At 38.1% G+C, this 60,948-nt stretch overlaps 2 protein-coding genes and 1 long non-coding RNA gene across 3 annotated transcripts; 1 reads left to right on the forward strand and 2 right to left on the reverse strand.

The window, feature by feature from the left end:
* Positions 1–6,138: 6,138 nt before the first annotated feature.
* On the reverse strand, positions 6,139–9,275 carry LOC134793451 (uncharacterized). Its single transcript, XR_010144550.1, has 3 exons — positions 9,172–9,275; positions 8,522–8,930; positions 6,139–6,431 (listed from the first exon to the last, which is right to left on the reverse strand). It is a non-coding gene; the product is annotated as an uncharacterized LOC134793451 (long non-coding RNA).
* Positions 9,276–15,595: 6,320 nt separating this feature from the next.
* Positions 15,596–45,362, reverse strand: LOC134793441 (uncharacterized). Its single transcript, XM_063765016.1, has 7 exons — positions 45,178–45,362; positions 23,473–23,613; positions 22,409–22,516; positions 21,781–21,936; positions 17,891–18,054; positions 17,180–17,441; positions 15,596–16,621 (listed from the first exon to the last, which is right to left on the reverse strand). The coding sequence occupies exons 1-7, from the start codon at positions 45,208–45,210 to the stop codon at positions 16,475–16,477; spliced, it is 1,011 nt and encodes a 336-aa protein (XP_063621086.1). The 5' UTR covers positions 45,211–45,362; the 3' UTR covers positions 15,596–16,474.
* On the forward strand, positions 42,727–59,259 carry LOC134793445 (uncharacterized). The gene is made up of 5 exons (XM_063765024.1): positions 42,727–42,865; positions 52,933–53,045; positions 54,854–55,002; positions 57,518–57,681; positions 58,229–59,259. The coding sequence occupies exons 2-5, from the start codon at positions 52,947–52,949 to the stop codon at positions 58,345–58,347; spliced, it is 531 nt and encodes a 176-aa protein (XP_063621094.1). The 5' UTR covers positions 42,727–42,865; positions 52,933–52,946; the 3' UTR covers positions 58,348–59,259.
* The last annotated feature ends 1,689 nt before the right edge of the window (positions 59,260–60,948 follow it).

A 60,948-nucleotide genomic window follows, 5' to 3' on the forward strand; every position in this document is an offset into this window, starting at 1 on the left:
CAGAAAAGAAAGAAAACAATGTCACAAAATAATAGAGAGTGACAAATCTCTAGAAGACTCGTTATATTGGTTATGTCATAATTACATATACCTAATTTAGGAGTTGAATTGATCGTTTTTGTTTTTGTCTAATTTATTACTTTGTGGATATTATTTATTACAAGAATATAGTGAATCTAGTGAATGGTTATTTATAAATTTTCGTCGATTATTTGTCGCGAAATAATTAGTGGTAACAATTGCCAAGTTTGCATTTATAAGATGTCGTATGTTCTCATGTATATTTTGTTTACTCGTTCTTGCCATATTGATAAGGATATTAAAAAGTTTGTTTATACTGATTGATTTATGTTTTACTGTTATAATGTGCCTAAGTACAATGACTGAAAACCCGACATAATCAATTTTTTTTTTGTCTCAGACATGGTGAGATGTAAAGAAAGAAAGAAATAATAAATCTGCAGTTTAGTTACTAAACTTACTGAAGAAAATATTACTATTTTATACTAAAGTTAAGTATAGGTAGGCACATAAATAATATCCCACCCGATGACGGTAATTAATACTATAAAATGATTCATTGATAAATTTTATAATACCTACTATAGCAATAATACTACTTAGATTTATCTCAAGTGTTTTTTTCTACTTTGATTTTTTGTTTTAGGTACTATAAAATCTTATAATGAAGAAATTATTAGATTGGAATATCAGATTCAACTTATAATTTATAATCAAGATTGTTAAAAAATAACAGAACTACCTATATAATAATAATCATTATTTGAATCATTATTTTCAAATTAACTTTCTATGTTTTGTCTCAATATGCCGAATAGATGCCACTTGACTATTATATTCTTCTATATACATAGGTATCTATTTTCCATTCCAAGTCGGAAATAGGTATTTGTATTACAATGAAATTAGATCCAAAAAAGTGTCATGAGGAATTAATTTCCAGCAAGCTGGAAATCGTTTTAATACCTTTCTTTGATCCTAAATGAGTGTCATCCGAGTTTGCACAATCCCGGGTGAGCATAAATTTAGGGAGCCTGGGAGATACCTAAATTTTTCCTTGGATTGCCAAACCAGTCGATGTAGAAAGAACCCACCATCAAATACAATAGCGCTACCAGCAAGGTTTGGTGGATGAGACACTGGTGAAAAGGCGTTTTTTTTTTTCGGATTTTAATTTAGGACCAAATAATGGTATTAAAACGATTTCCACCTTGCAGAAAATTAATTTTTCGAAAAGATCTAATCACTCGTGTGGATGAAATGCCACTTTCTCATAAGTTTTTGAAAAATAAAAAGAGCCTTTATAAGCTGGTGTGGTGAAAAATATACTATGAAGTAAGTAACTACGTAACTGAAGGGAAATTCAGTGGTTCCGTTAGAAATATGTTTTAATATATTGCAAGAGTTTACTTATTGTTAGCTACACTTAAATTACTTACCTATAGTTTAGACATAATAGTATGATGCTTTTCTACTGTTTGCCTACATTTACCCGCTTCGAGGTCCGCTTTTTGCAACCTAATCCTAAGGATTAGCGCAAGTACTGGCGAAAACCACTGCCATCTGACTTTCCAACCCATCAGACAAGAAAAGCCTTAAGGCCGTTCCCGTACCCAAATGAAATCTACAATCGAGCCTCTCCTCACGCCACCCGTCCCGCCCCTAGATACAATGACGATACAACAGCGCCACGCAAGAAGTAGTGACTTAAATGAACTAACAGGACACTGATTTGTAAAACGTATTACTAAATACTGAAAAAAGCATACTGCATCTCATAGATGGCGTTAAAGTTAAATGAGAGAAATAAATGAAACATAGTGTAAATTAAATATTCATTTTTTGCTTTTAATGAAGTCAACTCTTATTTCAATAATATTTAACTATAAGGGTAAATACAGTTTATATTTAAACAAATTAATGACTGCATGTTTTCTATAATATCATTATTTATTAGGTATACTGTGCAGGTATATCATCGATATTTATTAAAAAGTTAGGGCATACCGATACAAGTGAGAAAAATAGGTAATTCGCACATGTATCGTACAACGTTTTACAGTACATAATATGACCCTTTAAATTGTCGACATAGGTAGTTACGTAATGTGCTAATTATCGCACTAATGCGGTAAAGTAAAGCACCATATTGTAATAGTACTTACTTACCTACATTACGTTTACAAGTGCGGCAAATAGGAAATTCGAAACGAGTGGCGATAAATTCTAACACGACCGAAGGGAGTGTTTTGAATCGACACGAGTTGCGAATTACCTATTCGCACATGTATCGTACAACGTTTTACAGTACCTACATACATATGGCCCCTTGAATTTTCGACATAGTCACGTAATTGCTAATTATCGCACTAGTGCTGTAAAATAGCACCATATGACTGTAAATCAAATTTATTCATTTTAGAGGGTTCCATAGGTTCGTGGAATCACTCAGTCAAGAGTCAAGACCTTTTTTCTCAGGAACGTGTAAAGGTCTCAAATTGAAATTATATCAAATAGGTACTCGGATCTACTTTATTGTCAAATATATTAGCTTTTTTTCTGGTATATTGCAAAAATCTGAATTAATATCAAAATACCGGTGTTAATATTGAAATCTCGGGATTGACATGCAATATCGGAAATCAATCCCGGGATTGAGAACGATCCGATATTGCATGCCCTAACCAAGTTTCAACCTAACAACGAATAATACATCCCGGGATCCGGATATTTCGATATTGGTCCTTCTCAATACCGAAAATGGAATCTTGAGCTTTGCGAGGGTTTCAAGTAGGGCTTCCAAATACCGGACTCTATTCAATACCGGTATTAATACCGAAACTGTCGTCATCAATACCGGGATCCCGGGATCCCGGTATTGACTATAAATTGCTTAATTTTTTTGAGTTTTATTTAAAAAAGGCTCACTGTAACACCAGTTATGTATGTCCTTAGCTTAGGATATTAAACAATAAACGCCATCTACAATAATTATCATTTCACCCTCCAGGTTGGCAATCATTTTATCCGCCTTGTTGACTTCAACTGTCAAATTTTTAGTTCAACCTAATAAACCAGCCACTATATTCAAATTTGCCGCCAAAAAATCTTTGATATAAACTTTTTGATATAATTTTAAGAACTTATTATATTAATATTATATCGTGAACATCAGAATTCATCACCAAATATTTATCTAACGCATATGCACAGATCTTGTTTCAATAAATAAGGTCGTGCTGCCAGTTAAATGCGTCTGAAGTGTAGTAATCTTCTTGATACAGCCGAATTCAATAATTTTAATAGTTATTATTAAACGGTATAATCGGCACATTTTCCTTGTTTTTGAAAATACCGGGATCCCGGTATTGCATTAAAAAATACCGGTATTGAAAAATGCGTTTAAACAGACGGGATCCCGGTATTGCGGAATCCCGGGATCCCGGTATTGGGAGCCCTAGTTTCAAGGCACGAGGGTTAAATAAACCACTTCACAAATTTTGCACATTTATTCAAGCCCCTTATCTTGTCTAGAATACAAAATTTCGTAAACGTAGCTCTAACAGTTATTCATAAATTAACGTTTAAAAACCGGCATTTTTGTGACTGACTGACTAATAGATCAAAAACCTAACCCACTTCCGGCTGACCTAGAAACTTGAAATTTGGCACCAAGGTAGACTATTAGGAGTTTATAGAGGGAACAATCTAAAAACTGAGAATTATTGATAATTTGATGAAGAAAAACACATATATCGATAATAGGCTAGATGACTAATTTTCATTTATGGTATCATTCGATCAGGTATGTCTTTAGGATCAAAAGTCTATATAGGATCCATTGCATTAAAGGAATACAAAAGTCAGAAATGATAGTCAAAGTCCGACAGTCGTACTTCACTCGCGAAACGCCCCGAACAAAACGTCAAGGTCACAGAGAGTCCATCTTGAAGTATGAACAAAACAAGAAAATTGCGATTTTGTCTGTGAAATATTGCGTTTATGTATATAGTTTCCATACAATCTTTTATTGGATAAAATGTGAGGAATCGAATGGTATCCTTATTTTTGTAGTATTTGGAAGTTGAAAAAAAACATTAATTTTGAAACTTTCAGGCGCTGTACTTTTGTATTATTTCCATATATTTTTTTAATATCCACAATATTGTGATAAATTGCTCATTTGCTATCTATTTTACTGGATTTTGCTGTAAAATTCAACATGTGTCATCATACTTATTAATTTAGACTTATTGATCAAAAACCTAACCTACTTCCAGATGACATAGAATTTGATATTTGGCAGGTAGACCATTAGGAGTATACTGGTATAGAGGAAAAAATCTAAAAACTTATTATATATATCACACATTTTCAATAACTATCAAAATTTAAATATTTAGAGCATACAGGTTGCAGGTTATCAACAGGGTTTGAAAAAGTAGGAATAGACAAACATATACTAGATGAAGCCATGTCTTGTCCTATTTTATCGTCTGGCTTATGATTTTCCTTGTCTTCTTTTTGGATTGGGTTCCGAATCGGTAACCCACGAGGGTGTCTCGGGTCTATCAGTTCTGGAAGTATACACCGTATATAAAAATCTTTTAATTTCAATTCCATCTTCTCTGACCAAAACTGATCATCCCGGACAATTATTTCAGTTTTTAGTTTTTCTTTCTCACTACTCCAAACGGCAAACAAACATTTACTCCTACCTGTAATATGGAGCTGGCCTTGTATTTGATAAAACCATGGGTGTTTTTTATTAACTTCTTCACCTTTTTTGGTTCTCTTCCAAAAGGTAACTTTTTTACATTTTATGGCTTCGTCAATGCCCATTCGGTGGGCTGTGATAGGACATTTTATTTCTATGATCATGTCATCTCCACAAAGGCCATCTGGTGTTGCACCTAGAAAAGGCAACTCAGCGTCAATGTGTAGACCACATGGCCTTATGGAGAGATTGTGTTCTTTCTCCAATTGTTTAAGAGCCATCGTTTCGTTCTCTTTGCCGTGTTTTATTGAAGACACGTGATCGATGTTGACTTTGTATAGCAGATCCTTTACAAAATTTGCGCAGTTGGTATTTGGACGTCTATTGATCACTTTTCCAAAATTTGACGCCGTTAGCAGTGTGCGTCTAAGCTCTAACCATTCCCCGCTTTCTGCTTGTAGAACTGTATTTTGTTGAATTTGTTCCCTTTCTTCAGAGGTTTTGTTTAAGTCGTTTAAGAAATTCTTTTTTAGGGATTCAAACACGTCTGGTTCGATGTCTGGTTTCAATGACTCTGGCCCATAGTCTTTGTCGGTAGTTTTATTTTCGACACGTGTATTTAGACGGAGTTTTGCCTTAGCATTTTTTTTTCTTTTCATATTCTTGCTTACGCGTTCACGTTCTAGTCGTTTTAAAGTACCCTGTGGACTTCTTCCGGCGTTCATTGATTTGTATAACAGAGATATTGATTTTTTTTCGTTAAATGATACCGCAGCTGCTAGACATCTCGTGTGGTAAGAACTTTTTTTGGAAAAGTTTAACCTTTTGCCGCCGACAAATTTGGCTATTATGCTGTTATATCGTTCCACAACGTTGCTGTCGACGTCGTGTATCAAGCTGCGGGCATGACTAGCAACATATTGTGTCAAAAAGCAGATTTTCTGCCATAAAGCGCTTGAAGACAATTTTTTAAAGCGATTCTCAACTTCACCTACTTTGTGACAAAAATATGGTCGACACTTGGAATGGTCGCCGAATCCGTGATGATGACTAAGCAAAATGTCTTCGAAAAGAAGTTGAACATCTGAATTTGTTTTATGTTTAGCCATGGCTTTGCAGATGACTGCTCTCGTGCCTAAAATAGTATTTCTCGATATAAGGCCTCTTAATTTTTTCTGATACTTTGTTTCAGTAGTAAGGTTTTTTAATTTATTACAAAAATTTCGTAATATGTGATTACGGCACTCTACTTTTTCGACGGTGACATCTGAATACGGACGTGCTTGTAAAATTTTTGCGTAGGTGCTGGCGTCACCGTCAGAAATTAATCTTTCATATATTAAACCATGCATTTCAATGGATTTGTTGAATCCTTCGACAATGATGTCGCTCTCCATACTTGTTGAAGAACCACTGAAATTTTTATAGCATGCATGCTCCGGAGTAGTTGTTTCTTTTCTTTGTGCATAGGCGCAGGTGCTACAATATTTATTTTTAATGCCAAGATATAAAATTTTTCCTGTTCTTCTTCCGATGATTGATGCGGCACCAGAGGATGCGTTGTAGTTTTTTTTATACGAACGCTTGCTCCAGCAGCCATCAGCAACTACGTCTATTTTCGGAATCCCATTCTTTACGCGACCTTCTTCTAATGCCAATTGTTTTTCTTCTTCAGCAGCTTTATGCATTGATTCTGTTGACAAAAAAAACAATGGGCATTAGAAGGTCGCGTAAAAAATGAGATTCCGAAAATAGACGTAGTTGCTGATGGCTATTGGAACAAGCGTTCGTATAAAAAAAACTACAACGCATCCTCTGGTGTCGCATCGATTATCGGAAGAACAGGACATTTTTTATATCTTGGCATTAAAAATAAATATTGTAGCACCTGCGCCTATGCAAAAAGAAACAACTACTCCGGAGCATGCATGCTACAAAAATTACAATGGTTCTTCAACAAGTATGGAGAGCGACATCATTGTCGAAGAATTCAACAAATCCATTGAAATGCATGGTTTAATATATGAAAGATTAATTTCTGACGGTGACGCCAGCACCTACGCAAAAATTTTACAAGCACGTCCGTATTCAGATGTCACCGTCGAAAAAGTAGAGTGCCGTAATCACATATTACGAAATTTTTGTAATAAATTAAAAAACCTTACTACTGAAACAAAGTATCAGAAAAAATTAAGAGGCCTTATATCGAGAAATACTATTTTAGGCACGAGAGCAGTCATCTGCAAAGCCATGGCTAAACATAAAACAATTTCAGATGTTCAACTTCTTTTCGAAGACATTTTGCTTAGTCATCATCACGGATTCGGCGACCATTCCAAGTGTCGACCATATTTTTGTCACAAAGTAGGTGAAGTTGAGAATCGCTTTAAAAAATTGTCTTCAAGCGCTTTATGGCAGAAAATCTGCTTTTTGACACAATATGTTGCTAGTCATGCCCGCAGCTTGATACACGACGTCGACAGCAACGTTGTGGAACGATGTAACAGCATAATAGCCAAATTTGTCGGCGGCAAAAGGATAAACTTTTCCAAAAAAAGTTCTTACCACACGAGATGTCTAGCAGCTGCGGTATCATTTAACGAAAAAAAATCAATATCTCTGTTATACAAATCAATGAACGCCGGAAGAAGTCCACAGGGTACTTTAAAACGATTAGAACGTGAACGCGTAAGCAAGAATATGAAAAGAAAAAAAAAATGCTAAGACAAAACTCCGTCTTAATACACGTGTCGAAAATAAAACTACCGACAAAGACTATGGGCCAGCGTCATTGAAACCAGACATCGAACCAGACGTGTTTGAATCCCTAAAAAAGAATTTCTTAAACGACTTAAACAAAACCTCTGAAGAAAGGGAACAAATTCAACAAAATACAGTTCTACAAGCAGAAAGCGGGGAATGGTTAGAGCTTAGACGCACACTGCTAACGGCGTCAAATTTTGGAAAAGTGATCAATAGACGTCCAAATACCAACTGCGCAAATTTTGTAAAGGATCTGCTATACAAAGTCAACATCGATCACGTGTCTTCAATAAAACACGGCAAAGAGAACGAAACGATGGCTCTTAAACAATTGGAGAAAGAACACAATCTCTCCATAAGGCCATGTGGTCTACACATTGACGCTGAGTTGCCTTTTCTAGGTGCAACACCAGATGGCCTTTGTGGAGATGACATGATCATAGAAATAAAATGTCCTATCACAGCCCACCGAATGGGCATTGACGAAGCCATAAAATGTAAAAAAGGTACCTTTTGGAAGAGAACCAAAAAAGGTGAAGAAGTTAATAAAAAGCACCCTTGGTTTTATCAAATACAAGGCCAGCTCCATATTACAGGGAGGAGTAAATGTTTGTTTGCCGTTTGGAGTAGTGATATGATTTTTTTCATTAAATTATGAATAATTTTCAGTTGAAAGATTTTTTCCTCTATATACTCCTAATGGTCTACCTGCCGAATGTCAAGTTTCTAGGTCATCTGGAAGTAGGTTAGGTTTTTGATCATAAGTCTAAATTAATTATCGATATACGTGTTTTTCTTCATCAAATTATCAATAATTTTCAGTTTTTAGATTTTTCTCTCTATAAACTCCTAATAGTCTACCTTGGTGCCAAATTTCAAGTTTCTAGGTCAGCTGGAAGCGGGTTAGGTTTTTGATCTATTAGTCCGTCAGTCAGTCACAAAAATGCCGGTTTTTAAAAAACAAACTGATAAATTGGTTCCCATTGGTGAAAAATACTTTAACTACGTTAAATTCCATACCTTCTAATACACGCTCCCAATGCGCGCTACAATTATCGTGGCATTCAGCATAAGTTTTGTCGGATATCAACGGTAGGTTTATGGCAGACAGCATCTCTTGCAACTGTGAGTGTCCGCAACCAATTGCAATAGTGCCTGCAACAGCACATTGGTTTACTCCCAAGTAATTTTCTCCACAGTCATCACTTGGTATAGAAAATTTCTTCTTGCATAGTTGACACCGAAACATAAATTTTGATGTTAGCCCATGTTTTACTTCTCCAACCAACTGCATTTCTTGAATACCGCATCCTAAGGGTCCATGATTGCAAATCGATTGTAATTTTGTAAAAAAATTACTAATTGCAACAATTCTTCGACCGACGGTTTTGTCAGGAAGCTCTTCTTCCACATCGAACGATATTTGTAACTGAAAATAAAATATATTGTAAGTGTTAGCATTTACAATTTGTCACATCAGGTAAAGAACCAACGAGAGAAATAGAAGTAAGACCCTGTATAATAGACTACGAATCGTGTGATAAATCAATTTACGATGGAATTCTGGCACACGAAGTTGAAACAATGTTATTCTAGCTAGGTAGTTAGTACAAAAGGTAAAATTGTTCTCTGCATACAATCAATAAGTATAATTAGCATGAATCACCTACCTCATGGGTATCTTCTTCCTCTAATAGACTAGGAACCCGATAAGTGTCATCCAGCTGTGCAATGCGTGGGTTCAAAATGTTTGAGCTGGTCGCCGCACTGTCAAAACCAAAATTAAATAAATGTATGATGTTTTACAGCACATATGGACTTTACCGCACTAGTGCGATAATGCACACACACATTACGTAACTATGTCAAATATTTAAAGGGTTATATGTACTGTAAAACGTTGTACGATACATGTGAGAATAGGTAATACGCAACTCATGTCAACTTAAAACACTCCCTTCGGTCGTGTTTTAATTTATCGCCACACGTGAATTTCCTATTTTTCGCACTATTTTTTATCATCAAGTGATGATGAACAATAACAGCCACATTTTGCCTCTCATTAAGCATCCGGACAAATCTGTCGGTCGAAGAATTGTAGCAGCCAGTCATTTCTTTACAACATTACTCAATTTAATTTGTCCATTACTATTTCATAAATTGATCATGGACCCGCGAAACGCAGCATTCCAGAAATGCAGTTATTTCGAAAAGTGAGACAGACTAATTTCAAAATTTTTATGTAGGTACCTATATTATAACAAGTGATGACAATGGAGAAAACTACTTGAAAGTAAATAAACCATTGTGCTGGTTACAGGTACAGTCGGCGTCAAATACTTTGTAGCAACAAAGTAGCCAAATATTAACATCCAGCAAGTAACATAATAAAAATGCGATTTACGATTTATGACGTAAGTATTAAAAAAAACTGCTTACTAGATCTCGTTCATACCAATTTTCGGTGAAAGTTTGCATGGTAATGTACATCATATATATATTTTTTGTTTTATCATTCTCTTATTTTAGAAGTTAAAGGGGGGGGGCACACATTTTACCACTTTGGAGGTGTCTCTCGCGCAAACTATTGAGTTTAGAAAAAAATGATATTAAAACCTCAATATCTTTTTTGAAGACCTATCCCCCCCCCCCCCCACACGTATGGGATTGATGCAAACAAAAATTTGAGTTTCAGTTCTAAGTATGGGGAACCCCCAAAATGTATTGTTTTTTTTTTCTATTTTTGTTGGAAAATCCAAGTTTCAACAGTACCTATAGTTCTTATAGTTTCGGAAATAAGTGGCTGTATATACGGACGGACAGACAGACAGACATGACGAATCCTTAAGGGTTCCGTTTTTTGCCATTTGGCTACAGAACCCTACGTAAAAATGCTCTATCACAGGTAAACGAGAAATTGAAAATGGAAATAATTGCCCAAGATTATTAGTTTTATTAAAATAAAAAATCGGTCAACACGCTCAAGAAAAGGAAATCATTTACTATTGTGTAGGGTAGTATAATATAAAATAACTATCAGTTCATTAAAAAATACGTAAAATAATAACGAAAGTACGGACAATCGGTAAATCCCGGGATTTTAATTTCCGGGACTTACTCAGGCAACCCTATTACATTTTATCAGTGTACATTTTTAGGGTTCCGTACCCAAAGGGTAAAAACGGGACCCTATTACTAAGACTTCGCTGTCCATCCGTCCGTCTGTCATCAGGCTGTATCTCATGAACCGTGGTAGCTAGACAGTTGAAATTTTCACAGATGATTGAATTTTTATCGCCGCTATAACAACAAATACTAAAAACAGAATAAAATAAATAGTTATACAACAAACGTGATTTTTTGCCGTTTTTTGCGTAATGGTACGGAACCGTGCGTGTGCGAGTCCAACTTGCACTTGGCCGGTTTTTTTTTAATTAAGTACCTCTTGGAGAATATCAAATAACTGATGAGGGCAATGTATCTCGTACGATATTATTGATTGGCGACATTTTATTTAGTTTTCGGCGAACATTTGCTAAGTAGGTAGTACTAATAGCCATCTAGGAAAATAAGTACAAAATATATCCAAATAATTGAGAATATCAATTCAAAGCATAAAAAGATATAAGCATCTGCACTGATAGGAAAACAGTAGGTATCTAACTAAGGTCTTTTCGTACGCCGCCGCTGTGAGTAGGTAGGTATTTATCGCAACGCACGAAGTTACGCGCGACATAGGTACCTACATATGTGACGTTATCTATGAAAAGGGACCTTATTGTCGATGGCGCTTCCGCCATTATTGACGATGCTCTGATATAAATACCACGCCGCGCGACGCAGTACGTCGTAAGCGCCATAGACAATAAGGTCCCTTTTCATAGATAATGCCACATTAATTTTTATTTTTCTATGGATAAATAAAGTCTATTAGAATTAGAAGTTAGAACTTACTCGTTACTTTGAATGTCAGTGGTTGATTCCATATTTTGCAGTCTGTAAATAAAGATAAATTGTAGTGTATTGTGTTACGTAGGTAGGGGTAAAAAGCACAAGTCAAATAATTATACTCACTCGATGTAGTCTAAAGATATAGTATCATGTTCGGCTGTGAAATTATCAAATTTTCTTCTTTTCCTAGAAAGACAAAAAAGCAAAAACTTTAGACGCATGACAAATCACGAGCTGAGGTTCGAACCCTCGATAGGCGGATGGATTGCTAAAAGAACGCTTTCTGTGTGTAATTGTGTGCGTTACTTCTATCACTGTGTGCTCGTATTTATAGGAAGGCCCACTACACTGCAACCGCGTAACTATGACTCACGGAGACGCACACATAGACGGCTATGTTTTCTGTCTTTGCCGTGCAAGGCAACGGCGCTAGTGCCGCGTGGTGTAAACTTCGTCGCGAATCGCGATATCCTTTTAAGCTATTTAGATGATGACAATGTTTACCGGTAGATGGAGCGATTATTAATTTTTAGAATGTTTCAAGTCATATGGATTACTAATTAGTACGATCAAGTATATATTAAATTAAGTACTTTATTTCACTGTTTAATAAATATACATTTTTACTTACGTTACTTCCATTGTTTCTTGGAATCTTCTGAGTTGTCTTTTTCGAGATGTCTTCTTTTTATTTAATTGCTTGTTACCCATTATAACTTCTTTATCACTAGGACACACAACACAGCACAGTTTTTATAAGTGACACTATATAATATATATTTACAATGAAAGTCCTGTAAAATCTTATATTTGTTTTGGAGACACGTAGTACAGGTCCGTCTGGCACGAGCGCTCAGCCATCACTGTCTCATTTCGAAAGAGGGACGGAGACAGAGTTGCAGGCCGTAAATCGATATTTTGTTACGATAGAATTAGTCGATGTTTATTTATTTTAAAAATATTGCCTCAAATTATCGAAATTCTAAAGCTGTCAAATTACTATTATAATTATGATTGATTTTTCTATTTTTTTTGTTTCATAGTGTCACATAGTAAAGAAACGAGTAAAGTTGGAGTATAAATTGGAATTGGAGGTTACTTTGGGAATAAATTGTATCGAGCGAAGTGTTATGAATCGTGTATCGAAAGCTGTGTTATTAAAGATAATATAATCAAGAATTATATTTATTTTTCCCACGTCTACAACTATCACCGTTTCTTAGAAAAATAGGATAATTATTGGGGTATTTTTACATTTCTGGCTCAGGGAACGGCCTTAAGGATGACTCACGCTAGACCGGGCGGAGCCCGGGCCGAGGCGTCCGACGTGTCATTTTCTATGACGGCTGATCGGTGATCACGTGGTGCTTTCCATAGAAAACGAAGCGCCGGAACCTCCGGCCCGGCCCCGGCCTGGTCTATCGTGAGTCATTCTTTATTGGGATTATTCCGGTATCCTAACGATCTTTTGTTTCACCCACGAGCAAAACAATAATTTACAAGTGATATTTTTTATAGTTTCTAAAAACTCATTGGGACGAGCCGGGGTTCGAAGTTCGAACCTTCGATTTGGAAGGTATATCCACAACGCCACTAACGACATGCAAAATACATAAAATCGCTATCACTTTCGTTAAAGCACAATAAGGGGTTTTACTTTCCCTTGTAATTTATTAGTGTTGTTTCTCGTCGTCTCGCCAGGTTAAAGAGCAGAAGCGTTCACTGCTAAAAATAAGTGTTTTAAAAAGATTCCTATTAATAAAGTGGAATATAAAAAGAGCGACGCCGCAAACTATTTTGAACAAAAATTCTTTGGATGCGAAAAACGTTTTATTATATCCAAGTCTTTAATTGCCCTATTTTTGTCTTATCAAACAGAGCATTTTATACCTTTTGTAGAGCTACGTTGAGTGTCTTTTGTTTTGTACCTATACCTATTTGAAAAGAGTCGTGTATCGTGTAATACCACCGTGTCCAGGGTATTTATCCCAATACCATTTGACAATGAAATTTAGTAAAAATTAAATAAGCCATAGAAAAGGAACAACCTAGGGTCAGGTGGGGTAAATATAAAACAAAGTTCTTACACTAGAAAACTTATTATACTTCATTCCTATTCCATTAAAAAAAGTCTACACACAAAGCTTCTTGATGCAGGGTTGAGGGACTTGATAATGTGTGTATGGTATTAATTTCGTCTTTCTTAACTAAATATTTAAACATAATACACATATAAATGGTATTCGTATCGTAATAATATTAAAGCCTTTGTCAAATCGTTATATTTTGTTAAGAATCCTGTTATCACACAAAAATCTTTCACTCGTCCCATAAAAAATTACAGGACAACATAAAATTTGTCAAATCATCAGTGCGTTCAACTCGGGACATTAAAAAAGAAAGTCGAAGCAAGGTCAGGACTACGTCAGTAGGCCACTGGGTCCACAACGCATAATAATGCTCACCGGATATGCGTCCCTGTCAGAGCTGACGCTACTTTCAAACTATACACACCATGTAACACGCTAACAATGAGTGATTAGCTTTGTTGCCCGAGACAGTGAAGTGTTAAATTTATGAAAAGATAGTGCCAAAGGATTGTGAAACAATGACGTGTAATTTACTCCTAGTGACGGTTTTGATAATTAGTGTAAAAGCAGCGCCACATATATTAAAATCAGAATCTTGGATGCAAACAAATCAGCAGCTAGAACAATCGATGTTGAATCAAATAGCTCAACAGTCATTGGAGCAATGGATTCTTCAAAATCAATATAATTCAATGCAGCAACAGCTCATGGCAATGCAGCATTTACATGCGACGAAGAAACCTCTATACAGCCCAGTACCGTCATTATTGTAAGTATAATCATTAATCATCATAAAATCAAATGCCTATTTCATACTTCTATTTCTCAAATTACTGAAACTAAAGTAAATATAGGTAGTATATAAAATAATATACATTGTACCTAGCCAAGTCACAGATATTACTTGAACTGCAATTTCGATTCAAATAGGCCCCTTTGAACGTGTAGTGTGTGTTTAGTAAAATTTTTTTACGTATTTTTATTTTTAATCTAGTCACGCGCTAAACAAATGTTTTATTTTCCAGTAACGTACTTCAGCAACCGTTATTATTACTAGTGCCTAGTACGATTGCGAAAACTACGAATCTAGTCGAAAACCACAACGAAAATAATGAACCAGATTTCAAAATTGGAATTGGAGATGCTGACTCAGTTATAATTAACGCTGAGAACGAAGCAAATATCCCTGAAGCAACCATAAATCCCCAAAGAGCTGTTGTAGTGTTACCAAATGGCCAACGATTAATAATAGGCAGTATTATATCCGCTATACCTTTCCTACCTTTTGAAGTAAATGTACCAGACACCATTGGCTGGATTTATAATGGTATAGCTGGTATTATTGGTGGAATAGGTCAACGGCTACAATTCAGACCAAAACCTACAACAGAAAGTCCAGTTCAGCAAAATCAAGAATTAATGACACAAGAATCGATGGCACCAAATCAAGAATCAATACTTACTCCAGAAACAGGGATGACACCGACACAAGAGACTAGAATGAAGCTGATTCAGAAGCTAATGTCCAGGAGGCCGAGTGTAGGTATAGGTATGCCGATATTAATGTTGCCCATGACATAAACTGTTTCAATACATCTGCAAGTATAAATAAAGTTATTTAAGATCTTCAAATCAAAGTATACTTTTATCCAAAGTATATTTTTATACAGTTGAGATGCATTGAACATTAAAATGTTCTAGTGTTGGTAAAAGTATTTTTGCATACCCAGCAGCTCTTAAGAATTACCAAGTTTTAAAATCATTAAGTAAAAAACTAGTGCCTACGCCAATTCTTGGGAATAGTTGCCAAGCGGCTCCCAGATTCCCATAAACCGTGGCAAAAAACGGAGATTAAGTTATTTGTATAACGGTAAGGTTATTTAATTGTAAATTAAATTGTTTATTTTTTTATTTTACAACTATTTCTTTATGTACTTAACCAAGATAATCTGAGAATATTTTAAGCCTTTTAGATGAAAAGGCATTAGGCTTAAAATGCTGTAATACTTAGGATAAGATACAAATGGAACGAAATGAAGGGAAATGCTAGATATCCTAGCATAATAAAACTTAATTTATTAATGTAAGTACTATATTTGATACTTGGACATTTCAAAGTACATTTTGTTTTAATTTTGTATGGAAATTACTGATTACATGGTAACAGATAATATCTTAAACTAGCTCGGGTTCAAGAGTGTAACGTTTGGTCTAAAATAAAAATAATAACTTTTTTCTTAATTTGACTAATTGTAAAGACTTCACAAGACTTCACTAAGCAAGGCGTAAATTCAATTTGCTCACATTAACTGAGTAAATAATGAGGCTTGTTTCGTTTTCCAAATCTCCAATAAAATCTAATCATACTTGAATGTAAAACTATATACCGCACATAGTTACACTTTCAAACGCCGACTGTTATCATACTAATTTCTAAATTAACCTAAATCATAAAATGGCAACGACAACCGATTTATATCGATTAAAGATACGCACGTGGACAACGCACATACAAATCGACTGATTATAATCAGTTCACGGAAGGCATATTAATCCAAAACGATTCCAATACCAGAAAAGGTAAAGGTATCGCTGGATGTGGAAGTGAAAGACCGAGTTTAAAACATTGTCAAGACGCAAAATATATGGCTCAACACTAAGCTTAAACTGAAAGAACTTGTTCATGTGACAAATATTCAAATATCACAGACCTTACGTATTTATTCAAATGTAACTTCTCAATATGTGATTTTACATTGAAAATTATACCTAAATTTCCTGTATTAATTACATATAAAATTTTAGGTCTCCTTTATCCTCTGCTATAACAGCTCTTGAATTTTTAATAGAATTTTTCTAGTGTACCTCAGGGACCATTTTTTGGACCAATGTTTTAATAGCAGCGGGTAAAGGTTACAGGCTAAGCTAAAGTTTAGCCCTGATGGGCATGGGCACTGACGCCAACGGTGTCATGGTCGAGAGGTTGTCCAGGGTTGAGGGCGCCGGGTTGCTGGCCGTCCTTAGGCACAATGATGGACACTGGGTAGTTGAAACTGTAGAAGAAACCACGTGGCGGGCCCTGTAAGAAAATTGGATTTATGATCTAGAACGCATACTTTATGTACCATGTAAAACGAAAAAGAAATTAGGAAAGGTAAATATCTACCAATAAATAGTCAAGTACAATAGTACGGCATTAGCCGACTGTACCAATGTGAACTTAAATGTTCGACAGATAAATTATGGCTTATGGCATTATAAAAAACGCACTAGGTACAAGCCTCAAATAGCTGATTGTTGTATATCCTATTTTGTCAGAAATAAATTTACTAAAAGAGGATTATAAAATTTATGAATAAGCGGGATAATCTTAAGTCTACCTTGATTTACAAAAAGGGGATTCCGTAAGAATATCGCTCTCGAAATGATTGCCTTGTATAGCAGCTATCTAAATCAAATGCGTTGAGATTGCATACCGCCAATTTGTTAGCCAAATCTTGAAATATTACCAGACTAAAATATATCGCTTTCTCATAATTTTCAGAAGGATTAGAAGAATGGCATTTAGTACGCGACATTCTCGTGGAATTCCTCAACATTACATTTAGTTCACTCAGTGTCATGAAATCAAACTCACAGTAGGCTCAGGCTCATCTTGCTCTTGACCATGCTGCTGTTGTCCTTGCTGCTGCTGCTGTCCATACTGTTGCTGCTGGCCATATTTCTGTGGCTGCTGTTGGTACTGTTGCTTCTGGCTGTACTGGTTGGACTGGAAGCTGCTCTGCGCCTGCGCGAAAGCCTTGCCTTCGCGGGCGGGGGCGGTGGCGAGGGGGGCGACTACGTTCTGCTGCTGCTCGGAGGCAGCTTGGTTGTAGTCGTAGTTGCTGTTGTATTCGCCCCTGTGGAAAAAAAATAGCAATGAGGTTGGGGAACGCCAGTGCAGTTCAATAAGAAAGTCGTAGAGACAAGGGGCCCATTTGACTCGTCAAAAAGACAGGTGTGACAGATTGTTGCTCATTCAATTATGTACTTTCTCGCGTAATAAATTTCTAATTCATATCTACTGGTTTTCCAAAGGCTGTTGCTGCCGTTACGCTTTGGCAGATTCCTGTCACTTTGGAACGTTTACAAAATGTTGAGTCGACTGGCCCCCAATTTATTATCCTCGATGAGATTGCCTTTGAAAAAGGCCGGTAGCGCAAATACGCTAATCGCTATCGTATAATAGTAGGAATTGAAGCGACGACATTTCATTTTGAGGGTTCAAATGGTAATCCTATTTCGCTGTGTAAGAGCGTCTAATTGTGTATATTACGTTTTAGTTATCACGCATGTAGCGGTAACTCACTGAGGGTCAGGGTTCTGGGCGGCAGCAGCGGCGGCCTCCTGCCAGGCCTTCTCATGAGCCAGACGAGCCTCTCGGACGTCAGGAGCCTCCTCAACAGGCTTCAGCTCTACCTTCGGCAGGTTGTCTTCTTGGTGGAAGCCTTCGCTATCAGCCCAGTAGCGGACCTGTACAAAAATGTTTATGGGTTTATAAAATGAAAAAGTTCGATCAGTCATACCCGTACTTAAATAAAATCTAGCACCTATGCAATTGATTTGTTAATTATGTTCCATCCACTAAATAGACGCTAGTTTTCGCGGGTCTCGGCCAAGTTCTTTAGGTGCCTGTAAGACACAATATTTGCTTTTCCTTTAAGTTGCTGTGTATTAGTGAGGTAAGTAGTGTCACCCAATGTATGGGACGTGCAAATTTTGGTATCGGATGAATTCACTTGGCACAGATGTAGTATACGTAAAGCTAAGCCAATCCAGCCCGGTAGCCATCCGCCACCCCCTGGTGGGTAGGCAGGGGGGCATCCAAAGTTACACGCCGCATATCGGCTTCTATTTACCTACCACCTCGAGTTTGGTGTCATTTCCAGATAAATCGGGCATAAGGAATTAATTTTTGAGACATTTAATGTACAGTTTAATAGAAAAAAAATAAAAATTATTGACGAACAAATCAAAATCGGTTTGCAATTTTTTTATTCAACCTTACAATTATCAGCCGAAACTATAAATGATAGAAAGTTGAAATTTACACACCAGGTTACATTTATAATGTGTACACGAGATAAGAAGCGATTTTGAAAAATTCAACCCCTAAGAGGGTTAAAAAGGGGATGAAAGTTTGTACGGGGTTCATGTTTTATTTTAAGCTAGGAATTTCAAACTTCGTTAAAAGATATATTATTAAAATTAATTAAAAATTAAAAAACACGACTGCGAAAAAGCGAACTGAAAAGTCAAAAATAATTTTTAGTTGTGGTAGTTACTCAACTTAATGAATGTAAATTAGAATATAAGTGTTTAGTGAAGGTTATAAACAGCAAACGCAAAAGTTTAATGCTCATTTAGGATCGTGACTGTACCTGTGTATTTTATTTCAATTGCAGTCGGGGACCTTGATGTATTGACATTCCCATTTAAAAGGTCCCCGACTGCAATTGAAATAAAATACACAGGTACAGTCACGATCCTAAATGAGTATTAAACTTTTGCGTTTGTTGTTTATAACCTTCACTAAACACTTATATTCTAATTTACATTCATTAAGTTGAGTAACTACCACAACTAAAAATTATTTTTGACTTTTCAGTTCGCTTTTTCGCAGTCGTGTTTTTTAATTTTTAATTAATTTATTTTATTTTATACTTTTTAGATTTTTTAAACCAACCATATTTTTTATGATTTGGACCTGGCTTTGGACCGCGGTCTTCGCGCCACATACGTTGGGCTACGCCCGACTCCATTAGTATGAGGGCGCCTCGGTTTTGGAACGCGTACAGCGCGCCACGTACGTCGGCCTACGCCTGACGCTTTGAGTATGAGAGCGCCAAGGGCGCCCGGCTTTGGTAAGCGTACAGCGTGTCACGTACGTCGGGCCAGGCCCGACGCTTTGAGTATGAGGGCGCCGAAGGCGCCCGGTATTGGAACGCGTACAGCGCGCCACGTACGTCGGCCTACGCCCGACGCTTTGAGTATGAGAGCGCCAAGGGCGCCCGGCTTTGGTAAGCGTACAGCGTGTCACGCTGTCACGTAAGTCGGGCTAAGCCCGACACTTTTAGTATGAAGGCGCCGAAGGCATCCGGCTTTGGGACGCGTACAGCGCGCCACGTACGTCGGGCTACGCCTGACTCTTGTAGTATGAGGGCGCCGCAGGCGCCCGGTTTTGGAACGCGTACAGCGCGCCACGTACGTCGGGCTACGCCCGACTCTTTTAGTATGAGGGCGCCGAAGGCGCCCGGTTTTGGAACGCGTACAGCGCGCCACGTACGTCGAGCTACGCCCGACGCTTGGAGTATGAGGACGCCGAAGGCGCCCGGCTTTGCTAAGCGTACAACGTGTCACTTTTTAGTATGAGGGCGCCGAAGGCGCTCGGTTTTGGAACGCGTACAGCGCGCCACGTACGTCGGGCTAAGCCCGACACTTTTAGTATGAGGGCGCAGAAGGCACCCGGCTTTGGAACGCGTACAGCGCGCCACGTACGTCGGGCTACGCCCCTCTTTTAGTATGAGGGCGCCGCAGGCGCCCGGATTTGGAACGCGTACAGCGCGCCACGTACGTCGGGCTACGCCCGACCCTTTTAGTGTGAGGGCGCAGAAGGCACCCGGCTTTGGAACGCGTACAGCGCGCCACGTACGTCGGGCTACGCCCGACTCTTTTAGTATGAGGGCGCCGCAGGCGCCCGGTTTTGGAACGCGTACAGCGCGCCACGTACGTCGGGCTACGCCCGACTCTTTTAGTATGAGGGCGCCGAAGGCGCCCGGCTTTGCTAAGCGTACAACGTGTCACTTTTTAGTATGAGGGCGCCGAAGGCGCTCGGTTTTGGAACGCGTACAGCGCGCCGCGTACGTCGGGCTACGCCCGACGCTTAGAGTATAAGGGCGCCGAAGGAGCCCGGTATTGGAACGCGTACAGCGCGCCACGTACGTCGGGCTAAGCCCGACACTTTTAGTATGAGGGCGCCGCAGGCGCCCGGTTTTGGAACGAGTACAGCGCGCCACGTACGTCGGGCTACGCCCGACTCTTTTAGTATGAGGGCGCCGAAGGCGCCCGGTTTTGTAACGCGTACAGCGCGCCACGTACGTCGAGCTACGCCCGACGCTTGGAGTATGAGGACGCCGAAGGCGCCCGGCTTTGCTAAGCGTACAACGTGTCACTTTTTAGTATGAGGGCGCCGAAGGCGCTCGGTTTTGGAACGCGTACAGCGCGCCACGTACGTCGGGCTACGCCCGACGCTTAGAGTATAAGGGCGCTGAAGGCGCTCGGCTTTAGACCGCGTGCAGTGCGCCACGTACGTCGGGCTACCTACGCCCGACTCCTTTAGTATGGGTGCCGAAGGCGCCCGGTTTCGGAATGCGTACAGCGCGCCACGTTCGTCGGGCGTCCTAGGAAAGAATCTACCATTTTTTTTATAAGAAATCACTTACTCCAGAAAATACCAAGCTGACTATGCATAGCATTCGCTAAGACAAAGTGAGAAAATATCATCATCATAAATGTTAAAATGAAATAAAAACATACGGTTATAATGATACTTTCACAATTTGTTCTGCCAAAGTCGGTGCAGAGTTAGCTTAGACGGACTCTGCATCGTGTCGATTAATAAATAGAAGTTATATTTTAAACTTTTCTATTCCATTAGCGCAATTAAGAACATATTTTAAAAACTATGAGTAGTATGTACCTACCTAATATAGTAAATTTCTATTTTTTTATGATCAGCGGTCAAACCCCTTCCTTTTATTTTAATAAGTATCCCATTCAATAATAATATTTGGTTTTATGAGATAAGCTTTTCTTAACATATTTTGTCAATTCTTACTTTCTCGAACTTATACTTTAACTCACATGTTGCATATACATTAATAATCAGCTTTCACAGCCCTTCATTTTGATACCCTACTCGATAGGTTTGCACGATATTTTTTTCTAAAGGTTGCGTAATATGGCGTATTAAGTCCGCCATATTGTTTTTATAATGACGTCACATAGCCTATGTCACCCGGGATGACGTAAGGATTCTAATGATGTATCATACGTCTAAATCGGTTAAGGCATTCAGAAGTTAAGGTGGAATAAAGAAACTCACATACATACAAACATGAACGCTGAAAACAATACACTCTTTTTGTTTGGGCAGTCGTGTAAAAAGAACTAACTCACAAAGTAAGAGAATCTAGTTACCTTGATGAGTTCATTGTTGCCGTCCTTGTAGGTGTAGGAACCAGTGACGTCACCGGACCTGGCTCGGTTCTCCACCTTCGAGGACTCGGGCGCCTGGTAGCCGTAGGCGTAGCCGCCGAGACCGTCTTGTCCATGAAATTGAGACGCGTCGTACACCTGGAAGATGACATTGATGTAATATTTAATGTTAATTTTGATAACTGATTTTAAAATGTAAGTTTTTCTAATGTAGACAGTGCAGAATACATCCAACTACAAAACGGGCATCGGGTATGTAGTAATAATTAAATTAGATACTGATCATGTTTCAAATAGCAGACGGTACATTTATGATCTAGTCTTTAAGTAGCTACTACATTAAATTTCGAAACAGTTCACCGTTATGTTAGATCAAACTGTGGCTCTGGTTAGATTTTGTAAGCTATCGTAGAATTGTATCTCGTCTTTGTATAGCTGCTGTAGGTATAGCTGTTTTGACTGCCCATTACTTTCCCTGGTAGTTCAAAGCTCAGATTTACTTCCTACCTAAGTTTTGAAATATGTCCAAATTGTTACATAAAATTTTGGTAGGTTCTTATATCTAATTGCTTAGAAGGTAATAATATCATTTCAATATCAAATAAAATACCTCTTCTACATAGTCATCGGTATTCTCAATCTCATGGCCATTTTTCCAGTAGTGGCCTAGAGTAGGGCCAGCCTCCGCCGCGCGGAACCTCGGATCGTTATATCTCACCTGGAAAGTAACGAAAACATTAACAATTATGATCTTACTTATTGGATTCATTATTGACCCTCTACTTTAACATCTGTAGGTATCTATGAATATATATCGATATGCATTTCTCTTTATCGAGCTGCAGATAACATATCTGCCGTGTCACGCCAAACTCCGTTAACTCGAGTTACATGAGTTACGGATAACCAGTCTAAATCGTCTTAAACACCATTAAATATATATCTTCTAAAAGAAAATTTTGAAAATCTTCATTATTTACTGAGAAAAGCATATAACTAACTCATGTAACTTCATTTTTTTGCCGATGGCGTCAGGCACAACTCAGTTAACTTGAGTTACATGACTGACACAACAAAAATATCACCATCGTTTCTTAAGTTACCGGAGTTAGGCATGACTGGCCGAGCGCTTGGTTTATACGACAATAATATTGGTAAAGTAATACGTGTCACGTTTGATCACGCGTAGGTCATGTAACTTGACTTACATGACTTCGTGTGACCACTATAGTATGGAAGAGTTGATCATGCGGAACCATTTAATTCGAATAAAATGAAAACTATTATATTATGCGAAAAAAAAAATTAAAGGGCCTATTCTGTGACCATATTTCCTACATGTAGATAAGAAAAAATAAAAAAATACGATGAACCGTCAACGATAACAGCATTTGAATCTTTAAAACTTTAAACGTAATTATCTCGAAACTCAACTTTTAAAGTTACATGAGATGCGCGTGACACGGCAGATATATGACGAGCAACGGCGAAAAAACGTGTTAACTATGGTAACGGCACCAATCATGAGATCTTTAGAAGAAAATTTGGAGTAAAAGCGATCCTGGCCGTGTTGTCCTTTGGCCTTTGGAGGGTCTGCCCTATCTACTTCCACTTCCGTTGAGCGATGTCTTTGCTTGACCGGGACTTGGTGGCATTATTGCAGGTGTAACTAACCAGAGGGAGAACGCCGGTGCGTCCAGAAAGCTGGGGCGCTGTGAACGGCGGGCTGTTCAGGTACTTCGCCGCCTCTTCGGGCGAGATGTCGATCTCAAATACGTTGGAGACTGGGTTGGGAGCTGCCGTTGATAGCGCCACCTGCAAAAACATAATTATAATCGTTTAAAGTTTGAACGTTTAACCTATAGGTAAGTAAATGAAACTAACTACGCTTCTAACGTTAGTCTCGGGCAATGGAGACCTTGGTCAATTTCTTTACATTGTGTAAAGGTTCTTTGGAGACTAGCTCGATGGATTTTGAATATATGAAAAAACTTTATTTATTGTAGGTATTGGTACCTACCTATTATATACCAAAAATAGTTCAACAATACGTCACTTCATAAGTTTATTTCGTATTACATCATAATCATAACTGAGATCATCTTCAGCCCTCAATGAAGTAGCTGTAAGTGATGACTTCTTAACTTTGACTTAAAATTAAATGAATCAGAGTCAAGTTAAGAAAGTTAAAAACAAAAGAATAGTTAAAAAAACACCTGTCATTGTCAATTTATATATCTTTGATCTGCGGGCTCAGCACGGTTCCATTTTTATCGACTATCACTATGCGCGTCCCTTTCGCACTTACATACTTGTTAGAACGTGACAGGCATGGCGACAAGGGATAAAAACGCAACCGTGCTACGCCGCCTGTTTTATCAGTTTATCACAAATATACAAAATATTAATAAACTTGCTGCATCTTCAGACAGAATACAAAATGAATGGAAGAAACATAAAAAAACACATCCTATTCGCACGAGATTTACGTTAGCATAATCAGCATAAAACAACCATAACAACCAATAGTAAAAACAGCTTGATAGATGATCCATCGAAATTAAGTAATAATAGAGACGAATCAAACAAATGGCGGATGCGAAAACATTCATTCAATAACCGGATAGTCCATATGACGTATCGACCTTAGTTAAGTACTGCGTTGGTAATTAACATATATTATGAGTATGTGCGTATCGCCGCGGCTAACATTGACTTTGTGGATTTGTAAATGGTCGTAAAGATGACTTAACATACAATAATAATAATAAAGCTGAGAGATTTATTAAGATCGAACTGGTTAAGATGAAAATGGGTGTCTATTGTTTTCCATAAAGTTTTAAGTCGTAATGTATTGTTTGTCCGCATCTTCATTAGTCATATTTTTTTTTAGAAACGCGTTTCTTTTCAGGACTGCCATGAAACAAACCTTACCTAACCTATCTATAGGATAACCTTAAGATAATCCTGAAAAGTTAACGGTTTCAAAATTAGGAATAATGATAATATTATGACAAACAATACATTAAACAGAGGGACCCCGATGAAAATAGCAACAAAAGACCGGACCGAGGGTTCCGGACTTTTTAGTATTTGTTGCTATAACGGCAACAGAAATACATCATCTGTGAAAATTTCAACTGTCTAACTATCACGGTTTATGATATACAGCCTGGTGACAGACAGACGGACAGTGGAGTCTTAGTAATAGGGTCCCGTTTTTACCCTTTAGGTACGAAACCCTAAAAAGTGACTGAACTTAGCCGAAGTAGAACTCTTATTTATTTTTATAAATAATACCTACTGTGTTGGCAACTAGTGCTGACAACAGAAATAAAAATAGCAATGAGTAGCCTGCAGAAAATGCAACAAGTATAAGAAAATCTGGTAATAAAACTTATATTATTAAATTGTTTGTTCAAAATATTCGTATATTACGAATGGAATATCAGCTCAATAGATTTCTGAAGTGCCACTATCCACACTAGGTACTATCTGATAATACGTAACCCTTATAAATGTATAATATGTATAAAATGTTTATAAATACAGAAGGTTCTCCAATGATCAGTTAAGATGTGTTAGTCCATAGTTGCATTTCACTTAAATCGGCCCAACCAATCAACAATGTCTAAAATCTTAAAATTCACACGCCGTCCAGACTCAAACTAGGTTTCTGAACCGTCGCCAAAATGAACACCCAAAAGAAATCTGAAGCACTCACATGCAAACTAATGTGGGAACTAGAATTGAGTTCTACTTTTTCTATTATTCATTGGTACTTATTGTAAGCACTTAGCAACTGACTGAAGAGGGAAACGGGAGACTGAATATTCTTTTATTAACGAAGAACCCATACTCCGATCTTCGTAATATCTAGTTTTATTTAAGATATTGAAACCTCTTCTTCAAACAGAGACACACTGCACATTAGACATTAGGAAAACTTGGCCAGTCCTGTATCATGTATGTCTGCATATTTTTTCTCTGTTAATAAAAAAAATAAAAAAATTTTTACTAAAACTGCTCGCAATAATACTGTAAATCAATCAGGACATTGCCCTTGAAATTCCCAAAGAATAATAAATACATTTGTAGTTTTTGCATAGTCGCGAAGACGAATGACTGGTAACAGTGGTAATCAAATGATGCATAATCCTCAATCTATAACAATTTGCTACGGTATTCAGATTAGGAATTTTGCTTATTATGAATGACCCGTGTATCCCACAGTTTTTGTAAACATTAGACATTAGTAAGTCTAAATATTTCATGACTTAGGCGTATTTCGACAATTTATATTTTGGAATTTTTTGATTGCTTTTGATACTTACTTGATTGCTTTTGGGAGTCTGAGGGTTTAATAAAATTATTTTTTTTGCAAATAGATCTACATACGTACGCGATTATTTACCTGTACATATTTTATAGATTTATCTGTGCTAAATTAGTAACAGCTTTCGAATAAATGCCGTGATTATGATTTCATTCTGTCACTGATTTTATAAAGGAAATTTATAAATACAGCGGAGGCAACAACGAAACTGTAACAGTAACGCAGCTGCATATGCCATCCGAGCGTCACCTTTAAAAAACATTAGGCTACATTGATATAGAGTGTTTTGCTACAAACTTCACGACTCATTTTGTCACCTTCACTTACAGACACGGTTTTGTGACGCGTTGACAGTTAAGTGCTAATAAACGCCAAGTTGTGTCAATGTTACTACGCTACTGCATACATCGTGTATACACGTGCACGAAATAACAATGGTATTTTAATTAATTTAATGATGTGAAAATTTGCAATAATATCAATATGCAATTATTTGTGAACGAAACCGTTTTCTTGGAAAATCCCTAACAATGAAAAATAAGCATTCGAGTTTAATTCAAATGCTGTTTCTGTGCAGACACAATTTTAAATACTAATATCGTTGTCTAGTACCCGCAACTTTAAACCTTATTGAGCTCATCGTGGCATTCGTGGCTCGTGGACCATCGGTCGATCAGTGATTTAATTCATTTTATGTACAGATGTACAACGTTCAACGGGAAAGGTGCCCAGAACGCTGGCCGTATTTCCCCGCTGTATGGCGATACTAATACGCTGGGCGAAATAGTGGCCTGCCCTCTGGTCACCAGAAGCCACTATTAGGCCCACTTGCACCATTCCACTAACCCGGGGTTAACCAGTTAAACCTGGAGTTGCCATGGTTTACAGTGCAATTCGACACTAGGTTAACGGTTTAACTGCTTAACCCCGGGTTAGTGGGATGGTGCAAGTGGCCCTTAGGCGCGCCGAGGTAAGGTTAACTTAATAAAAATCCAATGATATATTATTGAATATTTTGCTCTCTTGTGATTGGTGGTGATCTAAAGCTTATTGGAGCAATAACGTCATCAAAATGACGGAGTTTCAAATCCGGATTTGAAATTTTAATAAATTAATTGTGATGCCATCCTATGAATCACCATAACGAGCCATTAAGGATATTTTATTATATTAAAGTCCTTGAACTGGCTAAAATCGAATAAAAGCAATAAACTAGGTACCATTTTTTAATCATTAGCAATTTTTTATGTCTTTTAGATGAGATTATCTAAAAGAAAAATTCAGCAAATAAAAACGGAACGTATGGTACGTATTTCAGCCAATATATCAGGATTATTAGTTGAACTTATGTCACTCCATCTGCCCAAGCCGAAAAGATCAGCTGATATTGACCACATAGCCTTTACCTAGTACCCAGTTTAGAATAAATTTGTTGTGTTGAAAAATTACTGTCTTTTGCATACTTATGTGAGACTTGCACTCACGGCCTCTGGAAATTAAATTAAATTAGTACCCAGTTATTAACAGTTACATAGTTAAATACTGTGTATCTATTTAAACCATAATTTGATTCATTGTGATAGTTACGAGTACCTACCCCGACCCTTTCAGGTTAAACCAGGAAAAAATTAAATGGAAATAATATATTAGTTCAGAAAACAATTGTCTTTTCAAAACATTTACTTATATATTATGTTTTGAAAAGACAATCGTTTTCTGACAAAGATTTTAGTTGTATGACTCACGTTAAATAAGCTTATATTCTGCAACAACTTTACGACTATATAGTGGACTTTGAGCTGTGACGTACGCAGAACACCTGGTGCGAAACAGGACTTGAGCGTATCACGACCACTACATTCGATAATGTGTGGTAAGAAAATTCATGACTTTGTGGTCAGTCCTAAAGAAGATGACTTAAGATGTTTAAAAATTATAATAAACCTCAGAACCCACTGAATCGAATTATTTGCTACGACTGTATAAATGTACGTGGAGAATACATACGTGTACTTGGAAATGTTAGGTTCCGACTCTGGGGCGTTTACATTTACGAGTGAAGCTCATGGATGTAACAGGTGGTTGGATCACTGTGTAGTCACTGATGCAGCGCGACAAACTGTTTGCAACGTTCGGGTAAAATATGACGCGTATTGGTCCGACCACCTGCCGCTCATAATTGAATGTAAACTAAATAAGTTACAGATTAAATGTAGTACTGGCAGGTTATGTAACGAGGGGGTAATGTGGGGTGAAAGGCCACCTTCTCAAATAGAATTGTATCTAGCACTGTGTAGTGATAGGCTGAGAATGCTGGACTTTCCGGCCGAGCTAACGTCGTGTGCTGATAAATTATGTATGCAGCGCAATCATTCAGAAATTTTAGACAGAATGTATGACGACATAATTGACACTTTGACGGATGCGGCGAGAAAGTCTAGCAGGAGAGGGCCCGCCAAGCGGAATATCGTAGCGGGATGGAACAAGTATGTCGCAGGCGCGCATAGACTCGCGAGAGAAAAGTTTCTGGTCTGGGTTTCGGTGAATAAACCTAGGCAGGGCCCAGTATATGTGGATATGTGTGATTCTAGGAGAGTCTTCAAGTCAAAATTAAAATGGTGCCAAGATAGGCAGGAACAAATTAAAGCCGATATTCTTGCCACCAAACGGGCTGCAAATGACTTTAAGGCCTTCTGGAAAAGCACAAACAAACTTAATGTGAGACCTAGTGTCCCTGTGAGTGTGGGGGGAGTTAGCGACAAGAAGGACATCGCGAATAGTTTCAGACGTGTGTTTTCTGTAGACCCAATCCTGCATAAACCTACAAAAGAGGTGCGGTGCGCTGAGGCCGTTATGGGTGAGAGTACCCTTAGTTTCACTGCGAAGCAAGTTGACACTGTGATCAAAAACATGCAGAGGGGTAAATCACCGGGTCATGACGGGCTCAGCATAGAGCATCTCAAGTATGCGGGAGTACACTTGCCGCGGGTGCTGGCGATGTTTTACACGATGTGCTTAAGACACGCTTATCTCCCTAGGAAGCTCACTAGGACAGTGGTGGTGCCGCTGGTAAAGAACAGAACGGGGGATTTGTCGGATCTGGGAAATTACCGGCCCATCTCTCTAGCAACTGTTCTGGCTAAAGTGCTTGATAGCCTTCTTAATGAGCAACTTTGTAAGTACATTAAGCTGCACGATGCACAATTCGGGTTCAGGCCAGGATTGTCCACAGAGACTGCAATATTGTGTGTTAGGAGGGCTATCAGGTACTATAAAGACAGGAACACACCCATATATGCGTGTTTTCTGGATCTGTCGAAAGCATTTGACCTGGTTGTGTACGACGTACTGTGGGACAAGCTAGAGAAAACGGGTATACCGAGTGAGTGCGTCGATTTATTAAAGTACTGGTACAGCAGCCAGGTCAATTGCGTGAGATGGGCAGGTGAGGACTCGGACGAGTATAGTTTAAAATGTGGGGTACGTCAGGGTGGACTAACATCTCCCGTGCTGTTCAACCTCTATGTGAATGAGTTGATTGAGGGACTCAGCAATGCACATGTCGGATGTCATATAGATAAAACGTGTTTTAACAACATCAGTTATGCAGACGACATGGTATTGCTGGGTCCGTCGAGCGACTCGTTACGGCAACTCATTTCGATGTGTGAGGGGTATGCTGAGCAGCATGGTCTTAGATATAATACAAGCAAGAGCGAGTTTGTACTCTTCAAAGCCAGTAAATACAACCCTACAACAATACCTAGGATCATGCTGTGCGGCGTGCCCTTGAAAAGAGTTGAGAGGTTCAAATACCTGGGGCATATCCTTACAGAAGACCTAAAGGATGACCTGGATATAGAGAGGGAGAGAAGGGCGATGGCGGTGCGTGGTAATATGCTTGCCCGCAGATTTGCAAGGTGTAATGAACAAGTCAAATTGACGCTTTTCAAAGCCTACTGTCAGACGTTCTACACTTGCAGTCTGTGGGTAGGTTTTACACAGAGGGCATACAACGCACTGAGAGTCCAATATAACAATATTTTGAGGATGCTGTTGCGGCTGCCGAAGCACTGTAGTGCGTCCAGCATGTTTGCAGAAGTGCGAACGGACGACTTTTTCGCAATCAGACGCAAGCGTGTGGGATCACTACTCAGGCGAGTGCGTGGCAGCGGCAACGGCCTCCTCAAAGTATTGTCGGAGAGCCTTGACTGCCCTATAACTAAATACTGGGTCGAAGTGGCCATCGGCAGGGCCAAATAGGATGAGGCCGCGACCAATCGCGGGCCAATTTGTCGTGTTGTATATTTTTTGTATATTTTCTGTACCGACTAACTTAGTTATTAAGTCAAAATTGTTACTAACATCATATGGATCATTGATCTGCAATAAATGATTTTTATTTTTATTTATTTTTATATCATTCCCAAATATTCATGATAAATGCATTTTGCCATCATATCATATACTATTACTTAATAGGAATTCCGTACAAGATAATATCAGGTACCGTAAAATCAGGTAATTATAGTCCTTAAAAAGTAGAACTATGGTTCAGTTTTTAACGTTGATTCTTAACGAGCCTGTATGATTTGTACTCGATACATTTATTTTGGAGCATAGATACACTTATGCTCTTTCTATATATTATATCCTCAACATAATTTGAAAAATACTTATACATATTTTCTTGGAACTTGTATTTGGACCTTAGTTGTAAGTTGTGGACTAAACTTAGGTAGGTACCTGATTTTACGGTATAGACAAAAAAACTTGATGCTATGCTATGACGAAACAAAACGAGACTCGTTTTTCGAATATACCTACCAAAATACCTACTGATAAACCGTCTTATTGACCTTATGAACATGTATACCTGGTATTTTTAATTATACTATTAATTCTAAAATTAACCAAAATAAAAGATTCCAGGTTACTAATTGGCAATAACTTATTCGAATTTTTCTCATAAAAATATCGACAATCGACATCTAAGGTTATTGACAGAATGAATATAGATTTAGACTAAGAAAAGTCTGCAGCAATTTTGACAGCCCACGTAGTGCAAGTGCACACAACAATTTAAATACGTTACGTTTAGTTATTTCACATACCTATGTACTTATTTATTCCTTACTAGCTTTTAATCGTAGCTAAATTTGCAAATCTTATTTCATCACTGCTTCTTATCCTCGGTGCATGGTGCTCAAAGCCTTATAGGGAAAATACTAGGTCCTTCTATTGGATCTATAGAGGCCGCACACTGCTCCGAGGCCAAGAACGTCTGGTCTATAACCTGTCCCAACACAGACTTGCCTGAAAATCCCTGTTTGCAGAGGCATTGGGACGAGCCGTTCTGTCAACTAGTATGGAAAAACCTTTTAGATACGTCACCTAGTTCGACAGTCCGAGCTCGTCTCCTTGCGACTGCAGAGTGGGAGTCAGGTCTGTGGCTGCAGGCGCTACCCTCTCCAAACATTGGGACTTTTCTAGACAATACTACCTTCCGCCTAACAGCTAGCTTACGTTTAGGGGCATCTACCAATCAGCCACATCGCTGTCAATGTGGCACCACGGTGGACATTCTTGGCCACCATGGCCTCTCATGTGCTCGAAGCGCTGGCAGGATTCCCCGCCATGCCAGTATAAATGATGTCCTCCGTCGGGCTCTTGTTAGTGCCAAAGTACCTGCAGTCCTCGAGCCCAGCGGTCTGGCCAGGGATGACGGCAAGAGGCCCGACGGAATGACACTGGTGCCTTGGAGCATGGGTCGGCCGCTAGTTTGGGACGCTACTTGCGTTGATACCCTGGCACCGTCCCATGTTCCAAGCACCAAAGATTCTGCTGGCGCTGCGGCTTCCTCAGCCGAAAGCCTCAAGCGCCGCAAGTATGCCGCTCTGGGAAGCAGCTACATATTTGCGGCGTTTGGTGTCGAAACTTTGGGGCCGTGGGGGCCAAGTGCGCGTCGACTGTACAAAGACTTGTCGGCGCGCTTAATAGAGGCTTCTGGTGACCAGAGGGCTGGCCACTATTTCGCCCAGCGTATTAGCATCGCTATACAGCGGGGAAATACGGCCAGCCTTCTGGGCACCTTGCCCGTTGACGGCGACCTGGGGCAAATTTTTTATCTATAGTTTGTAAGTTTTATTATTTTTGTTTATTTCTTTCTTTGTTTTTATCAATAAATAAAAGTATGTAGGCACTTAATATAAGGCCTGCGAAACAGTAAAATTAGTAAAGTGGAGCATAACTACGACTTACGTCTGACGGTCATAGGAAGAGTGCAGCGCGATAGTTACTCGCGGGCGAGATATTTAGTCAATCTAAGTATCAAGAAAGATACATTGATTGAGTAAGATGCGTAAAATCTAAGACCATTTCGTGCTTTGAATTAGACAGGTAAACGAGATGGCGCTGTACAGCTCCTTAAATTTTGCGGTAACTCTGATTGTCAAAAGTTAACGTTTGACAATTCAGTGACCACAAACATATAGCGCAGTACACCGCCATCTATCTTGGATGTCAAACTAAGGGGCACGTTATTTTCTTAGACATTACCTCTCTATTACAATAAATTCTCGTTGGTACCTATCAATATGTGTGTACATCCTTTACAACACATTCTAAGATTCTTATAGTTACGTATGCTACACGTTGTATTCCTTTGCAATTCAGTTTTTATTAAATGTATTATGCTGATGGTTAATACTTTACTAGTAGTACTAGCTACATTAGTACTCGTAGCACTTAATTAATAGGGACTAGTCTTCTTCAGTTAATTGCACGTGAATATGGTATTTATTGCACTTGCTTGCAAATTAATGAATAATAATTTAAATGTTGTTTTCAAACTACTCAACCTATAGAAGCAGAAAATTCGCTCATCGACCAGCAGCTATATGACATAATATACCTGTTTAGTATTAGTAAAAAATTAATTAAAAATTAAAAAACACGACTGCGAAAAAGCGAACTGAAAAGTCAAAAATAATTTTTAGTTGTGGTAGTTACTCAACTTAATGAATGTAAATTAGAATATAAGTGTTTAGTGAAGGTTATAAACAGCAAACGCAAAAGTTTAATGCTCATTTAGGATCGTGACTGTACCTGTGTATTTTATTTCAATTGCAGTCGGGGACCTTGATGTATTGACATTCCCATTTAAAAGGTCCCCGACTGCAATTGAAATAAAATACACAGGTACAGTCACGATCCTAAATGAGTATTAAACTTTTGCGTTTGTTGTTTATAACCTTCACTAAACACTTATATTCTAATTTACATTCATTACGTTGAGTAACTACCACAACTAAAAATTATTTTTGACTTTTCAGTTCGCTTTTTCGCAGTCGTGTTTTTTAATTTTTAATTAATTTATTTTATTTTATACTTTTTAGATTTTTTAAACCAACCATATTTTTTATGATTTGGACCTGGCTTTGGACCGCGGTCTTCGCGCCACATACGTTGGGCTACGCCCGACTCCATTAGTATGAGGGCGCCTCGGTTTTGGAACGCGTACAGCGCGCCACGTACGTCGGCCTACGCCTGACGCTTTGAGTATGAGAGCGCCAAGGGCGCCCGGCTTTGGTAAGCGTACAGCGTGTCACGTACGTCGGGCCAGGCCCGACGCTTTGAGTATGAGGGCGCCGAAGGCGCCCGGTATTGGAACGCGTACAGCGCGCCACGTACGTCGGCCTACGCCCGACGCTTTGAGTATGAGAGCGCCAAGGGCGCCCGGCTTTGGTAAGCGTACAGCGTGTCACGCTGTCACGTAAGTCGGGCTAAGCCCGACACTTTTAGTATGAAGGCGCCGAAGGCATCCGGCTTTGGGACGCGTACAGCGCGCCACGTACGTCGGGCTACGCCTGACTCTTTTAGTATGAGGGCGCCGCAGGCGCCCGGTTTTGGAACGCGTACAGCGCGCCACGTACGTCGGGCTACGCCCGACTCTTTTAGTATGAGGGCGCCGAAGGCGCCCGGTTTTGGAACGCGTACAGCGCGCCACGTACGTCGAGCTACGCCCGACGCTTGGAGTATGAGGACGCCGAAGGCGCCCGGCTTTGCTAAGCGTACAACGTGTCACTTTTTAGTATGAGGGCGCCGAAGGCGCTCGGTTTTGGAACGCGTACAGCGCGCCACGTACGTCGGGCTAAGCCCGACACTTTTAGTATGAGGGCGCAGAAGGCACCCGGCTTTGGAACGCGTACAGCGCGCCACGTACGTCGGGCTACGCCCCTCTTTTAGTATGAGGGCGCCGCAGGCGCCCGGATTTGGAACGCGTACAGCGCGCCACGTACGTCGGGCTACGCCCGACCCTTTTAGTGTGAGGGCGCAGAAGGCACCCGGCTTTGGAACGCGTACAGCGCGCCACGTACGTCGGGCTACGCCCGACTCTTTTAGTATGAGGGCGCCGCAGGCGCCCGGTTTTGGAACGCGTACAGCGCGCCACGTACGTCGGGCTACGCCCGACTCTTTTAGTATGAGGGCGCCGAAGGCGCCCGGCTTTGCTAAGCGTACAACGTGTCACTTTTTAGTATGAGGGCGCCGAAGGCGCTCGGTTTTGGAACGCGTACAGCGCGCCGCGTACGTCGGGCTACGCCCGACGCTTAGAGTATAAGGGCGCCGAAGGAGCCCGGTATTGGAACGCGTACAGCGCGCCACGTACGTCGGGCTAAGCCCGACACTTTTAGTATGAGGGCGCCGCAGGCGCCCGGTTTTGGAACGAGTACAGCGCGCCACGTACGTCGGGCTACGCCCGACTCTTTTAGTATGAGGGCGCCGAAGGCGCCCAGTTTTGTAACGCGTACAGCGCGCCACGTACGTCGAGCTACGCCCGACGCTTGGAGTATGAGGACGCCGAAGGCGCCCGGCTTTGCTAAGCGTACAACGTGTCACTTTTTAGTATGAGGGCGCCAAAGGCGCTCGGTTTTGGAACGCGTACAGCGCGCCACGTACGTCGGGCTACGCCCGACGCTTAGAGTATAAGGGCGCTGAAGGCGCTCGGCTTTAGACCGCGTGCAGTGCGCCACGTACGTCGGGCTACCTACGCCCGACTCCTTTAGTATGGGTGCCGAAGGCGCCCGGTTTCGGAATGCGTACAGCGCGCCACGTTCGTCGGGCGTCCTAGGAAAGAATCTACCATTTTTTTTATAAGAAATCACTTACTCCAGAAAATACCAAGCTGACTATGCATAGCATTCGCTAAGACAAAGTGAGAAAATATCATCATCATAAATGTTAAAATGAAATAAAAACATACGGTTATAATGATACTTTCACAATTTGTTCTGCCAAAGTCGGTGCAGAGTTAGCTTAGACGGACTCTGCATCGTGTCGATTAATAAATAGAAGTTATATTTTAAACTTTTCTATTCCATTAGCGCAATTAAGAACATATTTTAAAAACTATGAGTAGTATGTACCTACCTAATATAGTAAATTTCTATTTTTTTATGATCAGCGGTCAAACCCCTTCCTTTTATTTTAATAAGTATCCACTTCAATAATAATATTTGGTTTTATGAGATAAGCTTTTCTTAACATATTTTGTCAATTCTTACTTTCTCGAACTTATACTTTAACTCACATGTTGCATATACATTAATAATCAGCTTTCACAGCCCTTCATTTTGATACCCTACTCGATAGGTTTGCACGATATTTTTTTCTAAAGGTTGCGTAATATGGCGTATTAAGTCCGCCATATTGTTTTTATAATGACGTCACATAGCCTATGTCACCCGGGATGACGTAAGGATTCTAATGATGTATCATACGTCTAAATCGGTTAAGGCATTCAGAAGTTAAGGTGGAATAAAGAAACTCACATACATACAAACATGAACGCTGAAAACAATACACTCTTTTTGTTTGGGCAGTCGTGTAAAAAATAATAAAATACGCGCGGGTTTGAATTTATCAATTTGATGGCGGTCATTGAGAGTTCCATTTGAGGGCTTAATGTATTAATATAATTATAGTGTCACATATTCTTTACCAGCAGGGTCTGAGGACCTCCCGCGAAAAATGGAAAATGGTCATCTGCCTTTCTATCGCTCTTGGATACCCGAGCGATAGTTAAGGCAGAGAATAATTGCGATTTTCATTTTTTGCGGTAGAGCCTCTTCTTCTCCAGCTGCACGACGACTTAAAGAAGTGTTTTTATCAAGTTAAGTAGAGTCGGACCAAGAAAAGTCTGCAGCGGATTTGATAGCCCACGCAGTGCAAGTGTCATTTATACGTCATAACACGTGCACTGCATGGGCTATCAAATCCGCTGCAGACTTTTCATGGACTGACCCTATCTACTTTTCTATATATTTTTTGCTCAACCTACTCTACATATATGTATGTATCTAGATATTATAACAGTTTATATATTATGTATGTTATACCGTCTGTTAAGTGATGATACAACTCGAGATGACCACAAAGGTCGCGATCAGGAATTTATTATTGTTTTATAGTAATTATTTATAAGTGGACAATTCTTTAAAGGATAACATATAAGTAATTAAATTAATGATTCTTATATCTGTTCAATAAGTAGGTAATTAAGCAATTAAAACAATTAATTTGTACAGGATGTACAAGACCATGCCTATACCAAACAAGGTTGATACTATGGACAAGGTGATGGTGGTGGTGGTGGTGGTGGTGGTGGTGGTGCTGATGACCTGCAGGTAGGTACTTATGCTTTTCAGACAAGGCATATAAAAAGCTTTGAGTGCTTTATTGCAATTAAAAAACTAGATTCTAATTTGAAAATGAAAACAAAGGCAGGTAAACCTTTACTTTTTATAAATCTATTTCTTTATTTTTAACAATTTCATTTTCTTTCTGACTAGTATTGTAATAAGTAATTCAAAGCCTTCAAAATACATGATATACATAACAAATTAATGTAAAAAAAAAACGTTCGCAGTCCAATTTTAAAACCGAATACCCACTGATGATGTCATACTAAATGTTAGTCAAATAATTTTCCAATTTCTAGTCCGAACCGAGTTTGGACTACCAAATGATTAATATACCTACTTCTTAACATGCAATGTGCAATCGACTTTAGATGATTCTATGTAAACCAACTTCACAACAGCGTATCTCGTTTTCTAGGCGGTTCAAATATAGTCCTAATATATTTGCAATAATGGAGAAATTACAAGAACTGCAAACATTTTTGCGAAGCCATTAAGATGGTTACCAAGAACGTACCAGAATGGAATATCTAAATTTTGAGATTGACCTTGACTTTGACTTTTTATACTAGCCACATGCTGTATAATGATTATGCAAATAAACCGAAGACGTCTATTCTACGTGTAAGATGTCATCTATTTAATGACCGGAGTTACTTATACGATAACTGCCATTCTGTATATTCTTGCAGCCGAAGTAATTGATACCTACTGCTAGTTTAACCATAGAGAGAATTGTACCGTAGAACCGCCCATAGTCTAATAAAACATGGTCTTCCATTCCCAGAGTGACACGGGCCTACGTCACAACAACATGGCCGCTATATATAGCGCTATCGCATATTATCATATAGCGCTGTCGCATGATGACGTAGGCGCGTGTCAGTTAGGTGACCTAGAAAAGACGGGAATGGAGTACCAGGCGGAGTATATTATTATACCATGGAACCGCCCAACTACCGCCCATCCAAATATTATTTCAAATTATTTGGTAAATTAGATGAAAGTTATATTATAGTGAGGTGATCATTAAATACTTCACTACTTACTAATTCAGTAACATAACTTAAGCTTATAAGCAGATGCTTAAATATTATTTAATAATATTCATTATGTTATAGGTACTTAAATGATTAAGTAGAAGGACATGACAAAACTAGGGTATTAATGGTAAAAAATGATCTAAAAGTATTTAATAGGTAGGTACCCTAACTAATAAGTTTTCAGCAGAATAATATTATGTGATATTATATTCTGAGAGTCTTGATAAATTTTCATAAACTAGTTAGTGTTTGTTGTAGCAATCAGGAGGTATTTTTTACCCAGAAAATTTCGCAAAAAATAACCCATCCCCTTTCTGCTTTTCTATCTGCTTTTCGGTAACCATTGTTGTCTAATGACCCACAGTTTAGATGCATACTACAGACTATTTTAGATCAAAACTCAGGATTTACACCTCATTATTTCTGTAAAATAATTAATGTATTTCCTTCTCATAATGAAATAAGAGAAGTAAGATGTTCATTTTATGTCCTAATTATACCAGAAGTCGTGCATAAAGTGTAACTAGTATTGCGTAATAATGTACCGAAATTAATTAATTTTCGAAAGACTTCATCTAATTACCTAGTGCGTGTCATGTAATCTTACTTGACATTACATTTGAGCTAGATTATGATGTAACTATTGAAAACGGACATGAGAATAAAGTTAGTGTGTCAAATTCAATTACCAAATTTTTATAATTGGTTTGGTTTTTTGTAGGTAAGTATATTTTATAGTTTGTATTTTTATTTTATTTCTAGTTTTAGCTTTAGTTTTAATATTGTATATTGTATGTTGTTTTGTTAATTTATTAAATTTAATTACATAAAAAAAATTACATTTCAAACATTTTATTACTACTAGTTACAAAATGCGACGACTACAAACCCGGGATTATACAAATAAAAGCTGGTTACTGAATTTGTGAAATTTAGTAAAAAATATACTACAAAATAATAGATGGACACAGTAAATTACAATTGATCATGGAGTTGCACTTCAATTAAATACCTGTATAAGTAAATAAATAATGAAGGATGGAATAGTAGTTTGTGTTACAAGGGATCAAAATGATATATTTCAAGGGCGTACATTGAATCCTGAAGGAAGCGATGGATTCTACAATAGAATCCCGAACGTAGTGAGGGATTCTCAAGTAGAATCCTGAGCGTAATGAGGGATTCAAGTGTTAACGCCCAAGACGAAATAATTTTGATACCGCGTGACACATACTACTTTTCACATCAACTATGAGGAAAATAAAAAAATCTTATTGTTGACACAATCTGATGCTTAAACAGATTATTTAAGCTAAAAAAATAATGTGCAAAAAAATGAAAAAATTGTGTGCTAGAATAGAAAAGTGTTACTTTGATCCCTCCTAGCAGGGAGGAAAAGTGTCACTTTGATCCCTCCTAGCAGGGAAGAAAAAGCTCTTTTCCGAATAGGTGGTGTGAAAAGTAAATATAATAAATAATTGCACCATAAATTAGTTAGGTGTGTGTTAAGGAAACCTGATACTACAATATGAGTGGTACTTTACCTATTTACTTTACTCAGCTATGTAAATTATACATAAGTATAAAAAATAATATCACAATCGAAATTGTCATAAAAACATGAATTAAATTAGAATATTAAATACATTATTTATTGTACTTAGAGGTAGAATGTGAGAAAGTTCAACATTCTAATTTTATATCTGACAACAATAGAAAACTTACCGGAAATACAATCTATAAGAAATTCATTCACATACATATCCTATATATAATATAGGATAATACTTGTGAAATGAGGGCACCGTTTTAGTTGTAAAATTATTTATAAACATCATAGGTGAACAATTGGCATAACTGTGTAAAGCACCCATAACGGCCAAGGTCCGGAGGCTCGTACAAACCGACTGGTCAGTCAATATGAATATGTATGACAAATAGAATGAAAACGTACCGTGCGTAATTGGACAAGTCGTTATTACAAAGTATTTTAAAATTAAATGGGTAAACAGCATTTTTTTCCGGCTTAAAATGTTTATTGACGGCACCTACTGCAAAAAAATACTTCCTGATCAAGGCAAAATTCTCTGTATTAAATTTTTTGCAATAGAAATGTTTTGGTAGTCCGGATGTTCTCCTCTCTAGGCCGCAATCCTCAACCATTCTCTTGTAATTTTGTGAGTAGTTTCTTTTGTCGATTCGGTTTTTTTTTTAAAAAATAGCGGAGTCATGGGGGTTCGCGAGGTCAGAGAGCCACTAGTTTTTGAAATATTTCTCCGGTTGCTTTTTACTCATTTTATTTGCTTATAGAATTCGGATTGCAACGCGGGATTAAAATAATGACACATAAATTATAATGAAAATACTAAATTAAAATAATACAGGATTAAAATAATGAAACATAAATTATGGTGAATACTATTGTATACTGATGCTGTATCTACCTAGGCAGGTACCCAATATACTTCCTGCATTTTTACCTAAACGAAGCAACTCAGACCAATGATTGATGCCTTATTATAAGATCATTAATGGTTTTGTGCTGTTTTCGAGAGAATCGTGCCGTGCCCAAGCCATAAGCCACGTTGTTTTTACCATTTTTTTTTCAAGTTTCGATATGTTAATAATAGTGATGACCTGTTTGATGCGCAGCCGATTTTGATAATGACGATGTTTTTTAGAACGAGATGGAAATCTTTACTGTTATTATTTTTTATTTTATTGTTGTTAGTGCATATTATATTGAGATTACAATATAATCATCATATCCATAGAGTTATAATAATATATTAGGTCCATGATCATATATTATCATCAAGAATCCTGGTTTCATAAAATCAAAAGTCTATCTTTCAAACCTTTTGAATATTAGCGTTTATAATTTATAATGGACCTATACCTTAATATACAAAAGAAACACGTCAATGTATCATGTGACTGATTATGATGAAAATTGATATATGAGAATCCTAAAGGCCCCTGAATACGAATCTGTAGCCTACATTCTAAAAACGGGTGACAACTTCAAGTTTGTGTTTAATCAGTAATCACAATGAAAGTTGATATCAGGGCATCGAAAAAGGCGCAAAGAAGTAGGGAATTAGGGACATTCTAATGGAATTATCCGATATTATCAAGCTCACAATTGATTGCATCAAAATCCTGGATATACCCTCTAGCCGCCCAGAGACCTAAAAAAGGGTTTTCCATTCCATTCTAATTTGAATCTTTAATTTGACAAATCTAAATTGCAACTGCCTTGGCAAGTTTTGACGTCTGGGCGGCTAGAGGTTATACTTAAAATGCCCTTTGCATGGATCACCATAGACAATTAGATACCAATCAGTACACGATAAGAACAAGCGGTATTTAAGCTGCATGCACACTTCCGCATTCCGAGTAAAGAAGAAGATACACCGGCGGGTAGTAATTTAACCGACCCGAGACGTGTTCCGGTAGAAAATGCAAAAATGTGCAGCTTGCCTTGACTGAGAGAATATAAGGATATAGACAATGTGTACCTAGTTTTGAAATATTTTCCTTGTAGAATTTATATACTTACCTATACTGGACTGATATTTTCGGTTCAAAGTGTAACTTTTTCACGATTCGCGACTTTTCCACATAACATACATTCAATTTCATTGTAAAGTAAATTATCTCTTCTGATTTTGTGTAAAAATACTATAAAAAATAGAAGTAAAAGGAGAAATGTTATAGGTAATTACTATATTTAGGCCATAGTTACGTATATTAATTATGTTGGTAGGTACCAAGATATCAAGGAAAATAATTATTTGAAAAAGTTCCCAATTAATCTTTTAGGCCATAATATATTAAAGCCATTAATAGTATATTGACGTGATAACGTCTTATAAATCGATGAACACCGGTAGCATGCACGAAAAAGTGTCACGTTGTGGACAGATCTCCATGGTAACGTTGTAGATAGATCTCCATGGTAACGTTACGTAATGTAATGGTAATGTTTTCTTATGACGTTATCACGCAAAATTATCGTCCGTAAACCGACTTTACAGACAACCATATATTTTTTTAACTGTTTTATAAATTTGCTATTAAATAGTTGTTTATGTATGTTTACTTAAAGACAATAGCATAAGGAAAAAATCCCTGACCATTTTTTTGCAAGCCCAGTCGTTATTTTTAACGACTCTGCACTCTTGCCGGTAAAAACTCGCTTCACATGCTATGTTGTTTTGGCTATACATATATTATATACGACGTATTGTCACATTAAATACCATTTACAGAAAACAATTCTGTTTAAGCAATAATAGCCTTTTTGTGATTGGGTTAAGGGTTTCGAGATAGCGCTGATAAATTTGCAAACTTGAAAGGACCCTTTAACCGTGTCAAGCGCGCGTATGAATTTCTCGCCCTTTTGTTGTCTGAAACAACTGCAGGTGCATATGGTTTTATGTTAGCTCGTGCATAATTTGAAATGTTGGAAGGTTTCATCATATTATTTTCACCACAAGAGCTCTTAAAGGCTCTCTTCATTCTTCAAAAACTGGTGAGATAGTTGTATTTTATTCACAGGAGTGGCAAAGCTAACTAATGCAAATATTGAGTTGTTTCTTCATGTTGGCTGGTAAAATTGACTTTTAACTACGTAATGATTTTGAATGATTATATATGGGAATTAATAGATCCGATGGACTATGCAATCATAGTCCAGTCGTTTAGTCATTTTTCGAAGGTCCAATAAGGTTACATAATATGAAAATAAACTATAACGTTCTATAATAAACCTTCTTTATATTTTGTCACTTTTGTATTAGACTTTGAATATTATATCTATGACTTTGTCAGACTTTGGCAAGAATGTGGCAACAGTGACGTTTGTAAATTTTTTGTAATATTTAGTAGGAAAATGTAATATTTTTGTTTAAATGATTGTGTTTTATGAAAAACACTGTCCGAGTAAGATATTTGGAGAAGAGTTTCGTTCGAAATTAGATTAGGTAAGTCTTTATGTTAATATAGTTTTGTACATTATATATTTCACTGGCTCAGTGACCGCAAAGGGAGTCCTAGCCTCAGACAGAACGCCACTTTGCTCTATTCGGCGCCACTTTACGCCAGTTGGGTACTCCGCGACGGGCATTCCAGAAAAGTGTCCGGTACGTGACGGTATTTTTAACACTTCTAATAAAGCTGAGAAGCCGATATTTGGCATGGTAACGTTTGATAACTTAGATTTAAATTCAACGGTAAGTATATATAGAGTTAGAAAAGTCTGCAGCGATTTTGATAACCCACTCAGTGCAAGTGTTAATTTAAACGTCATACTTCTATGAAATTATGACGTATTTACAACACTTGCACCGCGTGGGCTATCAAGAGCGCAGCTGACTTTTCTTGGTCTGACTCTATATATATATATATATAGGTATATATATATATATATGATACAGCTTTCTCGGCCGAGGCGGCGCGCGAGGCACGTCTACACTGGCCATTTTGTGCGCGAGGAAATTGCCTCGCGCGTATGATCGCTCTGTGTGGACCCGGCTATTAAGGTAGCTGCCATACGCGTCACGCCCCCGACAAAGTATATTTTATTTGTGGTATGCCCCACAAGCAGTCAGATCTTTTAGGGCTATTGATCACTGGTCTGTAGTAGCTTATAATAAATAATACTCGTAATAGTCACTCATATTTGAAAGAGACCCTGAAACGGGAATTTCGTATTAATTCTCAACTTCGCAATTTTTGTATTGACAAAAGCCAAACACGATTTCCTTTTGCATGTCGAGCTTTATAATAAAGCCAGCCAAGTGTTAGTCGTACTCGCGCACGAAGGGTTCCGTCCCACCCAAAAAACGAAAAAAAAAACACATTTATTGTATGGCAGCCCCACTTAAATATTTATTTTATTCTGTTTTTAGTATTTCTTGTTATAGCAGCAACAGAAATACATCATAATATTATGTGAAAATTTCAACTGCCTCGCTATCACGGTTCATGAGATACAGCCTGGTACAGACTGACAGCGGAGTTTTAGTAGTAGGGTCCCGTTTTTACCCTTTGGGTACGGAACCCTAAAAAGACCTTGCGTGAGCTTTCTGATGCCGAGACCATAATATATACCAAGAAATGCATGCGGAATAAACAATGAGCTATCCTTTGATTTGAATGATTGCTTTGAAGATGAATATAAATATGATAATTCTAGCGAATCTGTCTGTGATTAAGAAGGATTGAGGTACGGGAAAGTACTTTTAGGGCTCCGTTTTAAGAAAATAATATCTACAGCAGTCCACAAAAACATCAATATCAATGACAGATTAAAATTACTTATGGTAAGATTGTGTGTGGTACGAGGAAAAGGAACATCTGAGTAGGAGGAAGAGTTTTATCACTTTCAGTGCCTAGCGCCTCATTTCCAATACAAAATTAACACCTAGTGTGTTCTTAGAAGTGAATGTGTTAAACTTTAACACATTCACTGTTAAAGCATTGTTACAATCTATAATCTTCTTCTTGACTCACCTGATTTTGTTCGATAGGAATGTTCAAATGTGAAATAATATGAAGTATATACCTAGGCTCCATATAGTTTTGCTGGTTGAACTTTTAACCCAGAGATAGCCTTATTAGAATTAAGCTATTGTCAAGTGAGATAACTAATGTTGATGAGAAATCAATCATAGTGACTAGATATTGCGTTGATCCAAATCCAATGCTTAATTTTTGTTAACTATACAGTCAATCTGCCTACAAAAATATCTGGAATGAATCACTTTGCCATACTTCCAGGTACTCTAAGTATAAAGCATAATACTGTCCCTTTGACGTTAAAAAACCTGTTGTGGAGATGGAGTCATTAAGTTCTGATGCAGGCTTCTTTGTAGGATTATTAAAGTTTACTTTGAATATTTTATTGATAATGAAATAAAATAAACACTGAATGCTATTTTCATATTATATTGTCAATTTTATAATGTACTAGATTACATAGATGCTTTTAGTTTGAACTCTTAATAATTTGTTAATATATTATGAGTAGAATTAATTTTATTTAGTTCCGTTTTATATATCTAATTACTTATCAAAGATTCCTGGAAAATCTTGTAAAACCAAATCTAAGAGTTATTTTATGGTCATCGGTTTAAAGGTTAAAATTAACCTTCATATAGTCTATTCACCGACTTAAATGATATATGTACCTTGAAATCTATTCAGCCTACTTATAGAAAAAACTTAAAAAAGTTTTCAAAAATGGCTACTTCCTATAAAAAAAAATAAAAAAAATTCAAAAATGGCTACTCACCGCAACCGCGCAAAGTGTCACAAATCGTAGCATGGTCGGTTCACTGGTCTCACGCGAGTCACAGAAAGGATTGAGGATCCACCTGTGAGCATCTCGTATATACCGCGCGCAGCCTCCGGTGACGTCAGCGCGCCGGTATACGGCGTGGCCGGTTGGAAATAAACGCGCGGTTTTTCTGGTGTGCGATTTTTGGGATCTTACTGTCGTGGCGTTATTTTAACTTTCTATTGGTATAATGCGACTTAACCTTGTCTACTTTTATTTCATGTTGAAAAAAATATTTTTTTTTATATTCGGTACCTATACCTATGTTTCCTAAATTTGTTTTTAGGCCAATCCTATCTTCCTTATTATATTCGTTATTTCAATTATCAATTTTTTAAAATATGTATTAAATTAAATATAAAGCACGATAGACGGTGCCAACATCCTCATGGAAACGGCTCAGTTTTCAAGCATTTCATTTCAGCATTTCTTAAGAATAATAAATTACACGCCTACAACCTACAACGCTAATAATCATATAGGTATGTACATATAATTATTGTATTTTTAAGCATGGGGCTGCGCAGTGGCAGTAAAGTGTTTTGTTATTTACCTATAATCGTATGAGCGTGCGTTTTTTATAAAAGTCTAACCGCTGCATCTACGCTGTACGCCTCAAACCAGTTCTGCGCATCTTTACACTTGACCTTAGTTCGCAGTACATTGACAATCGTTCTAAAGGCTCTTGTTGTGTTATTTGCGCAAAGCGGCAGTGGACGCGACATTTTCAATTTTCTACTGTTTTACGTAATTAATTATAACTTAACTATTTTAATCAAATTACTTCTTAGGTGTCTGTGGGTAATTTTCAATAGGGGTATTTAAATCATGATTAGGTTTTATTTCGAAATTAATCTTAAATATTCGAGAATTTTAAATTAAATACCTATTTACTTTGAATAATTTAAAGCTTTATTTATATTATAAGAACTAGGTGTTCTGACAAACATACGTTTATTTATTTCATTATTTTTATTAGCTATTACGCAGTTTTGGATTTGCGTATAATATTTTTTTTCCTTGTGACGTACGCTGGGCCGAAAGAAAAATATGGAAGATTAAATCTCCAAAACAAAATGATTGCTTCTATAATTCAGGAGGCAAAATATGAGCCTGACCTGACCATACGAACAATCCTTTTCGCTTTTTCAGCGGCTCAGCTTCTCTATTAAAAATCGAGTCACCAGTAATAAGAAATATATTTCTTCAACCGGAAACGTCACATTCTAACTGAACATATTCATAACAATAATTAAGTAATTCTCCAGTGTAGATTGCATAATGCAGATGCGTATATAGCACAGCTAAGACTCCCTAACCATCCCTAACATAATGCGTGGAGCACGCAACGAAAGCTATGTGACAGCTTACATTATAACCATACATTACAACCGACGTCTGCACGCGCCATTTTATACAGCGACATGGTGACATACTGCATTACTCATTTGGTGTAGTTCGGCTTTAAAGCAATTAAGTAAGATTTGCAGTATCTATTATTTAATGGGTTGTATTTAATTTGCTGTCTAAATGTAATATTTCACGTTAAGGTGGGCAGATTTATGTAGACTGCGCGCGAACTCGCATGTGATTTTAGTTACATTGCGGACTGTTGGTTACGTCCAATTCAACCGACTGATCAAAAACCGCAATGTAATGAAACTCCCACCTTCTCCCACCGTCTAAATGAGCCCTAAGTCTGCATCCAATTAAACTTCTTTATCAAGATATAACACCTCTTATCTCCCGTGATAAGTACATACGCCTACATTTTCCTTCAAAGTACCAACGACCAAACAATTAACGGATCTCGTTATTCATTCGCGGCATCTTTTTACTAAAGTTTTTACTACATTTCTGCATAATTATTAAAATACTTGGCATTATTCATGTTCAACAATTTTAACGAGACAACATTTTACCGATTAACTTTTAATTCTAGGCTTCCTAATTTAGACTTCCCGGTAACTTGTACAGAATGCACGCGACACAATGATTGTTATAAAAACACTAGGTATTGTATTTTGTTGTAATAATTGGAAGCCTTATTTGACAAAGCAAGCGAGGCATGTTTGGAAGAGCATAATCCGCTATCAATCGTCATACGATTCGTTGGAGAGTTTTACCATAAAACATCATCGGATCACCAAAATTAGAAGCTTTAAATTTTTACCTTCTTCAGCTTAGCAAGGAACGAACTTTCTAAAGAGGTTTCCTTTCTTGAAACTGGAAAAGTACCAGTCCAAGTCACTAATTTTGTAGAAACATCACTACTGCTGCCTCAAAATAAAATTTATAGCGTCATTCACTGGTAGTTTACCCCAATTCAATTTCTAGACGCGCTTATATATTATTGTTGATGATTATCTCACAATATTAATTTCACTTCTTTAGAATTTATATTGTGATCATCAGTTTGTTTTCCATGATATCATCATACAAAATAATAGTAGTATGACAGCAATTTAGTAATAACATTAAAACAATTATTTAAGAAATAAAATCACCAAGAGTGGGTCGTAATTTTTGTCCTAAAAATAAGGTCACCATGAGAGGGTGTATAATTTTATGACTTTGTATAACACATAAGCAACCGTCTTCTCATGAGTCACGCGTGTGCTTATTGGATATTACAGCATGTTTATTTTAACGTTACGATATGTGGCCTTTAAATAAATCGGAAAAGGATTGAGATTCGCGGAAACGATGCTAAGGGGCTATTCATAAATTACGTCATTTGAAATTGGGGGGGGGGGGTCTGGACATCGGATGACGGTAGCATGAAGTAGGAGGAAATGGGGTCATTTGAAGCATGATTTTTGGATGATTATAGGGGGGGGGGGGTCAAAAATCGTCAAAAATCGTCAAAAATCGATGACGTAATTTATGGACAGCCCCTAAGTAGCTCTAACAAATAAAATAAAAAAATGGTATTTTAGGCGTTGAACGAACTAACATACCTATATCACATATTTATTCATAAAACGGGGTTAAGGGGCCCACTGATTCACAGTCCGCCGGATGGTATCGGCCTGTCAGTTAGAACAAAATTTTGACAGTTCCGAACAACTGACAGGCCGATACCGTCCGGCGGACTGTTAATCAGTGGGCCCCTTTAGACCTAAAACCGTCATATAATAAGGATCAATATAATAAATCGTACACATACGTAATTTAAATTAAAAACCTAAATAATACGTACGATTAACACTAAAAAAAAAATTTTTTTTAAGGCCTATATATATAATCAATTTTAAAGTTACTCGCCAAACTACTTAAAATGCAGTTTGGTTTGCTTACATAATTTTGGATTGCAAAACTTCTAAGACAGCGCCTCAATAATAGATAAGTGGATGAGAATAAAGAAATAAATAAATGTAGACCTCTTAATTAAAGGCATACTTAAAAACAAGAAAAAAAGAAAAAAAAACAACGGGTTGCACTCCGGGAGTGCCGGCAGAAGTGAAAACTCAATGACATTGTAACAGTTTTTCGATCAGGTCACGTGTCCGTCTTACGAAGCGTCTTACGTCTTACGCTGTCGCGAGATTAATATTCTTTTCCGATCACAAAAAGTGCACAGCGCCGCTAAAGAAGTTTTCACTCCAAAAAAGGAGCACGATCTACGAAAATAAAACCCTAAATAGTTTTGAGAAGCACTTTGGTGGCGAGTAATTGCTGCATGGGCGAATTTACAATAGTTTTTATTACACCCACACAAGTAATTGGTGGTTTGTCTTTTTTTTGCAACCTTACAAGACATCCCGATTGCAGGAACAACAACAGACTTAACTCTCTGGGGAAATCATATGATGTAACGGTATAAATAAAGCCTAATTTCATGAAAGTAAAGTTTATTGCATAGAACATCCTTGACCTTCATCACAAAGTTAGAAGTATTATTTGGGTGTGATTTTCAGAGAAATAAATGAGCACATCGATTGGTTAGAATTATTGACAGAGAAATCATAATTTCATAGAAGTTTGAAGTTTAAAATAACACTTGCACTGGGTGTGCTATCAAAATCACATTACATTTTACGGTACCTACCCATTGTAGTATGTACAGTCAGCAGCAGAAGTTGCTAAGCGAGCGAGGTGTTCAAAATGATCTTGACGCGTCTTTAATGTTAAGAGAATAAGAGCGTGTCAAGATAATTTTGAACACCTCGCGCACTTTTGCCGCTGACTGTACTAAAAATTGTTTATTTAAGACCGAAATTTGATGAGAGAAATTTAGAGAGAAGAGACCATTACATAAAGACACACATTCGATTATTAATGGCTCGACCACATTCAAACCTTCAAGAAAAGAGCGTACTTACTCCCCAGCGCACTTTACTTGGGACCCTGTGTTGGGACCCATGGTCCATGGTGGGGCCTATGGTGTCGCAGGTGTCCATGAGCGACGGTAATCCACCATCCACCATCAAAAATGCAAAAATAAATATGTCTGTCTGACACATTTTCACGCTTAAACCGCTGAAATAATTTAGATGAAATTTTGTACAGAGATAGTTTGAGGCCCGAGGAAGGCAATCATCATCATTTATCATACCACACAGACGAAGACGCGGTCAGAAGCTCGTATCATATAAATTATGATGATACAGTCAGCAGCAGAAGTTGCTAAGCGAGCGAAGTGTTCAAAATTACCTTGACACGCTCTTATTCTCTTAACAATAAAGTTGCTTCAAGATCATTTTGAACACCTGGCCCGCTTAGCAACATCTGCTGCTGACTGTACGAGCAAATACAAGCCCATCGACGACGTCATAGAACCTTCTAGTCATACATATCAGGAAGATAAAATAGTAACAATCTAACAATATTAATTATCTATTCGGTGGCATCAATCAAGTAAACTCCTATTAAGGTGTCATGTCAGGTCGTGATCGAATGTAAACTATTAGTTATGGTGAGCTTGAAGGGTCTGTTTAAAATTAGTTTCTACGTAATTTGGCATATCCGCGTCTAAAAAAGAAGTTAACTACTTGAATTGTTTTCAACACCTAGTTAGTTTCAATAACTACAACAAATATTTGTTATATAAAGGATTCTTGTAAGCAATATTAAACATACATTGGGATCAGTAATAGGTACAGATCTTATTTAGATGACAACTTTAGGTAGGTAGGTACTTTAAAATATAAGATTACGTATAGGAAAAACACACTATCCATTAGGACTTGAAATATATTGAAATAAAAAATAAAAACCACATCCGTCATATTCCCTATAGTTTTAAATTGAAAGAAGCGTATGTCTAGATAAAGTTCTATGTCAAAACGTCGCTTACTAAAAGCGTAAAAAACGTAAGCCATTTTAGTCATGCTAATAGTATGCCATGCTTTGTGGCTTATGATACCGATCACTGATACCGTGCTAGATTACAGTTCCCACTGCTTGAAAGCCATGCTCAGGCGCACCAGTGGTTGTATTGTTGTATTACTTTGATACTGTTAATGTTGTATTACTTCCAGAAACATTGGACTACTAGGAATACATAAATACATTATAACAACAGTATAACGGTAGCTGGCATACTTGCATAACAATTTCTTCCATATGCCATCAATTGCAAAAATTCGAAACGTGACATTTTTGTCATGAATGTACAAAGGGAATTATTTTCCCACTTGGATCCAACACATTCAAATTTCTGGCATATGCCATCAATTGCTAATGTGAATGGTTACCCAACGCAATCTCTAAACATTTCTTGGTATGTTTTATTTGCCAAATTTTCATTTGAACAAATGCGTTTTTTCCAGGTCACATTATAACATAATCTATTCCAATAGTTTTACATTATGCTTTTTTTCAAAAGTTTATATAAAAAAGCGGTTTTTTAAGAAAAACGCGTTCGGTCAAATCAAAATTTGGCAAATGTAACACGTAACATCATCAAACATTTTTCAAAGTTGCGATAGGATGTGTGTAAATTCCAATTGCCTTTTCGTTTTTTTTAATCGCCTTAGGGTTCTTACGTAAGCTAGTAACCTGTCCTATAGGTCTCGGTCAAGATCGGTGAACTCCAATAGGTTAATCATTATCACATTCCTACTTCCCAGCCGTAAGACGTACATTATTTAGAGCTTCGCAGCGCATCCAACGGTTTTCTTTAATCTTAACCAGATCATAGGGTTTTGTTGATGGATGCTTATCTACGCTGCATTGTGGGGTTGTTTTATCAATAAAGTTTGCAATCTTCTTGGCTTTTCTGTAATTACTAAAAAAATTAATCCAATACAATCGAGTAATGTTAAAAAAGTAGTTATTTTCTTACGAATCTTAGAGTCATATTTATATTGGCATGCTCGAGGCGATTCTCACAGTTAGCAGTGGTAATAATACTTTTGTAACGCAATAAGTTTATGAGAACTATTGTAGATAGATATGGCTTTGGTGAGCATCACAGCGATAGTATCGGGGCATCGTCACGAAAAGTTCAAGGTAGCTGGGACCCAAACGGACATGCTTGCTCATATTTGCATAATTCTATGAGGCATCTTCGTTCATCAATTGTATAGATAGGTACACCTACTAAGGTATAAGCGGTTCCTTTAGCCATCTTATAAAAATAAGATTCATTCGTCACGTTCAATCAATTAGGGTAGATTCATTAGTAATAGTAGAGTTAACCGAAATAGAATAAATGCCAATATTTTTATCTCAAAATTATAAAAATGTAACTAAGGTTGATCAATCAAATGGTTATATAAGCACTTAAGGGGCCCACTGATTAACAGTCCGCCGGACGGTATCGGCCTATCAGTTGTTCGGAACTGTCAAAATTTTGTTCTAACTGACAGGCCGATACCGTCCGGCGGACAGTTAATCAGTGGGCCCCTTTAGGCACAATACATACCTGATGAAATTCAAACTTTGTATGATAAGTGGAGTTTAGACAAAGTTTTTAAGAGTATACCTAATTAAGATTATGTAATATGTATAGTAAACCCAGGGGGATTTTAGCAATAATTATGATATTATGAATAATCAAGTAGGTATTATCTAAAGAAGTTTAGTATAGTTTTTTCATAATTCTTGTATAGTCCGAACGGGGTTTTATTTCACCAATATCAAACTTATTTTGGTGACGTATTGATTGAACCAAAAATTTCTTTGTCCCATAAACAGAAGTCGTTATCGCAAGAGTAAAATGATTTGACAGAGCTAATATATTATGACCATGTGGCATGTAGTATAGAGTAAAAGAAGCGAAATCTATTATGGTAAAACGGTTGTAAAAGTGTCCTGCAGTTACCTGTAAATAATAGTTCCAAATCTCTCCAGAGTAGCGCTAGAGTAGCTTAAAACGTAGGCGTTATTGACGGAGTGAAGTGCGCTGTCAATGATTTGAATTTTTTTATCAATTATTTTAGGTATTGTAGCGCCACCTATTTAAAGTTTATTGACGGACACTTTTTGATACATGGAGATTGTTTTCCTTACCTCAACCAAAAAGAATAGAAGTTATATGTATCTCTGCCTCAACCTTCCATAACTATGACAAATAGGCTTAGACAATAACAGAATTGATATTCATATCAAGAAACTTTTATACTTAAGAGTGCAGTTAATTTCAGTTTTCTTTCAAATTACTTACCCATAATCGTATTCCACAGAATTAAGAGTTGACAATTGGCAGCATGAGTTTGCATTCGATCCATGTGTTGTTAATCGATAAAGAACCTTGTTCCACAGCATTAGAGTCCACAATGGGCAGCGGGCAGTCCGTCCGCGCCTCGCACTTCTCCCGACCGCAGGCGCCACCAACGGACGAACAGGACCCCCACATCAGCATCTCCAACAAAATGGTGAGAGCCTCTTTAAAAAAAACCGGCCGTTATTATTATATTCTGTTTTTAGTATTCTAAAATAAATATTGAAAACCTGATTCTTTCAAATTTGGACGTTCTTGGGCTCATTCTACTCAGAATCGACAGCATTCTCCATCCCCCATTAAAAAAAGATGTCCCAAAATGTCCATTCCATTACGTCACGTTTTAGTATGAAGAAATTTTTCACTTCTATGTGCGTGACGTAGTGGAACGTACAATTTTCATACAAATTTTTGGGACATTTTATTTTATCGTCAGAATTGAATATGCTAGTGATTCTGAGTTGAAAGAACCCAAAAACACCAGGATCTGTGAGAACAGGTTTTCGATATTTATTTTAGAAAACGCCCACTTGTTGTTAATAGCACAGAATAAATAATAGTACTAAGTAGGTACAGAAGATTCACTCTAACAAAACGCGTCTGTTACGATTAGGACAGAGATATGACCGCTAGGTGGCGACAGCGCCACGCACGGCTTATGGCTAGCCACCAAAATTGGTGTGGGACGGATGTACTTCTAGCTACCGGTTGCAAAGCGACGAAATCGCGGAGTGAGCCACGCCTGGTTATAGTGGCAACAGAAATACGTCATCTGTGAAAATTTCAACTGCCTAGCTATCACGGGTCATGAGATACAGCCTGGTGACAGACTGACAGACGGACGGACAGACAGACAGCGGAATCTTAGTAATATGTTCCCGTTTTTACCCCTACCTGGGTTGGTACGGAACCCTATAAAAAGTAGTATTAGGTAGAGTCGGACTCAGCTAGCTCTACATTTACAATGAAAAAGTGTAACAATGTCAAATTGTCATGAAAATATGACATTTATCCTGACACTCCTTAACTTTTTTTCCTTATTCAAGTGAAAAGTAAGCTTAGACGGACGGACGGAAAATATTAGTATAATTAGATTACCAAAAAATATCGGTCACTTTTTACGGTTTTTCTTTTTTTGATGAAAGAAAAAATTACAAAGTTAAAGCACGTCAAATTTCGGAAGTGGGGGTACGTGACGTCACTCTACACAGACAGTGTAGCACGTCGTGACGACACACAAAATAATTAGTCATTATATATTTTTATAACTTTTTGTTTAATTGGCCTAAAAAAATTAGGTAACCAATGTATTTTATAATGGAACTGATAGACTAATTAGATTTTGTAGGACTCTAGCTTGTTTTCATCAATGAACGAAGCAGCATGTTATTTATTAATAAACGCTTTTTCATTTTTCATTTTCATTTATAGTGCATGAACAGTCAGAAACAATTAGCTTGGCATCTTTTTCATACAAATTTCTAAACAGGAGGGGGTACCTTTTCTCTGCACCTGACTGCACCTATTATACTGCTTTATACTGTACGCTCTACAGCTCAATGGGTTTTCACGTATCATATTTCAGCCAGAATAATTTTCAATATATTATGTAATCTTCTATTATCTTATCTTGCCAAGCGGTGGTGGCCGAGTGGATATGACGTCCGACTCTGGAGGTCGCGGGTTCAAATCCTGGCTCATACCCATGAGTTTTTCGGAACTTATTATTGTACGAAATATCATTTTATATTACCACTAGCTTTTCGGTGAAGGAAAACATCGTGAGGAAACCTGCATACATCAGCGAAGAAATTCAAAAGTGTATGTAAAGTCCCCAATCCGCATTAGGCTAGCGTGGGGACTTTAGCCCAAGCCCTCTCGCGCATGATAGGAGGCCTGTGTCTAGCAGTGGGACGTATGTATAGGCTGAATTATATATCTTAAACCATTTGCCGTTTTCAGGTAGAACGGCTTGTTGAAGACGCTACCCTCGCTGGAGGAGCGGCGTCAGCGCCGCCAGTGACGCGCAAGCCACCACGGGAGGATCTCAAGGAGAAGATACTCACAGAAAAGATGAAGTGTCTGGATGAGACGCACTCGGAGAGGAGCAAGTGAGACAGCAATTCACTTGCTCCTACTCTCATACTCCTTTGGCATACTAAGATGGACTCAGACCGAGCTGGATGCCCTGGATCGTAGGGTCCGACAGCTGCTCACCACACACCGTATGCTACACCCACGCTCGTCTGTTATGAGATTGTACATCCCACGGAAATGTGGAGGTCGCGGCTTTCTAAACGCCAAAAATCTCCACAACCGTGAGGTGTACAATCTCAGGAATTATTTTCTCAACAACGATTGTGGGATGCATCGTGATGTGGTGGCAGCAGACAGGGGCCTCACGCCGCTCTCCTTGGCAAACGAGAACTGGCGCAAACCTGTAGTACTAAGCACCGAGGACCGCAAGGCGGTATGGAAGGATAAGCAGCTACACGGGCGGTTCTACAAGGCCCTCATGGGACCCGATGTAGACTTGCCCGCGTCGGTGAACTGGCTACGATTCAGGGACCTCTTCGGAGAAACCGAGGGTTTTGCCTGTGCAATTTCGGACAAAGTTATTATGACGAATAACTACCGGAGATATATCCTGAAGGACGGTACGGTCGACATTTGTCGGGCATGACGCCGTCCCGGAGAGTCACTCAGGCATATTATCTCCGGTTGTTCTCATCTTGCTAACGGCGAGTACTTGCACAGACATAGCCAGAATTATTCACCAGCAGCTTGCTCTCCTATACGGCCTTGTGGACCGCGAAGTGCCGTACTACAAGTACTCACCTGCACCAGTTCTCGAAAATGGTCGTGCCGCGCTCTATTGGGATCGGTCTATCATCACTGACAGGACTATTGTTGCCAATAAGCCTGATATCGTGCTGATAGACCGATCGCAGCGCCGGGCCGTGCTCGCCGACGTCACCATCCCCCATGATGAGAATCTCGTGGAAGGCCGAGAAGGACAAGTCCAGTAAGTACCAGCTCACGAGATTACCGCCATGTGGGTGTTGACTCGACGATCATTGTTCCGATAGTCGTGTCAGCGAACGGTCTCATAGCGAAGAGTCTCGATCAACACCTCAGCGAGACTCTCGCTGGGTGGTTGGATCAAGGGTCAGATGCAGAAGGCGGTAATTTTGGACACGGCGCGTATAATATAGTACGTCGGTTCCTCACTCTGCGGCCCTGACCACCGGCAGCTTGGGCCCTGCCCCGCTTCCGGCGGCACCCTAGGTTAGGTTTTTTATAATGTATTTATATGTATTTTTTATTGTTTGGTAAGTGTTTTTATATTTTACTTTTAAATTCATATTATAAATAACCTAGCCTAAGAATTCAAATAAATAAAGAAAATGATAATAATAAAAAATAATATAATTATAAATTATTGCGTTATCATGCTTATCATCAAAGAAAACGAAAAAGGCGCCAATTCGTAAACCTCATTGGCCTCATTGCAAATAGGTATATAAGGACCATTCATAGTCAGGTCAAGAGTGTTGCTGGTAGTTTAGCGCCATCTATTTCAGCTGTTAAACTACCTACTTACCGTTTTTTTTTTCTTACCATCTCTTCAGCAATCCGACGGTCAATACAATACCTCTTTGATTTTAAGCACATGCTGCCATCTAGCGGCGTTTACTTGTAGCTTTATGGTTGAGTTTGAGCCGTATTAACTACGTTCCTTGTTATTTACGCTAGGGCTCGAAGATGTCGCTGTAGTTCTTCTATTTAATCATAGATGGCGGCTAAATTAATAGGTGTGTTAAATTAACACGTGGTCGCTTGTTATAAGATGCTGGCAAAGACATATGTAACTTCGTATAAGACGAATAAAGTCTAAGGAAAAAACGTGCCTCGGAATTCAAGTAAAAGTCATTCTCGAATAGATGGCGCACACACCTTTAGCCTATCCTCGGCTAGATGGCGCGACGACACCGTTTCATATTTAACAATTTTAACACATAGATATCAGTGAATGAACATGGATCAAAATGATATAAAAATAATAAAATCATTTATCCATATATATACATTTTTTGATAACTCTATACGTTTTCGTTTTTAGCTTTAGTCGTGTGTTGATAGATGGCAGTAAATTTACTGTGACTACAAAATTTACAATGACAGGACCCCTCTATACTATCTATTCTTTTTGATGCTGGTTAGAATATGGATTCTATGAATGTTTCAATGGTGAAACATTTGTTTATAATTTATAAAGACACAATATACTTATGTCTTTATAAATTACTCGTATATACAAATAATTAATTAGCTTTCGAATAATCACCTTTTAAGATTGTTTGCCGCATCTTAGAATTTGCTACAACAGTTTGTTTTTAATTAGATGAGAAATAACAAAGAAAAATTAAACACATTACATTATATTATTTATATTAGAAATTACAGTGTTTAACTTGAATAGTTCGTATTTCTTTAAATTAAGTACCTACCTAATGTTTAGTGTATGAGGGCAATTTAGAAAATCATTTAAGTTTTGGATGTAGGAATTTACGATATTTGGCGTGACTTTTAATAGTACATATCAGATCATTAATCTCCTTCCAGAATAACGGTAGATGACATCAACTCACTGGTGCGCCGCATAGAGATGCGGTCCTCTAATATGTCGAGTATGGAGCCCGTGTGCCCCGATTACCAGCAGCGCATAATCGACTGCTACAATGAGGGGGAGGAAGGAGGGGATGTGGTGCAATGTTGGAATACCATCGGTTAGTGTTTTTTTTTTAATAATTATAATCTATTGGCAGACGCTAGTGGCCTAGCGGTAAGAGCGTGCTGACCGTGCGACTTACAATCCGGAGGTCGCGTGTTCAAACCCCGGCTCGTATACCAATGAGTTTTTCGGAACTTATGTACGAAATATCATTAAATTTAATAAATACCAGTCGCTTTTCGGTGAAGGAAAACGTCGTGAGGAAACCGGACTAATCCTAATAAGGCCTAGTTTTCCCTCTGGGTTGGAAGATCAGATGGCAGTCGCTTACGTAAAAACTAGTGCTTACGCTAGTTCTCGGGATTAGTTGCCAAGCAGATCTCAGGATCCCATGAGCCATGGCAAAAATAGCATCAGGTTAAACATACGACTAGGTAAAATTAGCATTGGTCTATTTCCTTACTTATCAAAAAATATGCAAAGACTTTGAGCCCGGTTCAAATTTAACAATATGTTATGGTTTTGAACTGTTTTTTACCTTGAACGATCCATACAATTTATAACCTTAAAACGCAAAATTGTATTGATACACTTCTCCACAGGTGAGTTTTCCCAATGCGTAGCGGCAGCGGGCGCAGCCCGGCTACAAGCGCAGTCACAACTCGCAGCAACAGCGACACGGCGACACAATCTGCTTTCCGTGCGCGGTTTGTCGCCATAACCAGTCTTCCAGTAGGTAGGCCAAGCACATGATAGGCACGACAGTATCTCGCCGCGAGATAGACTACCCGTTTTTTTCTAACTGTATTAATTAAAGAGGGACGTGGGTAGTCTATCTCGCGGCGAGATACTGTCGCGCCAATCATGTGCTAGCCCGGCAGGTCAGGCGTCCATGACGCGTCCTAATCACAGACTACAGACTGCCGTTCAACTGTGTGGTGGCCAACCAAACGCAACATACAACGATCGACCACGTCAAGCATTTCCTGTCCAGCATAGATGACAATCTTACATCGACACATGCCGATAGAAAAGCAAAAATATATCAGGATGTAAGATGCAACGAAATGTCACGTGATCATTACCATACATTATTTTATATCACATTAATAGAGCGCGGACACACTAGCGATTTGCGAGCGAGTTGGAAGCGACGCGAGCGCGCAGCGAGTTCGCTGCATACTGTCATACTGGAATGGGAGCGAAGTCGTTGGGTAGGTACTCGCGGCGAGATCGTTACGCGCTCGCGGCGAACTCGTTGCGCGCTCGCGGCGAACTCGCTGCGCGCTCGCCTCGCTTCCAATTCACTCGCAAATCGCTAGTGTGGCCGCGCTCTTAGATTGGCGTTTTATATCAAATGCTTGTCACTTGGCTAGGCCTAATGGTTTACATCCTATCGTCGTTCGCGGACAGCTGCTTAGGCATAGACTAACTGACCCATTGAAGCTCTATTATCTAATCTTAAATAAGTCTACAACAATGTGCCTTTCCTCTTGCGTCTTCTTTATGTCATAGCTGAAACGTCACTAGTTACTCACTGAATATAGAACCATTAAACCAATAGTGTAATTTTTGTTATTATTTATTTTTCTAAGCACAGTCTGTTATATTTTATTATACCAGGTATCTTTAATACAATAAAAACTATTAATTCAAAAGTTGTCTTAAATATACACCTCTCTTTCCAACCACACGATATAGGGTCAGCAAAGAGAGTCAAAATGCGATGCGGTTTGAGATCTTTACATATGTACTCTTTTAAAATAATCTAGAAGTCGCCAGACACTCATTGGTAAAAGTCGGGAGTTGTACCTGCAATATCTTGCACAACGTAGCGTGCAAAACATCTAAAAGACAAAATTGTGTGAGATCAGTGTGGAAAGATATGTCGGGCCCTGGAGGGAAACTAGGTACCTTAAATCCTTAAGTTGGCTCATTTCACTTAAAGGAAACATTCCTTTATTTTTAAAAAGAAACCAAACTGCATTCAAAGATTTTTTTTAAATTAGCTTGTCTCAACCGGGAATCGAACCGAGTAAAACTTCCAAAAAATAAACACTGCTATTTTTTTCTACTAGTCGATACCTACAGTTAATGTTAATGATAACATTTCTCCAAGAAACATTAGGTCTTACACTCGTCTGTCGTACAAAATATCCATAAAATCGAATATTTAGTACTCAAGAATATTTTTAGACAAGCAAAATTGAAGAAAAAAAGAAAAATCCATGAATGCAGTTTTATTACTTTAAAAAAATAAAGGAATGTCTCCTATAAGTAAAATGAGCCAACTTGAGGATTTAAGGTAGTTTCCCTCCAGGGCCCGACTTATTTTTCCACCCATATGTGTGCTTACTTTCGTAAAATATTATTGTAAGTGACTGCACAAACTTCAGGTTTGTCCGTAGGTACGCTGTTTCCCCGCCTATATCTTAGAGTTACATGAACCTAACCACCGCCCAAGCGAAAACTATAGTAGGTACAGCCACTTGCAATAATAATTATGTGACACAACGAAGACGGCAAAAATATCTGACACGATGTTATTTATAAAGCCATAAAGCCGACCACTGACTAACAGGCCGCCGGACGATATCGGCCTGTCAGTTAGAACAAAAATTTGACAGCTCCGAACAACTGACAGGCCGATACCGTCCGGCGGACTGTTAATCAGTGGGCCCCTTAAAAGCGTGTCACATATGTTTGCGGCCTTCGAAATTCGAATAGTAAAATATTATTGCAGGTGACTGTACAAAGAAATTAGAGTAAGTAGAAGTTTTACATACAAATTTTTTAACTTGCTCTTTCTGTGTATAAAAATATTTAGCAACAAAAACTAGTATTTGACATAGATATGTTGCTGTATGTTCGTGCCAAGTTTCATGTAATTTAAACATGTCGTTTTGAAATGAGAACGTAACGTTTGTATGGGAGCGGCTTTTTGGCGGCGGGTTCATGCGAATTTTATGTTTCCATTTTAGTACGGGTCGCGCGGCTCCACAATAAACATGGCCTAAAAGTCCCCTTTCTTAGGCAGGTCAAAGCCTTGCCTTCGGCCGTAAGCCAGTAGGACAAAGCGCGGAGACGCTAGTCATTAAAATTCGTAATCGCGCCTTTGAAAGCTAGAGCAAAGAAAGTTTGAAAAAAAGTTAGCATAAATTAATCAACATGCTGAATAAATATAAAAGTCTCCTGAGGCAAACTTAATGTTTTTTTAGGATTCGCTAAATAATACAGAAACCACGAAGAAATCGAAATGTTATGATTCTGGATTTATCTAATTTCTGCATAAGTATTTGCAGTTTCAAATTGTATAATGGTG

The sequence above is a fragment of the Cydia splendana genome, chromosome 9 (genome assembly GCF_910591565.1).
Source record: "Cydia splendana chromosome 9, ilCydSple1.2, whole genome shotgun sequence".
Classification (NCBI taxonomy): Eukaryota; Metazoa; Arthropoda; class Insecta; order Lepidoptera; family Tortricidae; genus Cydia; species Cydia splendana.

Bases quoted from the DNA above. Each gene is read 5' to 3' on its own strand.
- LOC134793441 (XM_063765016.1), bottom strand. From the start codon at position 45,210: ATGCTACGATTTGTGACACTTTGCGCGGTTGCG. The intron at 18,055-21,780 runs GTAACTAGATTC...ATTTTTGTACAG, and splicing joins GCAACAATGAACTCATCAAG to GTCCGCTACTGGGCTGATAG. The intron at 16,622-17,179 runs GTGAGTTTGATT...ATTTTCTTACAG, and splicing joins AAGATGAGCCTGAGCCTACT to GGCCCGCCACGTGGTTTCTT.
- LOC134793445 (XM_063765024.1), top strand. From the start codon at position 52,947: ATGGGCAGCGGGCAGTCCGTCCGCGCCTCGCACTTCTCCCGACCGCAG. The intron at 53,046-54,853 runs GTGAGAGCCTCT...TGCCGTTTTCAG, and splicing joins TCAGCATCTCCAACAAAATG to GTAGAACGGCTTGTTGAAGA. The intron at 57,682-58,228 runs GTTAGTGTTTTT...ACTTCTCCACAG, and splicing joins GCAATGTTGGAATACCATCG to GTGAGTTTTCCCAATGCGTA.